This window comes from Dermacentor andersoni, chromosome 7 (genome assembly GCF_023375885.2).
Source record: "Dermacentor andersoni chromosome 7, qqDerAnde1_hic_scaffold, whole genome shotgun sequence".
In the NCBI taxonomy this organism is placed as follows: Eukaryota; Metazoa; Arthropoda; class Arachnida; order Ixodida; family Ixodidae; genus Dermacentor; species Dermacentor andersoni.
Window position 1 is genome coordinate 114239857 of NC_092820.1, and position 72089 is coordinate 114311945.

Here is a 72089-nt window from a genome sequence, read left to right on the forward strand (position 1 = left end):
ATGCTTTGTGACCCACCCCCACAGAAAAGTAGGGATCGTGAAATTGAAAGACTTCAGAAAGAGAATGCAGAACTACAGTAAATGAATTAGAACACGATTAGAGAAATAACAGCAATAAGGAAACTCTTAAGCGAGGCTAAGCAAGCATAAAACAAAGATAGCACTAAAGCACGCAAAGAAGCCCCAGTCCCCGCACCTGATGGTGAGAGAGCCATGTCAGCCAAGCGTAGGGCTGTTGAAAGTAAGCTCAAGGACACTGAAACACAAATGGAGGAAGTCAAACAAGCACTGGCGTCTTTCAAAGACAACAAGCAGATGCTTATGGATAGTTTAATGTTATGGTCAGGACATGAAGCATGCTTGCAAACGGACTTGAACGCAATTTCTTCATGGTGCCGCCAATGGCTCATGACACTTAACACCACTAAGTGCTAACACCTGTGTATCTCCAGCCGCGCCCCTGAGTACACCCCTCGCTATCTTCTTAACAACACTCCGTTATCTTCTGTCTCATCGTGCAAGTATCTGGATATTCACTTAACACACAATCTGACCTGGAAAATGCGTGTGAACTACACATCTAACCAGGCTAACCGCACGCTCAGATTCTTACGGCACCATTTCATAGCTTCCAACAGCACCGTTAAGCTTCATCTAGATATGACGTTAATGAGACCTAAACTAGAATATGCTTACTTCATTAGGGAACCTAATCAGATAACCTTAATTAACGCTTTAGAGCCTGTTCAAAACCGCGCCGCCCGTTTTATTGTTTCAAATTATTCCCCGAACAGCAAGCGTATCTGCAATGAAATCTGCACATGGTCTTCCCGTTCTTTCTCAGCGCCGTAAATATTTTCGCTTATGTCTTTTTCACAGAATTTATTATACCAACCCTATTCCCAAAGATAAGTTACTACTCTCTCCATCTTATATATCTTCACGCACTGACCACAACTTCAAGGTAGGAATAATGTAATGCCGAACTAGCCTTTGTATAAATTCATTTATTCCTCGAACTGGAAATGACTGGAACCACATCCCTGCCTTCATGGCTGCCATCACCGACGTCAACAAATTTAAGAAAACTGCCGCCGATTTTGTATGCCCCTCCTCTCTGTAATGCCTCTGGCCCTGAGAGTACTGAAATAAATAAATAAACAGCAATAACAACAACAACAGCACAGAACGACATGAAAAGTGGTCCGGCAGCTAAAAAGCTAATCTCTTCTCTACCAATTAAGTACAAAGGAATAAAGGTAATAAAGAGAGCCAGAAGCTCAGCGACGCGACACTACAAACAAACTGAAAGACCAACAAGGTGTCTTTTATTTTGTGCGTTCTATGGCGTGACACGAATTTTCGAAGTACTTAGCTACCGAAGTGAGCCTAACCTCGACTCGTTAAGCCCACAAAGCACAGCGCGTCATTTTTCAAGAGCCAAGTTTTGTACCTCAACATGCTGATTTAGTGTTATTGCCAAGACCACAGTAGTGTTCTTCGTTAAGCTGGAGTGAATTCTTAGTTGTGGATAGATAAGAAAACCTATTACTAAATAAATAATTATATAATAATTATGTTTTACCTCGAATAACACTATTTGGGGATGGGCGAAGGGTATTCTTTTGGTGCGAAAATATCTTCATGGCCAGAAATAGAGGAGAAGAAATTGTGCTAATATTCATTTATGTAATTTGATTTGTAACGTCATCATCCAAAAACAAGAGAAAATAGGTGAAATGCTCAAATTTTCATAAGCATTAGTGTCTGGGCTGTTTCGTGTTATGCTAACTGTTCTTCACCTGGTGCCCTATAACGTGAAACTATTCCAATATGTGTTTATTCCAATCTCCTTGGGTCGAATTTGCGTACCCGCCGACGCCAGCATTGGGCGATCACCCGCAGGGTTGTCTCAACAGACCAATCAAACGCTCTCCTCGTTCATAGGAGTTATTTTGTTTGCTTGAAAAACGAATAACATTACCTGCACTGAGCGGTTTGTCGTATCTAATTGGCTCACAAGAGGATAGGAGCGCGCTCAAGTGGAGAGGGATTTGGTGGGGCCGAGCCACTGCACTGAAAATCAATAACCTAATGAGGAGGATGGTGCCGGCGTCTGTGATTGGTCCGTTTTCCCTGACTCGTCGACAATCGCGTCGGCATGCAACGGAAGCTCAAGAATGAAGATAAAACGGATCCTCAGCAAGAAAGAGTTGGCAGAACGAGGTCGTAAACATGCCTAAAGTGCTCGAAAACTTTACGCAGCAACGCAAACAAGTTTTATTACATGCAACAAAACCCATGCTGCTTGGCAGGTGCGAGCAGCCAGTGACTGAGCGATCGCCGGCAGCCATCTTTCCTTCCTTTCGGAACGGGGCAGCCTGCTGCTATTCAGAAGAAAATTCAGTTTAGTTCTGCATATTAATGCATCTTTAACGCGTACACTTTGGCGCGGTGAGTTCTTGAGTTTTTGTGACGTTGCATGACAGACAGGTGTAGTAGGTGCAGCCCTAAAACTTTTGACCAATAGCCGAGGACAAATGGCGAAAAGGCGTCAAATAAGAAATAACTATTTTTCTTTCGTTCAGTCAAATCTTGCATAATCAGTGTGTACACGCCATATTAGACGGGGAGCTATCGTGATTTTGGTGATGTCGCGTGATAGACAGGTGAAGTGGGGGTGGTCCACAAAAGTTTTTCACCAATCACAGAGGGCTAATTACAGAATTTGAGTAGAAAAAATTGGAATAGTTTTACGTTATAGAGCCCCTGCATACCCGTTTGACGACGAGAAGATCGCAATTGTCGCATTGCATCTCGCACACTGCATTGTTTTGTGCAAACACACAGCGTACTTTTCGGCAACGTAATGCGCGGGCAAAGCGGCATGGCGACAAAAATGAAAGCTTATGAAAAGAGCGTGATGTCACGTGATTCTTCTTGTTTCCTTTCTTGTTTTTTTTTTTTCCAGACCAACCGCCGTAGACCTTGTTTCTGTCGCCGCGCAGCGGAAATGACCGACCGATAGAATCAACCCTTGCAGACGGCTCGTCTACCTGAACCGTTGGCGCAACGCAGGGTGGCACGGAAAAAAATCTTAGAAAACAAAAACGTAAAAAAGTCGCGTTGCGCCAATCCGGTGAAGGTCGGGGTCAACGCGCTGCCGACATGAGCTGTCTTCTTGCCAGGCGGGTTTTCCAGTCTGCTTAATTTTTCTTCCTTCTTTTATTCTTTTTGAATGGCGTTCGTTTTTCTTCGCGTTAGGAGAGAAGCCCGACTATCGCAGAGGGTAACAAGAAAACAAACCGCACGGTTACCTGACAGGAGTCGTACATCGAAGCATATCTCTCCCCTTCGTTGTAATCTGGCGTTTCCGGGTTCTTTCCTCTTTGCTAATCGTGGTGACGCCATGATTCTGCAATATTTATAAGCTGCAAAACAAAAAAAAAAGAAGTTGTTGCTGGTCGCTGTGTGGGCAGCCATTGAACAACGAGGGCCTTGCTGGTTGAGTGGATGTATGGAGTTCACCTGCCGAGCAAGAGATTGCAGAGTCGATTGCCGGCTTCGGCAGTCGGAGTCCGTTGATGACGGATTAAAAAAAAGAAAGAAAGGGCCGCTCGTGCAGTGAGTTTTTAGGTTTGGCGCGCATTAGAGTAACCTCCGGTTGGCACGATTACCCTGGAGCTCTCAGCCCCAACCCATCCTCATCATAGTCTCATTGAGAAGCTCCGCTCAAAAAACATTATCTTGATGTATCGGAAATAAATAACTAAATAAATAAATAAATAAATAAATAAATAAATCTCCTGGGCCTCAAGAGTGACGAACGGAACGGGCGCGGTTACGTGAAGACGTATCCATTCTTCGCCTAGAACTTTTATTCGCGACGCATTACGTAGGTGCATCACCGATGAACTGCATCAATCAACCACTCAATCGATTTAATTTTACTTAAAGAAAAGGAAACTTGTATACAGTGACACACAGGCGGAGAGAGAGAGATCAACGGGATGGGAAAGGCCGGGAAGTTAACCGGATGAGATTCTGGTTTGCTACCCTGCACGGGGGAATCGATTGATTTAGTTATACCGCAGACAGGGAGCGACATTTGCTGTACCTTTGTTTCTTCAGCTTTAGGAGACTCATGCGTTCATCCTCGGCAGTAACGGGGACCACATTTTACTTAACTGCCTCAAGGCACGAAAAAATAAGTTTTCCTTGAGTTCTTTCAGTTATCTTGGTCTTCTGAAAAAACAACGCGATACCGAAATATTTCTCAGTTCTCGACCGATTTCGGTGGGCGCTTCTACAGCAAAGTAAGGAAGATGAAGCTCTGTCTTCCCGCATGCCCCTCGTGCCACGAAATTCGTGCCACGAGGTGCAACGGCTTGAACGCTCGCGTCTCTCGGCCCCTCAACCGACAGTCCCTACCAGGTTCGAGCTTCTCCTCTGCCTGACTCCTCCTCGAAGTAGACATGGCTGAGGCACAAGGTGAGTGCGGAACATTTCTTCATCTCACGCGGCACCTCGTCAGATGCCTCAGCACCTCAGTCATTCAGTCTTGGAAATTTCCTGCCACGGTTCCTCGCTGCACGATGCGGCTCGACCTTCGTGCGAGAGGCCATCGGCCATGTTGCGTTGGGTGCGCCGGTTCTCGTTCAGTCACGTTAGCTATGCGGACCACACGGGATCACCGAGTACCGCCTCTCGGAACGTAGTACTCTGAAGAACGGTGTAAAGCCTTTGGGGCGCCTCTTGGCTTCACGACAATAATTTATCCCTTAAGATACTCAATTACCCAGTGACTCTTTCTGGCCATGTGTAGTCAATATGTCGACGTCCGCGACATACAATTTAAAGCAAGACAAGCTGTCAAACCTTATTGTTTCACAGCTCGCGCCCCGCCACCGTTAAAGTGAACTCTTCAGCTGTCAAGTTAGTAATTATAATGTTTAATTACAGCTTCAGCTCCCATCATTTCTAAAAAAAATAAAAGCTGTGAAAAAGAGACCGAAGCTGAAGGACCCGCTATCACGGCGGTCCGAAGAGCCCGAAGAAAGTGCGCGGTTGAAGTTGCGCATCCGTCGCAACTCGCGTTCATCAACGTGGACCACAGGCTAGCCCAGTTTATTTCTTCGTACTATTTACTCAACAATAAAATACTCTAGCGAGCATGTCGCAATCGCGCATGGTAGCTAGCCAATGTTCGAGGTACTTGTACTTAGGAGGCAAAAGTCGAGACTGTCACCAGTTCTGAGATATTCCTCAGCGGACATGCGCCAAGTACACCGACAATGCACTAAGCACATTCTCAGAAATCCTAGCTTTCGCTGTGCAGGACTCGACTGTGTTGAACACGGATGTGTTCCACGTTTCCAGATGTTAATCCTCGAAATCCTAGCTTTCGAGGATTAACATCTGGAAACGTGGTAACACCTACTACCTGCTATCTACTCCCTACTACTACTACCTACTACCTAGCTGCTATACCAACTGTGTGGTTATATTTTGAGTACCCACCAGCTTCAGTCTCTCAGTGGCAACCCGTGTCCTAAATTGTAAATATGACTGCGAAACACTTACTTGACTTCCTCCGACACGTGTACCACGAAAAATTACATCTTCCGCTCAATGCTGCGATTCCGTTTATATAAATAGGTCTCCGGCGAAACACAGCAACTTAATTATGATGAAGCTCGAATAAACATTCATTTTCCTGCAGACATAAAATGCAGTCGATTTAGCGGCGTGGGCAATGCTGCGCCAGCGTGTAGGGAGCATCACGGTACTCCCTTCGGATAGTTCATTCATCGAAAGTGAAGGATTAACAGATGAAAGAGCGAGAACAGCGAAGTGTCTGGGCCGTTAACAAATAGCTAGCGCTGTATTTATTGATTGGAAGAAAAAAAAGCGACGAAAATTGAATAGGTTTCACGCTCCAGAGGAAAACGCCGCTTTTTGAAAGGACGTCATGCGCCAAAAAGCAGTCCATACTTTCCGGCCGATACACCGTGCGAAAGCGTTTATTTTTGCGTTCAAGGGCGTCTCACAATTTCGCCGGTCGGATCTACGACCGAACCCCCGACATCTTGCTCAGCGGAGCAAAGCTGCAGCTTTGCTCTTGAAGCTTTTAAACCAACGCTACAGGCTACAAACGCTTTTACTCCGTGGCTGCTTCTTTGCTTGTTCAGGTCATTACGGCCAGCAGCAGCAATATTACCAGCAGCCGGAGGCCCAACACCTAGCGTACAAGCATCACGATCCCCAGCATCACTACGAATACGGCTGGTACGAGCCGGCCGACCCTCATAACTACCACCCGCCCGAAGGGGCACCCACTACTGGAAGCCACAAAGAAGGTAAAGGTCAAAGCGGCATGTCGTTGCTGTCTGAACATTTTAAAAAAGGACAATGAACACTTGCCGCCTGAACTGTTGTGCTCGAGTGTAAAGCGCACGTGGTACTTCTCAACTCACGCATACTCACGTAACGTGAATCTAAGGAACTCTTGTTCTTCGTGCAGTCTGTTAAAAGGATATCGCGGTGGTTAGACGAATTCGTTGTGCCAGTAACCGATTAACCTCTTCTAAAGGCCTGACAAACAATTGGCCCGCTTTCCATTGCTCCTATGCGCGTGGAAGACGTGAAGTGCCACACTGTAATGGTCGATGCACTGCGAAAAGCGTACTTCGCCAGAAACAAAGCGTTGCGGAGAGTACTTCTACATAGTAATGATGTGTGATATACGGCATAAAATAGCATGGCATAGTGCTTGGCACTACGCCGATTTGCATGCGGTCTAGTGATAGCAGTCACGCAAGTCCTCGGCAGTGAATTTGCTATAAACCAACATTGTCTTGATACCAGACATGCAAGCGCTTAGTAGTTCTTTTGTACCATGATGACTTGCGAACAGTCTATATTCATAGCAGACACGCAAGCGCTTGGTAGTAATATAGGTAGCATGCTGACCTACAAACCCTGTAGTAATAGCAGACAAGCAAGAGCATGGTAGTGTTAGATACCGTGTTGACTTACGTATGGTCAAGTGACGCCAACCACACACGCGCACGTAGTAGCGCTTGGCCCCTTGTCGATTTGCATGCGCTGCACACGCGACTTATTAGCGATGCCCGTCACTGACAGCGGCCCATTAGCAGTACCGGTTTTAGGGGAGTTGCAGCTTCCGAGCGAATAATCGTCTTTAGCAGAACCAAAACAGCATGAGAGGGGTGCACAGTGTCAGGAAAGCGGCAGTTCAACTTATATAGAAGCCCTGCTATGCTCCATTTTATGCGCGGACAAATTCATTGCGAGGAAAAATGTTCTGTTCGTGTCAGGGTGAGGCGGCGTGAGTGTAGTTTCGACGAAAAAAAAGGCACTACGCGGTTAACCGAGTTGGCGTTGTGTTCTTTTTGCTCCTTGCGCGCAGGTTCCCGCACGACTCGCAGTAGTTACGCGTCCACTTCACGTAAGTTGACGCACCAATCTGCTTTAACCTATATGTGGGTGAACGTGCTTCGTGACCTGTAGTGGGTCGCCTAAGAAAGGATACTGTGCACCCTTAAACGAAGCACGCCTAAAGAGTCTGCGCACTTGGCATATTTTGCTCTTTCCTTTTACATGTTTTGTGATTTTACAGAAAGTATATGCGGGCTAATTAGATACGCATTGTTTGCGAGCCCTGACTTTTGCATATGGCGGCGCCTTTGCGATGGGAAAGCAGTAGTACAGTAACTACAAGGCCACGAAAGAACTATATTTTTATGCTTCCTACAGATGCCTAGGCAATAACGATGTGATTAAAAAAACAAATCTTTATTTGGTTGTATGTATTGGGCCCTCGGAAACAGATCCGAATGCAGTTTAAGACAAACGGACTATAGACGCCAACTGGATGCGTGAGGACGTATTTCCGGAAGTTTTGCTAATTTTTCTATGCATTAAAGTAGTTAGACTAATCTAAGGATGTATATCTGCCCAGCAGTATGGCTGCGTTAATATACTATCCCACAATTATTATATCATCCCACAATCAAATGTGGGCGATATACACTTCTTATTGTGTGGTAGTATTCGAATGTCGTCGAATATTGTGTTGGCCTGCTTACATATTGTACAACGGACCGTCGAGCAGATCTGCTTTTTTTTTTTTGCTTCCCTAAATGTTTTAAACGGTCATAATTTTGCAAATAAGTTACGAGTGTCTAAATAACTGACGAACGCAAAAGGGTGGAACATCTCGAGGACGGTTCGTTGCATGATACTTAAGGCAGCCAATTTATAAGACATACGCTATTAGACGTCAGAAGTCAGTGAAAAAAGCGACCACAATTAACAAACTGCTGTCAAGGTTACGCTTTACATAGTGCGACTTACTTGTTCTTTTTTGCAATTTGCGGCGTCGGTTTCCCTGTTGGAGCTCTCGTCGTTGACATTCTGGGAAAACCTCTTGGCGGAGTACGACGTGCCGGGTTCGGAGCTCTTGCATTCGCTCAATTTTGAGCATCTGCGATTTGCCCATAGCCGTCAGTCGCGCTCTGCTCGCTTCGTCCATTGCCGAACCATTCCCTTCTCAACTATCCCGCTGACAAAGCCAGCCGGGAGCACATCGGCACACGTGAACTGACAACGAGCCGCGGGAATTTAGTGGCTGATTGAGTGGCGGAATGTTGCTGGCACTGGCCTCACGGGGGCTCCTTTTCTGCCGTAAAGCTCGGGAAACGATGGAGCACGCTTTATCAGAATGTGAAGATATCTGCCCAACGGTCGATTCGGGCACCTCTGGAATCCTTGAAGCCTGTGGGTTCAGCGAGAGCAGGCGGAAAGCAAACATGTCCGCAGTAGAGATTAGTAAGAGGCGATTTGAAGACTGGTGTAAGAAAAGTAGGGACACGACAAACAACGGAGGCGTAGAAAAACAAAGTTTGGTGACGGAAATTGCTCGTGGTTTTTTTTCTTTTTCGTTTTTTTTTTCTTTTATAACATAGGTAGCACATTTGGAAATATAACAATAAGAGCTTGGTGGCGCAACCTCCTACCCCGTTCCAAAAGGGACGCTCATAGCATCCATCCATCCATCCATCCATCCATCCATCCATCCATCCATCCATCCATCCATCCATCCATCCATCCATCCATCCATTAATCCATCCATCCATCCATCCATCCATCTATCCCCCTGCGCTAGCATGGCGCTACAGAAACCACTGTTCCAGGTAAAAATGATTTCTAGCATGGTCTAAAGTTTTTTATACGCCATTTGAACAGTTATTGTTAGACCACCTTGACGACCGTGCATGATATTACTAACATTACGTTTTATATACCTTTACAGGAAGTGATCGGTAAGCAAACGCTTTGTATTGCAGCGGGTATTTTATCCCAATTGGCCACAGAACGCAGTTTGTGTTCCCGGCAACATTTACACCGCAGAAGTATTGAAGCTAGCAACATGTCGAGGTATTTGCCCTTAAGATTTATTAAACAATCGATTATTATCCCGCCAGTTGTTCCTCATTACTGAAGGAAGTCTCTATGAGAAATTAATACATGGAACGGCATCGCATTTCGAGCGAAGTTTTGGAGAGGACATTTTTAAGAACTAGTAAATGTAACAGTGATTCCCAATAAGATCACATGCCTTTGGCACTGACTATCTTCGTTTTCGAAGGTGAAAGGTTTAGGATGCAGTAACTTTCCTAAATGTTGAAGTTGTGAGTATCACGCTGTAATTAAGAAGATAAAAATATCGCAGATTATTACGATATGCTCTAATGCGAAATTTGAGCTGGGCAAGTGAGCAAGTGAGGCGTCGGCCAAAAAAGAACGCACAAAAAGAAAAAAGTCATCAATGCAAAATGGTACCCCTTTCGTCGTGTGTTCTATACTCGTGTTCCACGAATTTCAGGTCGGAGAGCAGCAGCAGCTGGCCCAACGTGTGCTGTTTTCTCGTGCTTCTCGGTTTCTTTCTGATCATCATTATGGTCTTATTTCTTTCCATAGGAGGTGAGCTCTCACATGCCTCATGTAATTAGTATGTATAGGAACATGCTTCGGACGGTGTCTCTATATTCGCTGCAGTATAGTGTTTTTCTTTCTGGCATGTTTGCACATGACGAAAAAAAGGAAGGGGGAGGGAAATCAGAAAAGTTGGTGTCGTTCCTCCGACGTGTACTGAGACCCCCGATCCCCTTTTCTTTTCAAGCGTCTCTAAAAGGAGTTCCCGTTTATAAAAGCCACAGTTGGCTATAAAGGACAACGTAATGGCAGAACTCTGCCAATTGGTTTTGAATAGCATTCTTTATCAAAGCTGGGCGTGGCTTTCGTATCGCGAGAAATGATAAAAAGAAACTAATTCTGGAAAATTGCATATTAGGTTCCGTTACTGTTTTTCTATCCGAATGCGAAATGTCTTCACTAAAAATCAAGCAGATGTACTCTAAATATTTGTTACATCAGCCAAGGTGGTGCAATATTTCACAGAAATCCAGAAAAAAGAAAGAGACCTTTTTGAAGCCACAATATCTCCGGAACTAATATCTCCTGCTTTAAATGTGCCACTTCAGCTATCTATACTTGCGACAGAGACAAGCGCACAAGAAGCAAATGATTGAAAGTCATTCGAAATTCTCCGATTGGTCGTGCCCGTCACGTGGCTCCAGCACGCTTCGCCATTGGTCTAAGGCTCGCTTCGCATGGGTGTCGTCTGCTCGGCTCTTTGCACATTGCGAACTCTCAACCGTCTGCGTAATCTGGACGAGTCTAAACAGGGGCGCTACGCCTACGCGGGCATCGCATAAGCATGGCCGGTACGTCCGTCTATGGACGTCTCAGACCAGCGGATAAGCACTCCGATGGATCGGCGATGCAGACTTCGCGACCAAGCATTGCGTGCGGAATCCTCGGATGTGCAGCTAAGCCTTTTGAGCATCGGTGCTTCCAAATTTGTGACCAAGCACACTGCCCACGCACTCCTCAGACCCGCGGCTAAGCATTTCGTGCATCGACTCCTCCGACTCGGCGATGAAGCACATCGCGCGAATGCTCGGCGGACCTGCGACTATGCATTTTGCACATCGGCGCCTCGGACTTCTCGGCCCAGCGACTAACCATTTAGCGCGTCAGCGCCTCTGACTGCGCAACTAAGCACATCGAGCGCCGACTCCTCGGACCCGTGGCTAGGCATTTCGTCTATCGGCACCTACCTCGTATTGCGTGACTAAGGACATCAGGGTGCCCACTCTTCGGACCCGTGGTTAGGCATGCCGCGTATCGGCACCTCGTACCCGCGACCAATAACATCTAGCACCGACTGTATAATCATATATTCTCACAATATGTGGTATCAATATCTCTCATACCACACCATCGTAAAGAGAACGTCATCATTTCACTAAGCCTCTTGAGCTGGTGCAGAGACCGGCCTGCAGAAGCGAAGCATCACACAACAGTGCAAGCTGGAAAAGCACCTAGCAACTGCATCGATTCCGATCTATCTGTGGATGTCTGATCCTAAGCTACACGGGAATTCTCAAGGGAAGAGGATCGGAAGGCTGCTGAGAGCCCTCATTCAGTGAACTGGTTGATTCTATCAAACCAAAACAAAACGCTTCACTAACTGCACTGCAGACTGCAATCAATGAGGCAGTCTCCAGGTACAATTCTGGAACTATAGTCGTGCCCTCACAAGTTCTGCGCCTCATTTAGTTTGAAACCCAGGCACCATGCTCTTTGTGGATCAGCAGTAAAGAATGCCATGCAAACAGAAATGGGCAAATGAAGGCACACAAGGCCAGAGGCCACATGTCCAAGCAGCCACGCATCAGAACATCACGTCTTTTAGAGAATTGAGAAAGTTTTTTTCTCTTTACTCACATTTCGGAGCTGATTTCCTTGTTACCGTTGGGCCAGTTCTGACTCTGTTTTTTTTTTTTGTCACGTTCCTTGGGCTGCAGTACAGGTCGTGACGTTGTCGCTTTCTTAGCTTGAATTTTCTAAATTTATAGTGTGCCTTTTCGATCAAGCCAAAACTCTACCCTGATGCAAAGCTAAAGTAAAAAGAAGGCAATACAGACATTGTGCAACAAGAAAAGCAAGAATTGCACGGCCGTCAGTACAAGTTTAACTATGCAGTCAATATTCAACGATGCTTCCAGATTTTTTAAGCTTTTCGGAGCCTCCAAAAGATACAAAAAGAGAAATTCTTTTGAATAAAATGTGCTCAAGATACCACTCTGAAACTTGTATCGGAGCATCAGGGAGAGGTTCTGGGAATACCAATACTCATACTCGTACCAATACTCATAAACATGAATAAAGAAACAATACTGTCTGTTCCCAAAGGCATGTTCTCTCTTTAATGTGCACTGTAATCTCGACAAACAAGTATTCTCGGTTACAGCGACGAAAGATTAGGCAACTTTGTAGGGATATATGGTACGGAGATACAAGCGTGCAAAATAGGAATACACGATTAGCAAGGAGAAACGACACAAACGCCGCCGGCGTTTGGTTTTTGCTCCAGTACGCATGTATTTGTTTGCTCTCACGAATTTCAGACGCACGAATCTACGCCCTTGTTTATTAACGCCCCTCTTTCCGCACCAAGTTCACGGGTTTGTCATTCAGCGAAATGCAGCCGCAGCTGTTAGTGACCGAACCCACGACCTTGTGGTTATAGACACAATCCACTATTCATCGAGCAAGCCACCGCTGCAATTTCACTTGCCGAACGGCGTCATGGTGCAAGTGCGAGATAGCGGACGCACTCGGTTTCTACCCACGACAACCACGTTTATATGAAGGCGATACGCACAACTGCTCGCCCAATTAAATTTGGTTGCAGGCTGAGAAACGGCAGGTGATCGGAAGCAACCTAGGTAACCAAGTTAATGTCGTCGCACTCTCCTGCGGATTAAGATGCACATGGAGGCCGGCGAAAAGTGGGTGTCGTCGCGTCCTTGGTACGGCAATCCAGGTGGCCTTCCGTCTGGTTTCGCTCGAAGTGCAGTGCAGTGTTCGCGTTGATTCCAAATGTTCTTTTTTTGTGTGTGACACAACCCCAAACAGTATACTGCTTAGAGCACTATCGGTGTGTTCCGGCTTGTTCCGGCTTCTTTACTGCCTGCGACATCGTTCCAGATAGTTTTGTCTCTCTGCATGCGTTTCCCAATAAACAAACTCGGCAAGCCTCACGGCCCTAGCATTGATTGATTGGTTAGACGAATAAGGCGGCGCCTTCCGTTGGTTTTCTAGTCGGTGATGTGGGGAGTCTTCTGATATCTACTGTACAGTCAAGCTGCAAAACTAGAGCCACGGCAAACAATGAAAGACAAGACACGAGAGCATCGGTGGCACACACACTACGTAGCTCGTGGCCTGAAACAAGAGGCGCAGTATGGTTCAAACGAACAGCCATTCCGGTAACTGTGCTTACGAACAACAGCGCACCCAGCTCCGGGGTTTAAGACACGTGTGTTTGGGAGGCTTTATCTGAGAAAGGTGTCGTGAGATGATAACAGCCGTATGCGCTGTCCATCGCAGTAACAAGCTTCACCTTGTCAGATTCGGGATACACCTGCTCAATGCCACGCTGTGCTGCCTGTTGAAGATGATATCGGCGATTGCTTATGGAGCCACGAACAAAATCATTATGCTTGACAGTCTAGGTTGCTGATCGTGTTTATGCTTTTCGTGGCACGGTTCATGAGGATAAACTGTAGCTCACGCCAATTTAGTATTGTCTCTTAAGTTGCGTGACCTGGTAATCTTGGATGTCTTGAAGTTCTTAAGAAAGAACAGGAAGATGTGAGCTGGCAGAGTTTGCAAGGTAACATTCGCGAGGCCTGAAGCCGCGAGAATTAGGTCTTTCTTCGGGGGCTTTTAAGGTTTCTCGCCTAAGCCTGGCATTCTTCACTGTATACCACACAAAGCCGGCCTCCGTAAGGGAGCACTGTGATGGTCTATTTTGGTTTGATATCATTATTATGAGCCGAGAACGCTCTTCCGCTGGTCTTGCACTACGAGCGGTTGAGGCGTTCATATTTGCGGACCCAACGGTGTGCCAAGTACACCTACGTTACGACCTCTACAGAGTAAAAAAAGAAAAAAAGCACAGACTAAACCTTTCACACCAGAGAATTAAGAACAGCAGGGACATGTTCCTAATCGTAACATTTTCAGTTTCTGTCAGTTCTGAGTACATTTGTGTCTATGCTGCGGAAAAATAAGCCATCACAATTGTTTCGTTTCGAAGCGTTTTTAGGTACGCATTACTATCCGGTAAAGAAATACCACGTGCGCCGTACCGTACTTTTATGTTCGTATATTCACGTTATAGCGACAATAAAGCGTCATGCACATATGAGTTTTCATAGCCATATGACCACATGATCATTCACGTCCATAGCCCCGTACGGACGCAGTGCATGTCGGGTACAAAGGTTGTTTTGAATAGGAATATTTCGTACGTATTCCTTGAAAAAACATTGTTGTTGCCCGCATATCGCTGACGTGCCTCGACAGAGCATGGAGCTTTCATACAAGCGCTTGCAGATTAAACACATTACTTGAAAGGTGGCGCTGCCCGCACTTTCCTATGTCAGGATGGAGTGCCAAGTGAAGGACCATTCAATAGTAAAGTGGTTAGTACCACGAATTCTTCGCCGATAGCTTCTTTCCCGCTCTTATATAGTGACCAAACACTGCAAGAGCACCGTTTCGGCCTTCATGACTTTCGTCATTAAAACACATCTCGTAGGAAGTGTTTTTTTTTTTTTTTCAAGCTGAGAAAGATGAAATACGGGTCTCATTTTTGAGAAGTTTATCTCCCTAATTCATTCGCGATGTTCCGCAAATAAACAGTTCTAATCACCGTCTCTATCTAGCGACGGGCACAGATTTCCCAGGCTGCAACAAAAAGCTGTTTGTGCTAGTCATTAGAAATCTGGATCGTGAGTTATACAAACGTGTTCCTTTCGCATTTGTTAAACAGTTCTTATCGCTATCTCTATCTAGTGACGGGCACAGATTTCCGCGGCTGCAACAAAAAGCTGTTTGTGCTAGTCATTAGAAATCTGGAGCGTGAGTTATACAAACGTGTTCCTTTTGCATTTGTCAGGCAGTGATATCGAGGAAGAAGGTGCGCCAGTACCACTTGGAAAAGGCGGAGGTGGGGCAACCAACGTGTCGTTGGTGAGTTTACTTTTGATATAGCCTCAACGTAAATTCCCTTCAAACGTCAACTGCCAGTAGCCTTGCAAAAGAGCTGGCGGTTTTGTTCAAATGGCGAAGCGTTGAAAGCGATAGCAAGGCATATCTTGAAGAAGCCAGACGACCAGCTGGCTAACACAGCCGGAAGCCTATCAAACTACAGGCGAGGCCAAACACCAGTTTGTTGGCTGGAACTTTTAGCTTCGGCTCACTGGAACCCACGAAACGGGGTTTTCAGATCATCATAAACCTTTCAAGTCTACTCATAGACCAGCTTTTATTGATGACTTTGAAGGCGCTTAGAATATCTTATGTTGATAGACCAGGCAAAGGGCTTGCTTAAGTTCTTGTGAAGGCAATTTCTACACCAACCTTCTGAACATGTTCTAAACACCCGTTGTAGATTACCTAAAATGTATAACTAAGCCGGGTATTAGCCGACATGTACGTCGTTTTATGTAGTAAATGGTTTGACGGAGAACCATCCGGCCGGGTGAAGTTATAGTATAGCAAATATAAATCTTGCAACCGACGAACAAACGACGATAGTGACGCGTCGGTGCCCTTATAGGAACCCTGTTTACAAAACACAATAACGAAATGGCCCTCACAGAAACAGTTTGCGTAATCTTTAATATATGAAGAACAGACTTCGCCTAGATGGCGTGAAAAATGCAGTCCATTCATCTAAGGGTGTTGTCAGTAGTTCGACTGATGAGTGATGCACTACGCCTGGTGTAGTGTGCATGATACCATGCGCAGATTACAAATGTAGATGAGACTCCAAACCTAAACAAGTGTTCCAAACAGCACCAGAATGACGTCAAGAAAGGAAACATGCTGACGAACGCCTTAGCAGAGGATGTCGAAGCACCTGGACACACAATTATGTGCGCCCATTTCGTGTCCAGCACTATTGCGCCATTAGAACGGCGTGTTGGTGACAGACCGAAATGGAGGTGTCATCATAACTTCATTTGGACTCGCTCTTCGTGCAGACTACTGACAACACCCTAACCAGAGCTCGCGACATCGTATTGGCACCTACACGCCCCATAGCTGGGAACCTGTGGCTACGAGATCAGCGAAAGCAGCGTTTGGAGAGCACCCATGGTAGCTGCTGAAATATCAGTCTCATATCTTTATAGTATAGTAACTAGTAATAGTAAGTAAGTAGTAATAGTAAGCTTTCTGGAAGCGGGCAATTAAGCGCTCTAAATTAACCATTTCATTTCCGCATCATTGGAGTAAGGGAGACTGGCTCGCGCGCAGGCGTTATCGCGAACCCGGGAGGCGCAATGTGACAGACGCGGTCGTTATCACAAAGAGCTATAGTTGGTAATTATCTCAAAAAACTAGTGCGACCTCGTGGTTAGAAGTTTGGCCTGCTCTGCTGTGTGACCGACGTTCGATCCCACCGTCGGGCACGTAACTCATTCTTTTATTTTTAAGGTGGGATCTAGTCGGTAAGACAGCGGCAGCAGCAGCAGCACCCAACAACCACGATCAGGAAATTCAAACAGGGTTCGCGAGTAAAGATTCGCTTAAAAAATAAGAAAGAGAAAAAAAAAGGACAGAGTTCCTTGCTTTTCGGTGTTTTTTGGTCAAATTCGTAACAGTGGCTGGAATTCATATTTATAAGGCAGTTTTAAAGCATCCGTACCGAAGACACTAAATGTCACCGTTAACCTCTCCATAGGTTGTTCCTCAGGCGCCGGCACCACCTCCGCCACCCGTCGTACGGGGACGAGATACGGGCTCGTCCATTGCAAAGGCGACTCGGAGGCCAAGTGAGCCATTCAGACTATCTTGTGACGATCGGGAAATCGGTGCTTGGTGATGAGGAAGATTGCTAGCTTTCGTAGAACTGTTCCAACCTTTACGTGGTAGCTAAAGAAAGGAAAGAACCATACAGGTCCTATTATCTTTTTCGTTCCGCCAACTTTTCACGCACCGTGTATATTGCAATTCGAGGAGCCAGTTTAATAGACACTCGCGCTACAGAGTGTTTCAGGTAGCGGCCGCGAAGCCTTAGAAAATGCAAGTGGGCGCTGCAAGAATGTGATCAGTTCTGTATTGTTCACTGCCCCTTGAGACATCCAGGCAACTTTTACTATGCGGTTAGCTCTATAATTAGAAATTATGCAACATATAAGATATTGGCTTAAACAGAAAATGTTCAAGAGGAAACTGGTAGAAATATTCGCTTGGTTGTTTTAGATGATGAAATATTTGGCGCTTAAATAATGACATCTAAGAGCAATATTTTGGATTGCTCAAGAGAACGATGAATAATAAAAAGTTGGTCAGATTCTCGGGACGGAAATTTGCGTTTTTTAAGACTTGCCACAAGTTACCTAGCTGAGAACCCTATAGTTGGCCCGACAGAGCACGTGGAAGCATTGTAAAGCTAAGCGAACACATCGATTACTTCATTAGCATAATTCAGGCTGACACTTAACGGAAGACACGTACCCCTTGCGGCACTCACGGCGGATGTGACGTTATCAAAGCGGATGTGAGGTCAAGCCCAGAATCGCATGTGCAGCGCAGGGAGTATTCGCAATCACACTTCTTGCTATTGACATATATTGTGAAGAGGCCTTAAAAATTCAACCAAGCGAAGCATACACCATTCAGTCTCTAGCAGCGGGCAGCCAGTTCAGTTCTGGTTTGGCGAAGACTGAGTTTGTTCGTCTCATTCAGCATGCTTTGATGTGGTGCGTTTTCCAGTTTTATGCAGAAAGCGTGTTTCTTCTGCGGGGGGGGGGGGGGGGGGTCGCCACTTCTGTCTTCATTTCTTACGTTCAGAATCTGAAACATTTTCGGTATTCCATTCGATTGTATAATCCGGCATGTATCGAAAATTTATACTTTATTCTATTCGATAATTTCACGGTTCCAAAATGCCTCTTTTTCGTCACGCCAACGCAAATCTCTCGCACCCCGCAGAACCTCCGCTTACGACACCAACGCCAACAACTCCAACAACTCCAACAACTGCAACAACTGCAACAACTGCAAGAACTCCAACAACTCCAACAACTTCGAGAACTACAACGACGCCACCCCCTCCTTTGCTGTGCTCGGTGGGGACGCAGACGGCAATTTCTAAGCTCCTCCCGCCGGACAAGTTATGCGACATCGTCATATACACGCACGTGCGCGTGTTCCAGAGAGCTGTGATCGGGTCCGTCAACGACATCAGCTACCACGCATTCAGGAACGCCTGCAGCACTTACGTTGACACCTCGTGCGGTTTGTCCTTCCACGTACGGTGAGTCGCAGACACACACGAAGCTTGGATCATTAGTATCCTACTGGAATGACTAGTTGGAACTGTAGCTGAGGAAACCGTCGTTATTAATAACGATCGTAACCAGACCACTAACTGCGATGGTGGAAGTGTACACGTCACGGTCGCCAAGTTTTAGACGCCACCTATTGTAGCATTTATAACAAAATCGTTTGTTGAAATTGATCAATTAGCAGAGTCCCGAAGGCGGTTGACCCCAGAAGGACAAAGTTAAGGCAAATACCTGTACTAGTCACAATTTGCATTCTTGCGGAACCACCATGCTTGTGGTACCCGTTCACATTATCACCAGAGTTCCTCCTTCTAATTTTTGTGGGCTATACTCTGTCCGAAACCGGGGTGGACAATGAGACAGACAGACAGACAGACAGACAGACAGACAGACAGACAGACAGACAGACAGACAGACAGACAGACAGACAGACAGACAGACAGACAGACAGACAGACAGACAGACAGACAGACAGACGGACGGACAGACGGACAATCAGACGGACAATCAGACGGACAATCAGACGGACAGACGGACAATCAGACGGACAATCAGACGGACAGACAGACGGACAGACAGACGGACAGACAGACGGACAGACAGACGGACAGACATACAGACAGACACAGACAGACAGACACAGACAGTCAGACACAGACAGTCAGACACAGACAGTCAGACACAGACAGTCAGACAGACAGACACAGACAGTCAGACAGATAGACGGACGGACGGACAGAGCAAAATTAGTTTTCAAGAAAGACTCAGGCACATGGATCAAAATAAATGGATGGCTAAACTGCTCAAGTGGTTTTACACCAAAAGCGTGAACAAAGAATGGAGGAAGAGGTCAAGAAAGCTGGCAACTAAGAACACGGTCAGTGAAAATTTAAATACACATCCTGGAGAATGGAAAATCTGCAGGATACCACGAATCGCTTTGCCTTGCTATTTGAGGCTCGAGCTGGTTGCTTAAGGACAAAAACGTGCTGGAGCAAATATTCGCAACAAGTTGAGGCAATGTGTATGCTGAAACAAAAAAAAAACATTCACCCACTATTGCGATACTGCCTAATGCGAAATTTGCGCGCAGCTCTATACGTGTTTTCATTTCGCGATATATTGGGGCATCGCACCGAACACCGCACCGACTGGCAGAGCCGCGATGCGCGGGACTATAACAGACCGGCGCCCCACAGTTGCCACTACCCGGCAACTGCAGCTTATGTAACCTTAATATTTTCCGGGAAACTCTCGCGGCGAACGCTATGCGTTAAGGTAACGTTTCTGATTGCTTGTTTTGTTTCCCCCACACGGACGGTGCCACCGCTGGTGCGCATGCGCGGACGTGAGCGCCATCTGGATGGGCTTCAATATGGCTTCCTGCGCTTTCCTCCTCATGCTTCAGTTGCACCCTCCTCCCCTCCTCCTCCACTTTATTCTTCGCGTTCTCTTCCCTCTCGCCGTCTTTCAACTGCCGCTGCGCTCTGCATTCACTCTTTCATCATTCGCTGTCCTAGTTTGCTCGGTTACGCCGAGGTACGACGCCGAGGCACGCTGACGTTCAACGCAGTAACGGCCGCCTAAGAGCTGCGATCTTAAATACGCAGACCACTCAAATCCGGAAGCAGTGACTACTTACAAACAGAAGCACTCAAACACATTGCTATCATTGTTCCCCTTGGTAAATAACTTTGTCAACCTAATATTCTTATCAGAAAAGTTTCCTTAACGTCTACAAGTTGCCAAAGTGTCTCTTGTGTACAAAAGTGGTGATAGATATATCTCCGACTACAGGCCAATATCGATTCTCCCCGTCTTTTCGAAACGTCTAGAAAAATATAACACATGCGAGAGACCTCTCTTTTGAGAGGTCTCTGAACGTTCTGTCACCACCTTCACAACCTTCTGTCACCATTCAAATTTGGTTACACACACACACACACACACACACACAAACACACACACACACACGTACACACACTACACACGCACACACACACGCACAAAGACGTTCTACTGAGAGTGGACTTTTGTTGCATAAAGCATTTATTCTAGAATTCCTTGAAAGTGGCCATTACGTGGTTGGAGTACTTATTAATTATTGCAAAGCTTTCTATTGCATCAATTAAAACAGAATTATTAACAAACTTTCTGATTATGGCTTTCAGGAAAATTTCAGAATCTTTTAAGGAGTTACCTTTACCGCACACAACAAATGCGACAAAAAAACTTTAAATCTTAGTTTACTAAAATAAATATAAAAAACCGTAAGATATCATCCGCGGACCTTTGCTCTCTAAGGTATATGTCACTCACCTAGTAATTATTGACAGAAATACAAAGTTTATCGTATAAGCCGACAATACCAGTTACATTTCACAGATTCTCACCGGCTGGCACTTATAAATCGAGCCGACGATGTACTTGCACATGTATTTAAGTGGCGTTCACTGGCAATAAATATTGCGACAATGGAAGCTGTAATATTTCTCGCCCAAAACAAAACTATGAATGTTGACATAAACTATACTGTGAGCACGTATAGCATTGAAGTTGTACTTGTTGTTAAGAGACTTGGAGTTCTATTGCATGAAATCAAGTATTAGAAAGAACACGTTGAGAAGGTTCGTTTTTAGTTATCACGGGCAGATGGAGCTTCATCGAGGCTGTGGTCTCTTCTCCCATCCCACATAAAGCTTGCAGTCCATAACTCTCTTCTGTTCTACTTTATCATATTGTCACCTGATATGAGGCACGGCTATCGTTGCAAACTTAACAGGCATTCACAGATTGCAAAAGAAAGCAGTGTGAATCTCCCGTATGGCTCCCACACTAAGCCTATCTTTGATTACCTCAGACAGATACCCGTTTCTGACTTTTAAATCAATTCTTATGAGCCGCTACAATGTAGGCGCTAAACATAACGACGTACTTATGCCACAACTTGCAAATCGAAATGAACTGTTTCTTAATTTTTTACAATGATAATGCTGTATGTACTTAAAGCAATTTCTACAGAGATTTCATTTGTGAGCAGACTAACTGGACGCTGCCACTTGCTGCATCCTGCTACCTGTGTGTTTTAAACAGAGTGCAGGCAACTGTCACGCCTTTTGTGGTTTATCGCTTGTAAGTCCCAGCATCGCTGTACTTTTCAATATGGATGTTGAAATAAAGGGATGTTGACTGACTTTGACTTGACTGACCAAACTTGATCTAGAGCGGAAAGCCGGAACAATCGGGGTGACCACTTAGGAGATGAGTGACGTGGTATCGGAGTACATCGGTGTGATGGTCACGCGGGTGAATCGCAGAGGCCTGCAAAAACAGCACCCTGCCAAACGCAGGCATCACGTGAACGTAGGCGCAGGAAACTGCTCATGATCCCTCAAGGCTGCCAAGGTCGAGACGCTCGCTTTGCAGTGAGCAAGAAAAGTTAGGGGAAGTGATAAGATTAATTTATTGTTAGAACAAAGATTCTTAGTGTTATAGGCATGCTAACAGTAGCTCCAGCCTTGTGGTTTACTTCATTGTTTACTTTTTTTTTGAGAATTTCATTGCGACTTTGTAGCGGTTACGGCCTTTCCTTGCTGATTCCCGCTACTCCAAAGTATACGCCGTGCACTACCTCGTAACAGAAAAAGGAAAAAGATCAACAACCTTTAATAATTTAGAAACAACTAACTGAAAATAGAGCGCACTCGGTCATGATGAGCACTTTCACTTCGGCAAAGAAGTGACTATATTTCACCTCATATTTTTTTTTTAGTTTTTGCTCCGAAATGCCTATACGCGAGTTGAGCTTACTTGTATATATTTGGTTGACTCGGTGCCGTGACAAAACGCGTGCAAACATTTCTTTGACATTGTTTGACGTCTCGGGACAATTAGCATAGATAGTATACAGAGAGAGAGAGAGAGAGAGAACACGATGCCACGCACGGGGCTTGTATTGCTTTTACAGTGGACACGGGGAGGAGGGGAGGCACATGCGTTTTCGCACTTTATCGCGCAATGCAGCGTGCAAACACATCTGCGGCGCCAACGAGACGCCAGCAGGGCCTAAAGCCCAACAACGTTTTATTTATTTATTTATTTATTTATTTATTTATTTATTTATTTATTTATTTATTTACCTCACAGGCTCCCGAAAGAGCATGGCGTGAGGGGAGGATACAAGGAATTAGCAAAAAAAAGGATTACAAACAAATTATGCATTTTAGCAAGTAAGCATGCATGAAAGAACAAATATCTAATATAAATAACGCAATAAATTAAACCAAATGACTGTGTGAAGTAGCAAGAAGGGAGTACCAAGAAATTATACAAGATGAAAGTACCAGTCTCTAACAACGTTAACAGAGTACAAAACAAAAAAAAACTATACAACATCGCTAACAGTATTTACTTAGGTGGGCAGTAAGCTTTAGATGTGGTGAATTATGGAAATACTATGCATAAGCGTGCTTTGAAGTATACAGGGTCAAGAAAGTCTACTATGTCGTTTGGTAGGTATAATGCTGAATGGCACACGGTAACGCCACGTGCCAACTTGTAGAAGGTTCGGCGTTCGAATCCCGTGCTTTTCTTTCGAATATATTCTGCGAAATTAGATTTCGAAAGCTGGACGCTTCCTACCCAACACTTTAGAGATGCGCGTTCGTTTCCTTTGCAGCTACCTGGGTAAGGACATATTTCAAACCGTGGAAATCAGGGACGACCTGGTCTCGTTGAAGGAGCATAGCCGGATGTACCACTACGGCATCCTGAACATCATCGAAGACCGTACACATGTCGAAAAGTTCGCAACCGTGACCGCGCTTGGTATACTCAAGGTGAGGTGAGGGTGAGGTGAGGGTGAGGGACTTAAGATCCCAAGGGAACTTTCCTGCCAGGTTTGGCTTTACTGGCTGGCTGCGACTTTTACCGGATAGGCTCAGTGGGGAAGACGGTTTAGCAGGAGCTGTCACTCAACAAAGAAGGCAGATGATACTTGTTCGCAACCTTGAAATATTTAACATTCCTATCAACGCAAGGCTTACTATAGTATTGATCAATACTTTATCTCGTGTATTCATAGCTCATTTTGCATCTTGGATTCTTTGTTTCCTTTCCTTTTTTCGGGTTATTTATTGATAAACCAATTTATTTTATTTTATTTATTGAATCATATTACCACCCGATTCGTGGCCTATCCCCCTCAGTGGGTTTGTGCCATAAACTGAGGCTTCATCATCATCATCATATTCACAACCCAATTTTCATCGAAGGTGTTCCTTTCGAGAAGGTGCATTGGGAATTTCGGTCGCTTCAAATTAAAACACGTACTTTGAAACGTTGCCCGCATATGACTCGCCCGTTTGAAGCCGTGGCCTCATATGATACGGTTTTTGAGCACTTTCTTAGGTGACATATTACGAAGCCTTTATTCGATCCATACTCATCTGACTTCTAGTACTAGTTCGGTATAGTGTCATCACCATTTCCGCTAAACTTGGTCATCGCACTCCCATTGCAGTGGGCGAAGTTGGGTGTCGTTCGTAAAACAGTTATGGCGCTTATGACCACTGGTGTACGCAATTTACTGCTAAGGCGTTAGCACATCCGCACACTTCCAACTTCACCTAAGCATTGACCATGAGTTTCTCCTAATGTTGAGCAAATTTAATATGTCTTCTTTAGTTCACCGAGGACAACGGAGAAACATACTGGGAACCTGTATAACGCATGAAAATACTCCAAAACAAACAAAAGAGCTTACAGTAATTGTTTTCAAAGCCCCTAAATAGGCTGCAAACATTTTACAAAATTTTCTCAGATGCTATGAAAAATCTCTGCCCCCTCTTCTTTTCCCTCATTATGTTGGTATATGAACTGGTCATATAAAGATATTCTAGGACTTTGAGAAACATTCCTGGTAATGACAATATGATATCCCGGAAGGCTTGAATAAGAACGAATTTGACGCAAAGGCTCTAAATTCATCCATACGCGTTTAACTTCGCACACTGAGTTGCCGTACTGGTCTACGCGCATTTTCTAGGTTTGAGCTTGGTGTAGAGTGTAGTTATGACAAGGAAGCGGGCTGAATTTCGTGCCGCTCGTAAAACGAACGCATAATCATAAAACTCCTGAGCACTCGCGTATCAAATACATTGCAAATACCGCAACTGGGCCACATATTTCGAACTTGGCCTGTATTGTGCAAAGTGCGACGCAAGTGACATATTCAAATACGAAACATCACGTCTGCCCCCTCCCCTCCTGCACACTGCTTTATCTGCGAATACGACAGTAAACTGGGCTAAAAAGACGAAAAGTTGTCATGTCTCCTACCAGTGCGTTGCTAAATCAAATTTAAAAGTCTGATATTATCTCGACTTGTGTTAAGAAAAACGAAAAGAAAGTCTGCAGCTTTTTTGAGCACACGACGAGAACAAAGAAGACGCTGAGACACAGGAGCGCGCTGGCATGTCTCAGCCTCTTCTTTGTTCTCGCCTTGTGCGCAGAAAGCTGCATACATGTCCTGCCAACATGCCCAGTCAGTCACCTTAAAAAAAAAACAAAGTAGTTTGTTGAGGCAGAGAAAGTAGAGTATAGTTACATGTATTTGTGACTATCTTGAAAATTCTTGCCAGTGTTCTTTTTTTTTTTGTAAGTATTGTGCCTCAAATAAAGAAATGGGTCTCCCGACCTTGTTATTATTGACAGGTAATGCGGAAGCTGCTGGGTTCAGACAGAAAACGCAACAAGGTCTTCGTGGGCGTTGGCTACTACTTCTACGATGACAAAAATGCATGGACGGACCTGGCGTACACTGCAGAAAACCTCGGATTGTGAGTACGCAACTTCCAGTGAACGCATGCAGCCAGAGGTGTTGGAGCCTGTCGCTGCAGAGATACCCGGGAAAGGCGGAGACTTTATTTTACAAGCTTCGATCCGCCTGTTCTGCACTAGGCACTGCAGAACGCAAATTCTTCATGTAAATTTTCGGTGTAGTTGCCCAACTCTGTTTCCGCAAGTTCCTTCCCCCGATGCTATGAAGCGTTTAGACGCCAAGAGCGAACCTGACTGGAAACCGACGTAGATTAGGACAATGTACGCGAGAATATAACTACGATCACGGTTGCGCGAATCAGCTTGTGAAACCTGTTAGCGTTGAATATGTCACACGGTGGCGTTTTAATGAACGCGTCCCCGTCTGTCTGTGTTTATTTCTGTTCATTCGAATGTTTTCCGTCTTCGGCGTCACTCTAAACGCAAGCAGAACAGAAAAAAAAATTGTTGACGTACTCGGGGAGGTTTTTTTTTCCTAATTTTTATAACAACCTTGTCATCAATAGTGAATGGCCAAGGGAGACCTCAACCCGGAGACAACGTTTTCGACGGGAGTACTTGTCATCGGTGGGCCCCTGGCAAACACGCATTCCCTTATCTCTCGTCAACGAACTATTGTTCACTTGAAAGCACCAGTTAGCAAACAAAGGCGGCTCGGATTAGAGTCATCACATGATGCAAATTTCTTCTACGAAACGTTGCTTCAAGACTAAGGTTCACCTTGTTCAACCACTGTTGCTATATTCAAAGATCCATCCTCCTATCGAAAGCGATCTTGGGATTTACAGAAACGCCATTCAGTTCAGTCCATCTCTCAATCCCGAATGCGATTGAACTAATCGGCGTTTGAGGCTACTTAGCTGATAAATCGGACCCGCCATTGTGGCACAGTTGATTTCGCGTTGCACTTCTTAAGCCTGGTGCACGTTAAAGAAATGCAGGTGGTGAAAATGAATCGCGAATCCCGTACCACGGCGTGCTTCATGATCGCGTTGCCGTTGTGACACGAAAAGCCACGGAATTTAAATACTGACAAATCTTCATTAGAAAAGCGGAAACAGTCAACCCGGACAAATTACTTCGCACCCGGAAAAATCACGAATACCGTGTATTGCGTAGATACTGGAAATGCTGGTTTCACCAGAATTATGTTATCTGAATACTGGCACGTTGGGTTTTTATAGATTTCTGACGCTGCATTTAAGAGATGTCTGCGTCAGCACACGTGGACTCCATCCACTGTAGACTCCATCCACTGTAGACTCCATGCAAGAATTTCAGATTTCTGTCACGCACGTACGAAGAAATCATTACGAAATTCAGCAACACAGGAATCGCGTTCTGTAGTATGTAGATCCTGGTACCTGTGCTCGACGTGTCACCCGACAAGAGTTTTTACGTGATAGCATTATCAAGGTCTAAACAGCCTAAGGTGATGTAAGGAGGTATGTCTTCAGCGGAGCAATTGGTTCGCATGATAGTGACGGAACGGACAAGGAGGAACACAGCTGAGTCATGTGACGTAGTAACGCAGATGACACGAGGAGTGCTGCTGGTTGGGGGCAATGCGGGGCGGGCGCTTTGAATGGCTCAAAGATAACCAACTACTTTTGAATTAGGTCGAACTGAATTGGGGCGCAGGTAATTATTATATAGTTAATTAAGGCCGTTTAACCCATGGTCTTTGGTGGAAGTCGAACCCACATGGAATATTGGGTGAACTAGTGATATCTACAAATTCGGTTCCGATTGACATCGCGAAGGTCGAGAACCGGCGCTAATTAAGGCGAAGTTGATTGAGGCACTCGAATCCACTATCCAACATGGAGGTATGGGTGAACCAGTCATATCTCCAAGTTGGATGTGAATTGACATCGTGAGGGACGAAGGTCGAACCTTTGGGGCTAACTAAGCCGAAGTGAATTAAGGCACAGTTAATTAACATAAAGTTAATTAAGGCACTCGCATCCACGACCTTTGGTGGGAATCGAATCCGCGACCTTTTGTGGGAGTCGAGCCCGCTTGGAGATTGAAGCGAACCAGCGATAACCAGCGATATCTAGAAGTTGGATTCCTGTTGACATTGTGAAGGTAGAGAGAGGAATCCACATTTGGTGGCGTTGGTGGGAAAAAACAAGTGATAGGAAGTAACAATGCGTTAGAATGAAAATGTCAGGTGACGTAATGGATATCTCGTGAGTGGGCACGCTTTCGCCGTCATCCTCCTTAGCGTATGGTAAATTCACGGTCAACTCCTCTATTCACGGCTAGACTGGGCAGCGCTGTGTTTGCCGGCTTCTTTGTCTACGGATTGGCCTTGTCTCACTGCCCAGTCTAGCCATGAATTAAGAAGTTGACCGATAATTCCGGTCGGCTGATATATATATATATATATATATATATATATATATATATATATATATATATATCGGCATATATATCGGAACTAAAAACAAAAATTACATAATATCTGAGCTACACATAACATCACCTTACGCGTGTCCACAGTGGGATCAAAACATGCAAGGTACAGGTCATAGCGATTATTCAGGGAACCGCATTTCGTTTTCTGATAGCGACACTGACCGCAGGCTCACGCGTCCTTATGTTCTTATGATTTCAGGGACCTACATATTTTATCCTGCCATTATGTTCTTTTTTTTTTTTCTTTCTCTTACCGGGATTCAGCCGCGTTCTCGGCAATGCATGCATAAATGACGCGGTAGTCGGTTGCAATATGACCAGAGCAATAATTGAGGCGTGTGTGACTGCAAGGACGGAGACCACGGGAGCATGGTTATGGCATCACTGTAAAAAAAAATAAAAAAATAAACCCTCAGTTTCTAGAAATACGGCTATTTACCTTTACATTGTATGTTTTACATACTGTGCACACGGGCACAGTTCTACGATGCGTAGCCCTAAATGCATGTTATTCTTGTTTGTATTTCTGTTTATCGGGTGCGTATATATACATATGGGGTGCCTCTGAAGACAGGATATTTGTAGTTGAAAGTTTCACAGTACTCGCGTGGTCGCCTTGCTGACTGCGTCTATAGTCGCACTCTGCATTCTATAGTCATGTCCCTTTTATGACGCGTGCTATATTCACAATAGCCTTTAGGAGTAAACTATCTCGGGTTTACATTTCCAACGACACTGAAAATAGGAAAGATACTAGCCTTCGCGTTCTCAAATCATACTCCACTAGAACGTCTTCCTCCTCTCATCGATGGACAGATGCATGGATGTGATGAGCTTCCCCTTCGGAACGGGGCGGTGGGTTGCGCCACCAAGCTCTTGTTGTTATGTTGCCTAGTGTGCCTACTTATGTTAAAAAAAAAAATAAGAAAAAGAACCACCATAAATTCCTGTAACCATAGTTCCTCATCCCCTATTGTGAACTTTGTATTTCTACGCCTCCGTTATTTGTCGTTTCGCTACGTTTCTTCCAGCAATTTTCCAATCGCTACTTACTAATTTCTACTGCGGATATGATTAATTTTCCCCTGCTCCCGCTGAACCCATGGGCTTCAACGATGACAGTGGCGCATATATCAACCACTGCGTATACATTTTTTACATTGTAATAAAACATGCTCCACCGTTTATCTAGCTTTACCGCAGCAGGTACATGCTTCTTCTTCCTTCTTATATCTCTGCTTTATAAGTGCGTTTTCTAGTGCATGCTGTTCTCGCTTGGAAAACTAATGAGCTTCCCTTTCAGATATCATAAATTGTTTCTTTCCTGATTTCGTTCTTTCCTCTGAACTAGCTACTTGTGCCAGGTTTCTTTTCTATTGCCGCGACCTATGAGATTATCTCAGCTTCTCTGATTTCCGTTTGACGTTCTTTATTGCTGTCTTTCTCACCTACACACCCCGCACATGCTGATAAGCTTCGTAGTTATCTTCCTCCACTGTGAATCAATGTTTTTCTTCTATATTCCTCAGTCGTTCTTCATAACTAATTTTGCTGGGAGCTTCCATCACCTCAAAACTTGTTCAGCCCATACCACCCGGCGAAGCTCCATTAGTAGTCTTCCCGCGAGCGCCCAATGCGAGGCGCCCCACAAACCTTTGGTTGCCATCGAGTCCTGATTGCAACCCCAATTTCAAGCAAACATCCGCATTTACAAATGTAACTCGTCGAATCATTACACCTTTCCACATACCCCGGAGAGCCTCGTACGTATTGCATCCGCAACAGGCTTTGCCACAGTGCCACTCCTCGGCTAAAGAAGACGCTACTCTTCTCAAATGTTACCGTCGAACGGCAGCAGTGGAGCGCAGGGACCCCCTTTTGTAGATCGGTGCACTGCCATTCGCGTTCTCCATTCGAGGTGGAGTTGGGTCGAGGAACGTTCTAGAATACGAGGGTAACTTCAACAAGAGTGAGCGAAAACAACGTTATAAAGTCTGGGATTGCAACGCTGCGCAGATTTTCCGTCCGTTCGTTTCGGAGAGATATTTTTCTGCTCACTCGCTGTACCTCGTGTCGCTTGAATAAATTTTGTTGCCCGCAGGCCTGAGGTGGACATCCTGGTGATACTGACCACCATTCTGACGATGCCGAGCCCCGCGCGATGCATCACGCTGCCCGTAAACGTTTACAGGAGCCAAGACTTGCGTCCACCCACTCTGGCAAGTGCATCTGCAAGTTTATAGGGTGCATTATGAAAGCGTGGGGAAAAAGGTGTATTTTTTTTTAATTTTCAAAGTACTTGCTCTTTGAAGAGATCAGCCAGAAATAAAACGGGTAAATAACAAAATTTGCTCTTTCTGTTAAGCCCCTATGAACGGCTTGTACACGCCTAGAGTGTAGATAGGGAAAAAAAAGACACAGCGAAAATTCACCGATGACGTTGACGATAATAATACTCCCAATGCGAAATCATAGCCCAGCGCTGCATATGGTTCCATTTCCTGATATATTGGCTGTCATGGAGAATCTCTTTCCTGCGGCCCGTTCAGTCGGAGCGAAGCGTTGCTAAACAAGACACACTCAAGCACAACGATAGCTGCGATCACAGTCGGCGATCGTCGAAAATCTGATCTATGGGTCAAGCGCGTTGGCTTTTATGCATCAATCGTCGAAGATTCCGGTGTAATCAGTGGTGCGCGCGTGGCCTCCAGGAAGTATCACACTGTTCCCATCGCCCGTGCAATCAGATTACGAATACCCTGGAGCCATCTCGTAGTCTCCCGCGGCACTCTGCTTTTCTCCTCGCCATTTCGCCATACTCTCCCCTTCCGCTTTCCTCCTCGCACTCTCTTCGCTATCAACGTCTTCCATCACCCGCTCCGCTCCGCGTTCACTCTTTCATCCTTCGCCGTGCTCGGTTACGCCGAGGGAGGACGAGGTTCACTGAAGGTCGCCGAGGCACCACGACCTTCAACGATGCCTCCAAAGAGTTGGGTAGCCTGCTAACCTCGCCGCCGATGCTGCGTCCCTTCGACCCCTCAGCTCCGACTGAAATGCACATTGACGCCAACGGTGCTGGACACGGCACTGTGCTCGCGCAGTGCAAATCTGGTTTCGACGAGTACGTCGCTGCATAAGCAAGCCGTAGCCTCACCAAAGCAGGCCAGTTATTCCGTTACGAAAAAAAACGTTTCGCAATAATCGGGGCACTTGGTAATTTTAGACGCTATCTCTATGGCCGTCCCTTCAAGGTAATTGCGAACCGCCATGCGCTTTGTTGACCATCCACGTTGAAAGATCCCTCAGGCCCGTTAGCCCCCTGAGCTTTGCGGTTGCAATGTTTCAACGTGCGCGTTGTGTACAAGTCTGGCCGCCGCGCCAATTCGATGGCGACGTGCTTTCCCCTTTGCCCGTGTCAATCGAAAGGCTGCTTGCTTGTTTGCCGTTGATAAATTACTTTCGTTCCCAGCAGGCTGCCACATGGTTTGGGAACAACGCAATAATGCCTGGATTAGCGCTCTTGTCCGCTTTATTTCACACCCGTCGACTCTTCCTTCACCTTCTCGAGTTTCGCACCATCAAGCTGCTCACTTCGAAATGCGGGATGGCCTTCTCTATCACCGGAACTACCTCTCTGACGGCCGCAAATGGTTGCTGCTTATACCTCGGTATCTTCATGGTGAAATATGTTCTGCTTTCCACGCTGAACCACAGTGTGCACATGTCGGTGTCTTTAATAGATACACCCGGCTTCGCTCCAGGTTTTATTCAAGAGGCATGTACACCTTTGTGTGCAAGTACTTTCGATCGTGCCCTCATTGACAGCGCCTCAAGCTTCCTGCCCAGCATATCTCTGGTCCACTCCAGTCAATCCCGTGCCCTGCCAGGCCCTTCGATTGCATTGGAATTGAGCGCTATGGAACCATTCTGAGCACGGCTTCCGGAAACTGCTGGATAGTTATCGCCATCGCCCATTTACTATTGATAGTCTTCGCCATTGACGCGATACGCGGAAACAGACGCTCTGCCTACAGCCATAGCTCGTGATATAGCATCCTTCATCCTTCATCACGAGCAACTTTATTCGCTGTCAGGGCGCACCTCACCAACTCCTGAGAAATAGAGAACGTCTTTCTCCCCAAGGTCGTAAACACGCTCCTTGCTGAATGTCGCGCCGTTTATTGAACCACCAACGCCTACCACCCTAAAACTAATGGTTTGGATGACACACTCTCAAATACCTCGCCTCTGATAACACTGATCGGGACCGTATTTTGCCGTTCATGCCGTACGCCTACACCACTGCACCACAGGCGGCCACAGGTTTTTCGCCATTCATCCTCTTGAAGGCCACGAGCCCTCGACAACGCTCGCCACCATTCTCCCATACCTAGGCGAATCATCCGAGTGGACGCGCATCCGTGAAGCTGCCCGCCATGCCGAGAAATTCCGCCAGCTCGCCCATCCTCTAACTATAGCGACGGCCAATGGCAACAACAATCTCGATGTGACTATCACCACCCGCATTTTCACTTACATCCGGATCCCCTGTAGGGATTTGGTTCGCAGCTGTTCCTGCTGGCCTCTCACCCAAGCTTGTCTCAAAATATCACAAGCCCTACCATGTTGTAGCGCCGACATTGCCTGTGAATTATATCGTCCAGCCTGTCATTCAACCTACGGGCCAGCGCTGTCGTGAAACCGGCCACGTACAGCGCGTAAAGCCGTATTACGACCCACTGATACTATGTTCACCAGGAGTCGTCAGGATGGCTCCTTTTCCAACGCGGGAGTTTGTAGTTAAGAAGAATGGTCCACGCTGCAGCCACATCACCAGTTCTTCGGAGATGAGAATGTACCGTGCTTCGAGCGGATAAACCCTGTGCGCGGTCAACCTATCGCTTACCAAGGACGACGGCGCCCCCATTCCGTGTGCCGCCGTCAAAGATGCTGACGCACCGTGAAGTCGATGCCTACTGTCGCGGCCCCTCAGTTCGCCATGGTCCGCGCGCACGGGCCTTTCGCACCAAGAACGGTCGAGAGCGCTGCAATACTACAGCAGATGAGCGCAGTCACGTGGTTTTATTTATTTCGCGGGCTTTCTTTAAACGCCGAGGTATATCACCGCACAGCATGTTCGTCACCATAAAAAAACATGGAAACCTTATAAGCGTAACTAAACGCACTTGGCCCTAAAACTAATATTGAAAATTTCTCGTAATTGATCCTATTTATATACTAATTAAACAGAATAATAAATAAAATAATTTAAGGAGCGCCATGTGTCGGCAAACCATAGGTCATTGGCTTCATTCAGCTGCAGTTCACCACTTCTTTTTAAATCCTTGGTTCAAGTTACGTGAAACAGTCTGTAAATGAGATTGTAAGATACGGAAGATACGAGTAGCGATGGTAAATAAAAGGCAGCTTTCTCGTTGCGCAGAGAGGGCATGTCGTTGAACTTGCGTTATGAAATCAACAGGACAAGGCCTACGGTATGGCGACGTCAGGATTCTCGAGGCCGGATCTCGTCGTGGCCTTGACACTGCAGATGGGCGTCGTTGTTTACAGCTTGAAAGACCGACCCAGTAGTGCCAACAGTGGGCTGTACAAACCATGCACTGGCTTCGGCATCACGGACTACTCTGAGGCAAGTTCCAGTCGTCCAGCATCTTTGTATTTGCTCTTTTTTTTCTTCCTGTTCCTATAGCAATGTGCGGTGTGTGAACCCAAATAGATGCTCGGCTACAATTTCAACTGCAGTCGAACATGGCTATAACGATCAAGTTGATGCATAACCTAAATGAACCTTTGTGACGCTTTCTTTAATAGGCATCTGTCATCTGCAGTAGTAAAACGTGGTGCGCAAGGAATTCATTTGTTGCTGCGACGAGTCCTCTGCATAGAGGCAGTGATGTTTTGCCTGTGCCTTGAAACTAGTTTACTGTGTCGCTAATGTGAGCGTTCTCATTAATAATCGCCTTCAGTGCCAGTGTTGGTGTCGATCTGCTCAAAGAGTGGCAAGTCTTGCCGCTACTATGTTGTCGTCTCGGAAGAGCACTGGTGGTCGTGAGAATTCTCCCTCTGCGAACACAGCCTTTGCACTTGAAGCTCTCAGCTGCCTGCATCACGGGGCCGAGGGCTATGTATGACGCTTGTCGGGGGCTCAGAGCAGCCCGACGCACACCTAAATACAGTTAGAGCTTCACACCTCTTGCCTCCCTAGTCGCACATCACTCTTTATTTATTTACAGTATTTACAGTACACTCTGCAGCGCCGAAGCATTATAGCAGGGGAGTGGGTACAACATGAAGTGACTAGCACGAGAATATAATCACCCAAAAGGGAGGCATGACAGAGGAGCAATGCATCAAGGTAAAAAAAAAGTACATGAAAAAAGTATACGAAAACAGTACATGCATAACAGTACAAGAAAAAAAGCTCATTCAGCCTGCAGTCATTGGTTTAGAAGGAGACTGCCATTACAAATCATGGATTAGTCTCAAAAATACGTTCCGAGGAGCACTCGCAACTTCAACTGGCAACTTATTCCATTCATAAATACTGCGGGTAAAAAACAAAAACTATATAGTTCGTTTTGCAGGAAATTTCACGTATTTAGAAACTGTGGTCTCTTCTGTCTGAGATTTAGTGGGGTGCTATAAGGTATTTTAGCTTGTCAATGCCTGTCGCGTCAGTGTATATTGCGTGCTGGAGTTTCAGTCGGTGCTTCTGGCGTCTTATCTGTAGCGGCTCTAGTCCGATGTGTTTCTTTATTGCTGTTATGCTTGCGTGTCTGGAGTACTGCCTTGATATAAACCTGGCAGCGCCGTTTTGTATACCTTCTAAATTATCAATCAGGTACCGCTGGTGGGGATCGCACAAGGCAGTGGCACATACTAATTGCGGCCTTACCAACGACTTATACGCTATGGTTTTGAGAATCTGAGGGGCAGTTCAAAGGGTTCGAATAAGTAGGCTAAGATTTTTCCCGGCTTTCCTGACAGTGATATCAATATGGCTGGAAAAGGACAGATCAGCAGTTAGATGAACACCTAAGTATTTAACTTCATTAACCTTCCTGAGTATCGAATCTCCCAGTTTGTAGGTAGGTTCATAAGTGATTTTAGATTTAGTGAATCTTAACTGGTAAGATTTATTAGTATTCAGGCTAAGTTCCCAGTTTTGACACCAGGAGGCTATGCTTTTGAGGTCCTGCTGGAGTACGTGTATATCATGTTGATTGCGAATGGATCTGTAGATATCGCAGTCATCTGCGAAAAGTCTAATTTGTGAGGAAATGTTTGAAGCGATGTCATTGATGTAAATTAAAAAGCAGCACCGAGCCTTGTGGCACTTCAGAAGTGACTTGGAGAAAACTAGAATTCTTGCCTCCTATGACTACGCATTGTATTCTGTCGTTCAGGTAATCTTCAATAACCTTCATGACTTTCGAATCCAAATTAAGAGTGCTCATTTTATGTATTAACAGGGCATGTGATACGGAGACAAAGGCTTTGCGATAATCTACGAAGACTGCATCTGTAGGCATTCTTTTTTCAGCAGTATCTGCAAGCGCATGAAATAGTTCTATCAGCTGAGTGGTACAGCTCACGCATATTGCGAAAACCGTGCTGATATAGAAAGAAAAAATTGTTTCCTTCAAAGTTCATTATTATATAGCTGTAAAGAATGCGATCAAAGACTTTACAACATATGAAACACAGTGAAGTCGGCCTATAGTTAGATACGGAAGACTTTGAACCGCTTTTAAACATTGGAACTATATGGACTTTTTTCTAATCTTTAGGGAGCACGCCACTTTCGAGGGTTTTGCAGAATATTATTTTTAAGTATTGAGATATAATGAAAAAATAACAGGCTGTGAGTATCCTCGGAGAGATTCCGTCTGGTCCAATTGCTTTGGCTTCATTTATGGAGTTGAGACAGTTCCTGATACCCTCCAATGTGATAGTAATTGGAGGCATTACGCTTGGCACAGTGTATGCAGTGTCGGGAAAAGTATTTCTATCTTTCGTTTTTAGAAATACTGATTTAAAGTAGCTGTTAAAACAGTCCGCTTTAGCGTTGCTTTCACGTATCTGGATTCCTTTGAGAAGAATACCTGGAACACCTGTACTCTCCTTCCGCGTCTTTGTTAGCTTCAAAATGCTTTTGGAATTGTCTTGATAGAATCAGCTACTCCGAAGATATACATGTGTCTGGCGGTAGTAATGGCATCGATCTATTCGCTCATGTTCCTTTGATGGGTTCTTTTTATATTTCGCTTTAACTTCCTCTTAACCTCATAAGTCATCCAGGCTTTGCCTACTTTCACTTTGTCTGAGACGTATTTCAAAGGTGCATGTTTTCAATCAATGATGACAGCACGCTTTTAACAGAAATCCACAGAACGTTCACACCTACGGATGAGCGTTGCGTAAACGCATGAAACACTGCTTCCAAACCAAGACTGATTCCATTAAAGTTTCGCCTAGAGTAGTCATAAACTCTGCGAGTTTCATGGGTAGCAGGAATTCTTCGTGGCAGAGCAAGCATTGCAGTGATAATTTTGTGATCAGTAATACCAGGTAGTGGTAGTGGTAGCGCGACTGTTGGGCTCACGCAGTTTTGTGTGACCTTTATAGGGTCTCGGGTTAATACCAAAGCCACTGTCGGTTGGTCAATCAGTTGCCAACTTTTGCGGATTGACCAAGAACTGGTACACATTCGGTGCCGCATACCAGTGCCAAAGTTGTTTCTCTCGTTGACCGACCCAATGGCAAGTAGTCAGTGACCCATGTTGGCAATTCGGCCAAAACCAGCCCCAAGGTTTGCATTCGGGCACGTACAAAGCGGCCCAATGTTTCTGGCAAGACAGCTGTTATCAAGCAGCCCCACTTTATTCTCTACCATTTCAGCTACGGCGGGGGTTAACCCTCCGGTCATACATTGGCAGCTCTTGTACACATACACAAATACACATAAAAGCGAACGCTGAATTAGTGTGACGACAGTCATGGTAGGCTGCGAAGACGAATATACAGAGCTTAGCCTAAGAAGATTTATTATGGTTCCCCCTCCCCACTGTACTTATTTTACTTTCGACTAAACAGTATCTCTGTAGGTGAACTTAGGCTACTCAGCAGAGTCTTCACGGAAAATTCAAGTTGTATAGTAGTAGTAGTGGTTTACTGTGGGAAATCACGCTTATTTTTGTTGCCCAAGGGAGCACGGCGAAGCGGCAGGGGAAGGGGAAGTGGGAAATAAAGATGAGAGAAAGGGTAGAGAAGGCGAAGCATCAGGAGTCTCCTCCGTTCATAGAGGAGGCCAATGATGAAGGCAGTGGCCGTCAGGGTGCGGACGCCTATCGGTAAGCGGTCATCCCGTTCGCCCGCAGAAACTGCAAGAGGCTGTGGAGAGCTCCGAGGTGGAGAGGCGACGGGAACAGGAGGTCGTCGGGTGTTTGCAGCAGGTGCGTCCTGTTGCCTGTAGATAGTAATGACCCTTGAGCGTTCCTGTGCCGGCGCTACGCAAGCACAGAGAAGGTGCTCAAGGGTCTCGGGGTCGCCACAAGTTCAGTAGCCTATATAAGCAAGAGGCGATGTTTATTGTGAATTTGCATAAAGTATGCGCGACTGCTAGGCTCACGCAGTTTTGCGTGACCTTTATGGGGAACCGGGTAATACCACAGCCACTGTCAGTTGGTCAATCAGTTGCCAACTTTTTGCGAACTCGTCAGTGGTAACTCCTAAGAAACACCGAGGGGAAATACTAGAACACACTGCCGTGAACTTATTTGGCTGCTGCCGATTCCTCTACAGAGGCGTTGATATGAATGCACCAAAGTGATGTCGGGCGCACTTGTGAGGATCTATTCATGGACTCAGTGTGACCAACATAAAGAAGGGGTCTTGCTGAAGACTAGCTTCTGTGTTTCAAACGTTGGCTTTAGCGATATATTGTGTTCGACACCTTTTGATCACAATTACGCAGTGTATCGAAAATGAGGAGCCTGCTGAAGGCAGAAGAAATTCAACAAAAAGAGAACCGAATCTGGGTGACAATATCTTCCTTGGAGAGTTACCGCCAATTTCTTCGAAAGGTGTATGTCAGTTTCTTATTCTAGTCTTGTTCTTGCGCCGATTCCGGAGATGGTACAGTCTAAAATCATGGGCCGATTGCGAAGGTAGTGCAATCTAATGTCCGACGCTCCTTCTATTCCAATCACGCCATCGGTGACACTATAAAACACCGGTCCGACCAGACCAAACTAAACAGTGCCTTAAATGGTGTTTTTCGGTGTCGTCGCGATTGAAACATGATCGTTGACAAAGAAAAGACAGTGGCTATGTCAGTTACAAAGAAAAAATTCCGCTCAATTTCACTTCTGGTACTGATAACACCGCACTGCGAGCTGTTATTGAATACCAATGTCTGGGTATTATCACATTCGACTTAAACTGGACAACACACGTTCAGCATGTAGCAAAAAAGCCATGAACAAGCTCGATTTCCTTAAACATGCCCTGAATAACTCGCCTCCCGGAATAAAGCTACAGGCTTACGTGTCGCTTATACGTCCGATATTCGAATATGCTAATGTTGCACGGTTTCTCTATACAGCTACCAACGTAGTCACACTCGAAAGGATGCAGCGAAAAGCTGCGCGATTTATCTATCACAAATCACACGTATTCACTGATTGAACTTCGCGCACAGGCTTACCCTCTATCTAGCCGACCGCAGGTACACTGCTCGAAGTTCCCAAGCTTATTTCTGCACAATAATTAAGAATAACTCCGAAGACTTCATCAATGTAAGCCACTGCAGAATCACCCGTCACAAACACCCTCTAAATCTTGAATTCTTTTGCAATAACATTTTTTTAGTTTTTTTTATTTAGGCAGTGAGTAATCGGAATGCGCTAGACACTTCAAATGCAATGTAGCAACAGCACTGAAATTTCTAGAGCTTGCCGAGCTGAGTATAATGCTAGCAGACCTACGTAATCTATGATGAGACATGGCTGATATATGTTTTCTATAGTACCTGTATAAGTTTTATTTACAAATTTGCTGTTTGTTTGATTTTCATGATTGTAAATGTGTAACGAAGAAGAGTAGACTGCCTGCGCCACAGCACCATCGCTACCGGCATGAGCTCGTGGTTGCTTGTCCTTAGCCGAATGCTTGTGACAGCTACCCGTTCGCGCCCGTTGCTAATAAATCTCTTAGCAAGTGGTGGACGTGCTGGGTTTTGACCACCCTAGAACTTCGGAGTCGCACTCAACCCCCCATCATGCCCGACGACGCACGCACTCCTCCAGCTCCTCCAACGGCGCCGGCCATCTTGGTTTGTGCCGGTGCCTTGCGTCAGCGAGATCCGCCTATTTTCTCCGGCACAGATGACAAAGACGTTGAAGACCTAAAACAGCCTTTGTAACACCTGAAGGATTATACGAATTCATTGTAGTGCCTTTCGGCCTGTGTAACGCTCCAGCCACTTTTGAGAGAATGATAGATAATATTTTACGCGGCTTCAAATGGAACACATGTCTATGCTACCTGGATGACGTAGTTATCTTTTCCGCTGATTTCCGAACACATCTCAGCCGTCTCGAGCAAGTTCTGAAATGCCTTACTAACGCGGGACTTCAACTTAACTTAAAAAGTTTTTGCTTCGGCGCCCGAAAGCTCACTATTCTTGGCCATGTTGTATCGCGAGACGGCGTCCTTCCAGATCCAGCCAAGCTCCGCGCTGTCATCGACTTTCTGCAACCAAAGAAGTTAAAGGAGCTTCAAAGTTTTCTTGGTTTATGCTCATACTTCCGACGTTTCATTCGAAATTTCGCTTCCATAAGTGCACCCCTGACAGTCCCTCTAAGTGGCGACAAAGAACTTTCCGCTTGGTCGCCCGCCTGTGATGACGCCTTCACGAAATTACGCCACCTGCTAACCTCGCCACCTATCCTCCGCCACTTCGATCCTGCAGCCCCCACTGAGGTCCACACCGATGCCAGCGGCGTCGGACTTGGCGCTATACTCGCGCAACGAAAAGCGGGGTTTGATGAATATGTAGTTGCCTACGCGAGCCGAACTCTTACAAAAGCCGAGGCTAATTACTCTGTTACAGAGAAAGAGTGTTTAGCCATTATTTGGGCCCTTAAAAAATTCCGTCCTTATTTGTATGGTCACCCTTTCGATGTCGGCACTGACCACCACGCCCTTTGTTGGCTATCTGCCTTTAAGGACCCATCTGGCCGACTTGCTCGCGGGGCCCTTTAGCTAAAGGAGTACGACATCCGCGTTCTCTACCGCTCCGGCCGCTCATCGGTCTCTGCTGACTGCGCTTGCCTATCCGCCCTTGAGCCCACACTTACATCTTATGCAGTGCGCATCATGCCGTCGGAGCAGCGCAAGGATACCTGGATCAATGCTCTCATCAGCATCATTTCTGATCCATCCAACTCTTCACCATCTTGCCCTCTTCGCCGCAAGGCTACTCACTTCTGCATTCGCGACAGCCTTTTTTATCGTCGTAATTACCTCTCTGACGGTCGCAATTGCCTTCTCGTGATACCCTGCCATCTTCGTGACCTTATCTGCGACGCTTTGCACGCAGACCCTCACTGCGCGCATGCCGGCCTCTTCAAGACGTGTCCTCGACTACGCATCCGATTTTATTGGCGTGGCATGTATAACTACGTCCGAAAGTTCATTCGCTCCTGTGCCCAGTGCCAACGCCGAAAATTACCTCCCGGACAGGTCTACCCGTCACAACCCTTCCTTGCCCTAGTCGGCCCTTTGATCGTGTTAGTATAGACATATACGGACCGCTACCCTCCACTCCATCAGACAACCGCTGGATTGTTGTTGCAGTGGATCACTTGACCCGTTATGCTGAAACAGCGGCTCTGCCGACTGCCACCGCCCGCGACATTGCATCGTTTCTGTTACGACATTTCGTTCTTCGCCACGGTGCCCCTCGCGAACTTCTGAGCGATAGAGGCCGCGCCTTTCTTTCCGATGATTTGAAGGCACTACTTGATGAATGCCGAATCGTCCACCGCGTCAGTACAGCGTACCATCCGCAAACAAACGGCATGACCTAGCGCTTCAACCGTACTCTTGGTGATATGCTCTCGATGTACGTCGCCTCTGATCATTCAAACTGGGACCAAGTTCCGCCTCACGTGCGGTATGCGTACAACACTGCGGCCCAAGCAACTACTGGTTTTTGCCTTACTTTCTCTTATACGGACGAGAGCCTTCTACTACGCTCGATACCATTCTTTCATATACACCTGACGCGTCCGAAAGTACTCCGCTATCTGAAGCTGCTCGTCATGCCGAGGAATGCGGCAAGCTTGCCCGCTCTTTTTCCACGGAGGACCAGTGGCAGCAGCAATCCCATCAACCTGCCGACTGTTCTGCACCAACTTTTTCGCCTGGCTCTCTCGCATGGCTTCGGGTAGCCGCGACTACACCCGGCCGCTCCTCAAAACTTGTCCCAAATAACTAGGACCCTACCGCGTTCTGGAGCAAACGTCCTCCGTCAATTACACCGTAGAGCCCCTCACGCCATCGACGGACCTACGCCATCGCGGCCGCGAACTTGTCTACGTCTCTCGCATTAAGCCGTACTACGACCCAATAGTAGTCTCTTCGCCTTAAGCCGTCAGGATGGCTCTTTTTTCTGTGGAGGGCGATTGTAACGAAGAAGAGTAGCCAGCCTGCGCCACAGCACCATCGCTACCGGCATGAGCTCGTGGTCACTGTCCTTCGCCGAACGCTTGTGACTGCTACCCGTTCGCGCCCGTTGCTAATAAACCTGTTAGCACATGCTTGATGCTTAGATGCTCGACCTGCACAGACATGCTTGGTTTGTACCCGTAGAATAGTATAGCGTGTTATTATTTGAAAACTGCTATGTCTTGAATTCTTGAATGTATAAAACTAAATAAATAAATAAATAATAAATATTGCCGGGCGCCGTGAACCCGCCTTCGCTACGTGGAGGAGCGGTACATCGCACTGGCGCCGAGGAAATTACATCAAATCGGGGCTACGGTGTGTATTGGTATGGCCACTCGATCGCTGGCCTATAACCTTCGCTTTTGCCATGCCACATCCGAAGAAATTGCTGACCGAAGCGGACTTTGACGAGCGGAAGAACAAACGTGCAGAGAGTGCCTGACGTCGAGCTGTGTATGTGTGTCGAGGGGGGGAGGGGGGGAGGGTTTCTATATGAATCCAATCAGAAAAGTTAGAAGGTGCTACAACGCCTAGCTGACATCCACCAAACGTTGGGGTCCCAGCACCGATCTTTCAATAAATTGCGCGGTTCATACACGTAGCTTGCGGCTTCATCGCTTTCAATTGCGAAGCTTTGTTTCCGAACCCTCGGAAACAAAGGGTTTCCGAACCCTTTGTTTCCAAACCCTTCCGAACTGGTCGTGACTGCTGCTGTTGCCTGTTGCCTGTCTGAAGATAAATAAATTACGAGCACGGTGCCGAACTCTAACGCCTAACCGGCAACACCAACCGGCACAGTGAGCTCTCGTTGTCGTAGGCAGGTTCTGGCGATACGACAGGGACACGTTTCTATTAACGACAGCGGCGTTCGAAATTAAGACACTACGTTGTGCTGTGTGCTCAACTTGCGCGATAGCTAGCAGAGCTAGCTAGGCGGCAGTGACTGCGCGAAAAAGGAAAGAAAAAAAAGGAAAGCACTGCTGACAGTATCTGCATGATCGTTACTTGAATGCTCCAGGCGTGCCAGGTGCCAGAGACGGGCCTCCACGTCGAGAAGACAGCCATCGGCCTTGACACCATGGCGCAGTCCAAGCTTCTCATGCAGGAGAGGATGTTGGCGTTTGACACGCTCAACCACCTCATTGACAAGGTGACTTGCTTGGGCCTCAACTCTTCACATACAAAAAAGAACGTTTAATTCCCGCGATTTTAAATCTAGTCTTAGTAGAGCTAATCACAGTGTTCTCGGACATTAATTATAATTAGTTTTCTTGCTAAATTGTTCTTTAATAATTTCTTTTAGTGCTCACTTCACGTTTTTTGTTGTCTTTCGATAAGACGTCTATTCGTGCTCCCTGCTTTAATTTCCAATTATCGATATTCAGACGAAAGCGTTAAACAGTTCATCCGATGAAGTATACGATGTCCGGCGTCATTGCACAGAAATTCATGTAATCCAAAACTAGCAGCGAGTCTCACTTGGAGATATGGTCTTTCGGTCATATCTAAGTTGGATAGTAGTTGACATCTCGAAGGTCGAAATGTCACTACCTTTGATATTAATTAAGGCACAGTTGATTAAGATAAAGTTACTTAAGGCACTCAAACCCATGACCTATGGTGGGAGTCAAACCCACTTGGAAATCGGCCATATCTCCTCGTTGGATACCAGTTGACATCGCGAAGGTCGAGAGGCCTTCCGATGTCAACTCCTACATTTGGTAAGAGCATCATAAGCATCATAAGCAACAACTACCCACTTGGAGATACGGATGAAGCGGCCATATCTCAAAGGGGGTCTGCTCAATACAACACTTGCGCTTACGTTTGTCGACGGTGGAGCCACACGGAAGACGCGCACTTGCGTCTCCCGGGCAGTGTTTTGGCAAACGGACGTGCAACCGCTCTGAAAGGGCGTCTCCTCCAGCCTCTTTACCGTCAGGCTGCTTTGAAGTGAAGTTTTCACGATGGCTATTGCGTCGAATTCGAAGAAACGAGGCACATTTTTTTCTAGACTTTGAAATATATTATCCTTTAGCCGTCTGCTGTCAGTCACTGTTTGCGAATGCGTTCTTCGTAAGCATGCAAAGCTTATACTATATTCAATTCAGCCTCTATAGAGTAGGTGTACCGGCTTTTTTTAAGGAAGAACCTGTCTTTTCGTTTCGGCTTTCCCAGGCTACGCGGATCATGCAGAAACCCGACGTACGGACTAACCTGACATGGTTGTTGCTCAACGCTGACATGACTGACTCAACGGGCCAATGTCTCCAAGCACCCTTCCAGCGCGTGAAGGGATTCAGAGAATTTTACTACCGGCGAGCACGGATGCCGAAGGGTTAGCCACATACCCTGCTGCTGTGTGGTAATTGCGAACGACGGGCAGGTTTCGCACCGTTTCGCAAGCCGTCCTGTAACGTGTCTATGGGCGGCTTTTTCGTTAGCCCTACGTGACCAGGCAGAAAAAGAAAAAAATATCCTATATTTTTATTCAGCGTCTGTTCCTCTTTGCGGTACTGCATGCGATAAACAGATTGTGGTCGAACTGTTTTTGACTTTTCTCGTTGTTCTTGTAAAGTGTCTTTGCGGGAGTTGTCTCGGGCAGTGGGTCACCTTCGCTAATGGCCGCAAGATGGGGCATATAGATGGCAGCACCGTCGTCTCGTTAACGTGGATGGGCGGTCGGCGGCGCGCATTGAAATGTACACGGCGGACGGTCGCTGTGAGCGATTTGGGCCAATTGCTTAGTAATGAAACACGCTGACTGCAGCGAACTGTTTCTATATTGCCCTCCAATGCCACATTTTTGCGAGAAACGCACGGGTCATTCCTAATATACCCTAAATGAGCGCAAAACTAAATTTTTATTTGGGTACATTCATGTCGCTCTTTTACTTGAGCATTGGGCTTCCGTTCAGCCTATACCGACGGTGCTGCTCTTGTGTAAAATCTGAAGAAAACTTGGCGTAGAACAGGGCAAGACCTATGGAGTGCTGTAAAGTAAGGTCATAAGCAAGTTCTATGACACAGTAAAAGCAGCGGAATTTCATACTTGCGTGTTCAATACGTAGAGCAGCCACGTACTTCGAGTTACATGACGCTGGCAACTGCGACTGGCACGGGAAGAACCACATTTATTGCGTTGCACGCCATTTTATGCTGTGTAGGTGTGACCAGAGTGGCCAGATTGCACCGCGTAGCATGCCACATATTGATACATCTTTCCTCCCGCAAGGAACATAAAAGTAGAGAAAATAAGGTAAGTTGATGTGCAAACACGCCCATACACATGCACGCTCGCACATGAAAGCCTAAGGCAATTGTTGAAAGTCTTCGGAGTACGCAGGCCCGGTTAGAGCGCGTCACGTAAGATTTATTAGATGTAGTGTTTGGGGACGCAGAACCTTCACGTTCCCGCTGATGACGTTTTCTCCGCATTTCTTTCGCGTCTCCTGTAATCCGGCTTCTCCCCCTAGCGAAGCACCGGTGGCGGTCGGCGTGTTGCAGCATATTACGGTTGGTGGCGCGAGTGTGGTGCTGTTAGGGATCTTAGCTGTTAACGCCCCGTAACGGAACGAGACGTTCATTTGAGGGATCGCCAGCCGTTTGTGCGCAGGCGCAAGCAAGAGCGGGCATCCGAGAAAATCTGGGGGCTTTCGCTCCTTGCATATATGACTCTGCCTAGGCACTACCGAGCAGGTTTCTTAGTGCGGGTTGTAGGAGTTTGTCCCTAGGCGAGCCGACATTGCGTAATGGAGTCGAGTTTGTTTACTCTCCGACGCTGGCTGCCAGCGCTGTCAAATAGGTGAAGCAGCGGACACTGAAGCCCGATTTGGCGACCTCTGTGTCGGACAGTCCGAACTTCTATTGTATATGCCCACCCGACGGGGGGTTAGGTGCTCCACACCCTTATATCAAGTTCCCATAGCCCTCTATATGGGGGATGGACAACAAATCCACGCAGTGAATACCATCAGGGTCCTCGGACTCTTGCTAGAATCTCGCGGGGGCAACACACAGCTCGCGTTACCTCCGAGACGGAGAATGTCCTTCGGCTTATCCTCAGGGTCTCGAACCGCAGGGGAGTAGGGATGGTTTAAGCGCGAGCAATCTCCTCAGACTCTACCACGCGCTTCCGATGAGCCACGTTAACTTTGTAGCCTCGTCGTGGCGCTGGTCTAAACGGGATGAGGCCAAAATCGACGCCACTCACTACCAGCACCGCACGTCTCGTGCAACTAGGCATGCACAACACCATGTCAGAGGTGATCGAGGCCCAACGAGTGGCCCACATAATACGACTCTCATCATCGCGAGCGCGGAGACGCATCCTGGAATCCGTTGGATGCGCTCACCAAGAAATCGCAGAGCGCAACGTGACCCTATCACCCATGGTCCGAGAAACGTTCAAGGTAGATCCCGTGCCACGTAACGTCCACCCTCAATACAATGTTGGGCGCCGGGTAGCCCGGCTGGTTCCCTGTTAAAAGTGAAGGCGGCCACTCCGACTCTGGTATGTTTCGTTGATGCCGACCGGTACGGGCGCTCTGATCACTATGCTGTAGTTTTGGTTGACTCCAATGGCACTCTCATTAACTCAGCATCCGTGCGGAAGGTTTCTGCAACAGTAGCCGAGCAGGTTGCTATAGCTATAGCACTGAAGGACCCCCTACGTCCCAATATCTTTACAGACTCCAGGTCTGCAGCCCGAGTGTTAACCTCGGCTCGATCTCAATGGAGGCGGCAGCCATCCTCGGAAGCGAGGGGGCTGCTGGTTTTCATATCAAATGATTCCCGGCCCATATGGGAATCAATGTGCACTCTGAGGTTGTTAATGACAATGAGTTGGCCCATGACTGTGCGCGACGTCTTACACACCGCGGCGGTTCCGGTGGACTCACGGGTGGCGACTTAGGACTGTACAGGTATTCGCTTCTCACCTTCCATGATATCATCATCATCATCATCATCATTTATTGACCCTTAAAGGCCCCTGTTGGGGTAGTACATAAGGGGGGAGTATACATAAGAAAACGAAACGTAGAAACAGTCATGACTGGAGTAAGAGACAATAACATTCAGAAGGGTAAAGAAGGTGTAATCAAATGACTGTCAAACACAAAAAGTAATAACCAATGCACTCAAAAAATGTGTGATGTAGTAAAAAGTCAAATGCGTTAAGCATCAATACTCAGAAATTTCGTTAGTATGTTTCGAAACTTTGTAGGATTACGTTCGATTACTACGCAGTCCGGTAAACTATTCCATTCTGCAATAGCTACCGGCAAGAAAGAGCTGTTGAAGGATTTAGTAGAGCCGTGAAGACGTTGAAGGTGGCAAAAGAAGTGTGTCGCGTAAATGCGGGAAGTTGTAATAGAGCTTTTCAAAGAGGCATAAGCGTGCGATTTTTCGGCGATGTACAATCGCCTCTGCCTTTTCCACAAGATTTACCACAACCAGGTATTAAAAAACAAACCTTTAATAACCCCTTCTTACTCTTCATCACGCAGCGTTCACCTACATAGTCTTTGTGCCAACTTGTCGTACGAACGCATACTTTTACTCGCTTTTTCCTCGTACGAGCAATGACTGGAACCACCTTCCCGCATCGGTCGCCACTATTACAGACGCATCGAGGTTCAAGGCTGCTGTTCTGCATGCCATCTAACAAATCTTGTATTCATTGTTCTGCATTCCTTTTCTGTGTATGTGCCACTCCTTTCTGTAGCACGTCATCATCATCATCATCATCATCATCATCATCAGCCTGGTTGCGCCCACTGTAGCGCATAGGTCTTTCCCATACTTCTGCAACAACCCCGGTCATGTACTAATTGTGGCCATGTCGTCCCTGCAAACTTCTTATCTCATCCGCCCACCTAACTTTCTGCAGCCCCCTGCTACGCTTCCCTTCCCTTGGAATCCAGTCCGTAACCCTTAATTGCCATCGGTTATCTTCCCTCCTCATTACATGTCCTGTCCATGCCCATTTTTCTTTATTTCAACTAAGTTGTCATTAACTCGCCTTTGTTCCCTCACCCAACCTGCTCTTTTCTTATCCCTTAACGTTACACCCATCATTCTTCTTTCCACCCATCATTCTTTTTTCGATAACGATGATGACCACGATAACGATGATCCAAAGAAACGTCTGCGGGATTAACGCGATAGTTCACGGGGGATGTTTGTTCATTAATAATGAAGGGTCCTAGGAAGCGGGATGCAAACTTCTCACACAAACCGGATGTACGAATGGGCGTCCAAAGGAACACTTCCTCTCCAGGACGAAAGGCGACGTCGCGACGAGAGATGTTGTAACGTTGCTTGTGATCTAGCTGACTGACTTCTGTGTTGAAGTGAACACGTTGATGGCATTCCTCAAGTCTCGAGACGAACTGTTCGGGTATACTGGCCGATGTGTTAGTTGGGGAATTGAAGAAAGTGGCGTCGATGGTGAATGTCGGTGAACGGCCGTAAACTAGGTAGAAAGGTGAGTACCCCGTAGTTCGTTGGATTTCGGTGTTGTGAGCAAAAGTCACGAAAAGTAAAAGTTTGTGTCAGTTGTACTGGTTTGGCCCGATATAGATTGATATCATATCTATTAGTGTGCGATGAAATCGCTCGGTTAAGCCATTTGTTTGTGGGTGATATACGGATGTCGTCTAATGAACTGTGCCACAAGCTCCCAGTAGTTCTGCGATCATTGTTGACATGAAAGTCTTGCCGCGGTCATTTAACAGTACACGAGGTGCACCATGACGCAGCACAACGACATCCAGAGAGAAGGCGGCAACGTCAGAGGCCGAACTAGAGCGTAGTGGAGCGGTGTATGCTTAACGTGTGAGCTGGTCAACAGCTGTCGCGATCCATCGATCACCTGCCGGCGTTACAGGCACAAGGCCGACTAGGTCTATGCCAAGATGGCAGACCGTGTCTCGGGATATGGGATGGACTGTAAAAGCGCAGCAGGAGGCGAAGTGGGTCGTTTCTGCCGTTGACACGGGACGCAAGAAGCGACGTACTTGGCCACAAAGGTAGACATCCCTGGCCAAAATAAACGGCTCCTAACGTCGTGGTATGTTTTGTGGAAACCCAAATGGCCAGCAGATGGATCGTCGTGAAAGGCTTCAAGGACTTGTGTGCGCCTCGAACGTGGAAGAATACGTACCAAGCGGTGTGCATCGGAGTTGTAAATGTAGCAATACAGCACATCGTTGTCAAGCTTAAGTAGTCGCAGTTGTCGCCGTAATCTGGCATTTGGTGCAGAAGTAGTTCCGCACAGGCGTTGGATAATGCAGTTACAGTAGGGGTGAGAACGTTGACACGAGGCTAGCTGAGTGACGCGATTAAAAGATAACGTGTCAGTAACCGCTAGAGGTGATAACGGGAGCGGCGACTTAGTCTCATCATCAAGTGGCGAGCAATGGAGAGATGTACTCGAAGATAATAGTGGCAGCGGGCAGCGAGAGAGCGCGTCGGCATCTAGATGCTTTTTCCCAGACTTGTAGACAACGTCAAAATCGTACTCTTGTAAGCGGACCACCCAGCGACCGAGGCGTCCAGACAAATTTTTGATTAACGACAACCAGCATAAGGCGTGGTGGTCGATTATGACCGTGAAGTGGTGTCTCTAAAGATATGGTCGAAATTTTTGGATCGCCCACACTACTGTGTGACATTCCTGTTCTGTGATCGAGTTCTTTTCGGCAGCCGTTAGTGCGCGACTGACATAGGCAACAACTCTCTCTCGTGAAGTAGTATCACACTGTAGAAGGACAGCACCGATCCCATGGCCACTAGCGTCGGTGTGCAAACAAGTTGGTGCGTTCTCATCGAAGTGACAGAAGACAGGGTCGGTGGTTAATGGTTGCTTGAGGGCTTGAAAAGAAAGTTCGCAGTCGTCTATCCAAGGGAAAGCAGTGCCCAACGTGAGCAACTTGTGCAGCGGCGACGCCACGGCAGCAAAATGACTGAAGCGGCGGAAGTAGGGTGCCAGGCCCAAGAAACTTCTTAATTTTTTTTTACTTTCATTTAGAGGGAAGCGAAGCACGGCAGCAACCTTTTCGGGATGTCGTCAAACGGCATCTTTTTTGATAAGTTGGCCCAATAATTTGATGTTCTTTCTGGCAAAATAGCATTTCTTTGTGTTGAGTTGAACTCCAGCGTTGGAAATGCATGTGAAAACTTCGTCCAAACGCTCAAGGTGCTGAGGAAAAGTTGTATAAAAAATAACGATGTCATCTAAATAGCACAGACAGGTCTCCCACTTAAGGCCACGTAAAACTGTGCCGTAAATGCGTTCAAATGTTGCAGGAGCATTGCATAAACCGAAGGGTATGACGTTGGACTCGTAAAGTCCGTCTGGGGTTGCAAAGACTGTCTTGTCCTTGTCCGCTTCGTGCGTGGGGATTTGCCAGTATCCGGATCGGAGGTCTAGACTAGAGAAATATACTGCACCCTGGAGGGAGTCAATGGCATCGTCGATTCTTGGCATCGGATATACGTCTTTGCGCGTGGGGTTATTAAGGGCTCGATAATCGACGCAAAATCGTACAGAGCCGTCTTTCTTGCGAACCAGCGCAACAGGAGACGATCAAAAACTGGACGATGGCGGAATGATGTCTGTTTTGAGCATGTCATCAACGTTATCCGCAATGATTTTGCGTTCTGCGGAAGACACGCGATACGAACGGCGGCGTACAATCGAACTGCCTTTGGTTTCGATGCGATGTACTGCGACGGAAGTGCGCCCTAGAAGCTTGAAGTGAACGTCAAATAAGGCGCTGAGTTTCTGCAGGAGTGCCAAAAGGTCTTCTTTCTGCGCAGCGGTCAGATCGGGATTTATTGCGGCCGTTAAAGCAGAGCCAGCAGTATGATAATCAGTTGTAGTAGACAAAGGTGGTGATTCGGTGTGAAGCGGTACCAGCGAAAGAGGTTCGGTGTCAGTAGAGCATGTCACAGTAGTGCCCTGGGAGAGCATAACTGGCGAAGAAGTAGGGTTACGAACGGCAACTAGTGCTTTACCGTCCTGAAACCGCACCAGGCTAGGAGTAAGACTAAGCCCACCAGAAATGCAGTGACCGCGCGGTGCAAGGAACACGTCACCATTAAGAATAGTGTCGGAAGTCAGTGTGAGGATATGCTTATTGCCCGCGGGAATGAAACAGTCGGTAGACGTGACGAAATGTAGGCTATGAGCATCAACAGCGAGCAAAGATTCAGTGTCCGTCATATGTATAGTTCGCTGATGGCATGAGATGAAAGCTGAAGCGGAGGACAGGAAGTCCCACCCCAATATCATCGCGTAGGCACACGACTGCACGACGAACTGAATGTGGTGAAGGATGCCATTAATGAAAACGCGCGCAGTGCAAACACCGGAGGGCTGAACAAGGACTGCATAAGCACAACGAAGGGGAGGGCCATTATACGGTGTCTGCACTTTTCGCAATCGAGAACACAAGTCAGTACTAATAACGGAAAGCGATGCACCTGTGTCATCCAAGGCTTCGATTCAGACACCTTCAACACACACCAAAAGGACATTTGACGGGCGCTCCGGAGGAGTTCCACGTTGTTCAAAGGATGCAGCTTTCCCTCCTGAAGCTGCACCATTTAGTTTTGCGGGCTGTGATCGGAAGATGAAGTAACCGGTCCTAGAGGGGAAGAGGAGCGCCACATCGCTGAAGGAGAGCGACGACGCGGGAAACGCAATGAACCTGCAGTGTTAAAGTCCTGTGGAGATGGGGAACGTCGTGGATAATAATCGTAGTCAGAACGCCGACGTCGTAGTACAGGGCCAGAAAACTCATCCCTTCGAAAGCCGTCATAGCCACGTCTTTTATCTTGCTGACGGCCTCGGCAAAACCTTAATTGTGGCCACGGATGCCGCAGTAGTAACAAACCAATCGAGGTGGGCTCCATGCGTTGTAAGACAGAACAGGTGGTGGTGTTGTAGTGATGGAATTCATAGACACGTGCGGTGCCGGTGCCTGTTGCGGTGGTTGCTGGGAGGGTGGCACTATAGAGGCAACCTGAGCGTAAGTCGTCGTAGGGATAGGGTGCAGGCTCGGGTCTTGCAGGCAGGTCACGGCGGGCTATGTCTTCCCTCACGATATGGCGTATGCCGCCACCAGGAGGCGTCAGATGGACCTCATGAGGGTTTGACGAAGCTTGGGCGTGCAGTTCCTCACGGATAATGGAACGAATCAAGGCACGTAGCTCGCTGTCGTTGGACGCCTTGAAATAACATGTGTCAGGGTGTAAGCGGAGCATATTAAGCTAATCGAGACGCTGACACGTACTGATGATGTCTGCGACGGTAGTGGGATTCAGCACTACAAGAGCATTGAATGCCGCAACCCCAATACCCTTGAGCAGGCGGCGTACACGGTCACTCTCTGCCATCGAGGTGTTCACGCGACGGCAGAGGGCGAGGACGTCCTCTAGGTACGAAGTGTAAGACTCGCCCGACTGCTGAACACGCTCAGCAAGCTTCTTCTTGGCGATATCGGAGCCGGCAGATGAGTTCGCGAAAATCTGGCGTACATGGTGTTTAAAGGTGCTCCAGTTGACGAAATCGAGCTCATGATTATAAAACCAAGTTTTCGCAACGACGGTTAGGTAGAAGGCGACGTGAGCAAATTTTGCTGATTCGTTCCAGTGGTTAAAGTCACTCACGCGCTCGTATAGCTCCAACCAGTCTTCAACGTCGTGACCGGGAAGCCCAGCAAACACCGGTGGATCCTTCTGTGGGGTGGTGACTGTCCAAGAAGGGGTTCCCACAGGAGTAGACAAGGTGGATGACGTGGTATTGGTCTTCTGGCCTTGCGACATGGTTAAGCGCAGGTGATAGAGGGGGCGACCCGAGTGGAGCTCCAGGGATGTCGCTTAGGTGTAGCTGGAGAGAGAACGGAAGCGAGAGGGCGAAGGAACCGGGCAGCACACTCCACTACTTGTGAGACGAGGTTTAGACAGCCAGCCTCTTCTTTATTCTCTCGAGTGAAGTGAAAACCTCACCACCAGGCGCCAAAACGGTGATGCTGAGTATGTACAGGTGAGATTAAGAAGCGAGTGAATAATGCTCACAATATAAATAATATATGTATATATATATATATATATATATATATATACACACATATATATATATATATATATATGTGTGTGTGTGTATATATACACACAAGGTGTCCCAACTATGTGAGTGAGTGAATAAACTTTTATTTGGTCCAGCACAACGCGATGAAACGCGCACCCGGCTAATCCCACGACGGGACTGACAGATCTAGTCTGCCGGCCCGATCGCGGGCGCGCTGGACAGCCAGGATTTGGTCTTCAAAGACGGGACTTCGTAGGAGCGCGTCCCACTCTTCCTTGGTGAACTTCGGGCACAGCGACCGGCACTCCCAGAGCATATGAGGCAAAGTGGCAACCTCACCGCAGGCCACGCAAGAACAATTCGGATGAATCTCGGGATATATGCTGATAAGGGACGCCGGATTTGGGTACGAGTTCATTTGCAGGAGTCTGACTGTGACCGCCTGCGGCCTGCTTAGCTTGGAGTGAGGCGGCGGGTAAATAAAATAATTTAGTGATTTCGTTGTGCGTGATAGGAGCGTCTCTGTGTCCGGGGAGAGAGTCGCCCGATCCGAGAGCAGCGCGCTCGGTAAAGCCACGCGCCGCCTCGTGGGCAGACTCGTTGAGGTTCAGAGGAACCTCCCCCCCCCCCCCCCCCCCAATCGCCCCGACGTGTACAGGGAACCAAAGGATCGAGTGTATGGAGGTGTTGCCATGTTTGGCGCCTTTCAGGATTTGAACTACCTGCCGGGCTACCCGGCCTTTCTGGAATGCCCTGACGGCGGCTTTCAAATCGCTATACACCCTGTCTCTCCGACCGTCTTGCATGGCGAGGGCAATGGCCACTTGCTCGGCCACCTCTGGGTTCGTCGTCCGGACGGAAGCACAGTTCATGACTTTGCCCAGCGTGTCCACGAAGGAAACCGCAAAAGCCTCGCCGTCTCGGTATGCAGCTGCGTCCACGAAGCTTGCTTTGATCCCGCACCAAGATTTAAAGATGTGCAAATACCACGTAGCCGGACACAGCCAACGTAGTGTTTGCCGTCGCTTGGAGATACTTACAATTTTTTTTTGCATTTCGCCTAATTACACAATTAGTCTTAAATAATTGATCACACTTTCTAATGGTATATTTATTTATTTATTTATTTATTTCACATACCCTCAAGCGCCGACGCATTATAGAGGGGACTGGGGTACATGCAAAAAACAATAACCCCGATTGCTACAAGCGTATATAATGCAAGCGACATGTGCAGTGGACGTAATCATTAAGAAATCGAATAACAAGAACACTATGACATTGCAATTACATAAACCTTGCGACATCTCAACTGCACAATGGGAAAATACGACTCGAAAGCGCTTGCGCAAATACGGCGCATGTGGCCATGTGCGTGGTCACAGTTGAAGAAAAGCAGACAAGGTTCGGCGGAAAAGTGCGCGGGGGCTGCGATATAATCGATATAATCGATATAAGCGCGATATAATCAGCAAGGTGGTTCCAGTCGTTCGTTGTATGTGGAATAGATGAATATAAAAACCTGTTTGCGTGACAAAAAGTGCCTCTTACATTATGACGGTGATCAACTCGAGATGACACATAAGTAGGTGCTAGAATGAGCTTACTGCTAAGGATATGAAATCCATTTTTAGTATTCCTATCAATGCAAGGCTTACTATAGTATTGATTACTACTTTATGTCATGTATTCGCAGTATATTGTTCATCTTGGATTATATATTTATTTTCGTTTTTTTGAGTTGTTTATTTCTTAACCAATTCCTTTTATTTATTCATTCATATTACCACCCGATTCGTGGCCTATCCCCCACAGTGGTTTTGTGCCATTAATTGAGGCTTCTTCATCGTCATCATCATCACCTCTTGCCACGAGATTCGTGCCACGAGGTGCAACGGCTTCAACGCTCGCGTATCTCAGCCCCTGAACCGCCAGTCCCTACCAGGTTCCAGCTTCTCCTCTGCCTCACTCCTTCTCGAAGTGGACATGGCTGACCCATACGGTGAGTGCGGAACATTTCTTCTTCTCACGCGGCAGCTCGTCAGATGCCTCAGCACCTCAGCCATTGCGCCTTGCAAATTTCCTGCCATGGTTCCTCGCTGCACTATGCAACTCGACCTTCGTGCGAGAGGCCATCGGCCATGTTGCGTTGGGTGGGCCGGTTCTCGTTCAGTCACGTTAGCTATGCCGTTCCCATAAGATCACCGAGTAGCGCCTCTCTGAACCTAGTACTCTTAAACACGGTGTACAGCCTTTGGGGCGCCTCTTGGCTTCCCGACGATGATCTATCTTAAAGAGACTCGATTCCCCAATGTCTCTTTCTGGCCCCGTGTAATCAACACGTCGATGCCGACGACGTAGAAATTAAAGAGAGACAAGCTATGAAACCTTTTTATTTCCCAGCTCGCGCCCACCGCCGTTAAAGTGGCCTCTTCAGCTGTCAAGATAACAATTATAATTTTTACTTACAGCTTCATCTCCCATCATTTCTAAAAAAGCGGTTAAAAAGACACTGAAGCTGAAGGGCCCGCTATCACGGTGGTCCGAAGAGCCAGAAGAAAGTGCGCGGTTGTAGTTACGCATCCGTCGCGATTCGCGTTCATCAACGCCGACCAGAGGGTAGCCCAGTTTATCTCTACATATTATTCACTTCACAATTATATACTCCAGGGACCATATTGCAATCACGCATGGTAGCTAGGCAATGTCCGTGGCACGTTTACTTAGTAGGCATAACTCGAGACTGTAACCAGTTCTGAGACATCCCTCAGTGGATATGCGACCAAGTACGCCGACATTGCACTAAGCACATTCTCAGAAATCTTCGCTTTCGCCGCGAAGGACTCGACTGTGTTGAACGCTGATGTATCTCGTGGCAGATTTCGAGGATTAACATCTGGAAACGTGGTGACAGCAGTGGGTGTACCAACTATGTCGTTATGCTTTGAGTACCCACCAGCTTCAGTCCCTCTGTGGGAATCCGTGCCCTAAATTGAAAACATGACTGCCGAACAATCGAAGCTAATTACTTCCTCCGGCACCTGTATCGCGAGAAATGACGTCTTTACTTCCACTCATAATACTGCGATTCCGTTTATATGAATAGGTTTCCGCCGAAACGTGGCAACTTAATTATGATAAAATGCAGCTCGCATAAACATTCACTTTCCTGCAGACCTAAAATGCAGTCGACTTAGCGGCGTGGGCAATGCTGCGCCAGCCTGTAAGTCAATTGTGGTATTGCCCTTCTGAGAGTTCATTCGTCCAAAGGGAAGGATGAATAGATGAAAGAGCGAAAAAAGCGAAGCGCTGGGGACGTGAACAAATAGTTACCGCTGTATTTATTCATTGCAAGAAAAAAGAAACGACGAAAATTGATTAGGCTTCACGTCCCAGAGCAAAACGCTGCTTTCTGAAAGGAGCCGTAGCTGGTTTGGCTATATGTAATTGGGGTGAGGGGGACATTTGCAGTCATTTTGATACCTTGGGGTTGTATGGATGACTTGCACTGACGTCATCATCGGCGACATGTTGGCGAACAAGCTCAGTGAGCAGCTGTGTCTGTGACGTCATGTGCCAAACAGCTGTCTATGCGCATCGTGCACCACCTATAGAGGCGCCACTCATAGCCACTAGCGGGCGCTTCCAACAGTACTCTCGGGAGCAGTAGCAGACGACAACCCTTTGCAGCAAGGATGGCTGAAGATCGCGGCTGCGATTTCTCCTTTGTTCGGGTGCCAGGCTGCTGCTTCTGCGCTGACAGCTGTAGGGAAGACGCTGATCTCTGTGGCAGCGGGTATGAAGACGATTTTACCGGTGTTTGGGACAACATGGTCCACATACGTGCCAGGTGTGTCCCGTAGACAAACTCCATGAAACCCAGTTACATGAAGTGGAGCTCATGTTAACTAGACAATAAATTTTGTTGAGTGATGCGATCTCTCGATCGTTCTTTAAAATTCTACCCTTGCCATAATGCTGCTTCTGTACCTGAGTAATAAGCATCCGTCGTTAGGGCAGACTTATATCAAGCAAATCCGCACGGTGCGATGTCTGCACAAGCCGTTGTGATTTTTGTGCCGATGAATACATGTGACATCGTTGAATAAGTGCAGTCGGAGTCGCCTCAAGAAGAGTAATTGCAAATTTATTGATGGAAACGCGTACACTAGTCAATGAAGTCACCAAACACGGCTTAATAAAAGCGCGTGTTAGTGCTGTACCGCCGATGCAATTCTGCTGCATACCCCGATTAACTACAGTTCCCGCTGCAGTTTTTGCAATTTTACATTCCCCAAAGGGCTGCTTGGAAACGTACAAAGCTAAAGTCTGACTAACTCTTCAGTACTTTTTTATGTTACTCGAGAGAGGGCCCACATGATATATTTAAAGGCAGAGCAGCGCCAGTCAAAGTAGATGAGCGCTGGCGGCAAGGCCGGGTTTAGTCCTCTGCAGCGTAAGCATAATAAAAAAGAATTCATTTGAGTAGAAAATTCACATGCAAGAAGGGACTGCCGTTGTGAAACAAACAAATCACTCGGCGTATTAAGTCTGCTCAGGCAGCATCGAGGTGTGATGAATTCCCAAATGTGACGTGAACTTTTCAGCGAAAAATGGAACAAAAATACCATATGCAGCAACGATTAGCAATTCTCACCCTGAACTACCTATTTTCTAAACACATTTCCCCCAAAAACACAATATCTAAGATGCCCTCGGGCGAAAAAATACAGCTGTTAAAGAAGCACTTCCATTGTATCATTCCGATAAGACACAGCGTGATTTATACCCTTTACAGACGAGGCAGGGTGAAAACCTCGCAGCTCAAAAAAATAAACAAGAGATATGCATGGAGCAACTAGCAACAGTTAAACATGTGCGAAGCCACGCATAAAATAGATGTAAAAACATGAAGCGCCTGACAGCTGGTGCGACGATTTACCGGGCCACATAAAACCAAATATTTCAGTTCTTGCAAACTTCAGCAGCTTTAACATACAACACAATGCGCTCATGCAGTCGTGCTGCCTAGATAGCCCAACGCGGTAAAGAAGCGGAAGAATATATAAGCGGCAAACGGCATTCGGAACTTTAGCGAAGTGCCTTTAAACTGCAAGCTGCGCTGCAAAGGAACTTCGTCGCTTACGCGTCTAACTATGATCGAGTGGGAAAAAAAAACACCGATGAGATAAACTAAAGAATGCGAACAAGAAATTTCCTGCCGAAGCGACGATCCATTTTTGCTACAGTCGCTTCTGCTCGTGAGGCATTGCGGCGAATGATTAGAACCGTATCGCCGGCACGTTTTCGCAGGTATTTGAGCCCCCCACCCAACAACAATTCTTCTTGACATTCCTTGAAGCTTTGGGCACCCCACACACGTGAAGGATGTTGCCTATTTTGCTCTTAAAACCTGAATAAGACAGAAAAGCACTATCAACGACAAAAAAAAACTACGGCACGCGGCTGGCTCCTCTCCCGAGTGTTCTGCGCAAGGCCGCCACCAGTGGCGCGTCCATCGGCGTGCACTGTGCGTATGCTGTCCGAACGAAGCACCGAGCGAAAGCGTTTATTTTTGGGTTCGAGGGCGTGTCACAATTTGGCCGGTCGGATCTACGACCGAACCCCCGACATCTTGCTCAGCAGAGCAAAGCTGCAGCTTTCCTCTTGAAGATTTTAAACCAGCGCTACATGCTACTAACGCTTTTACTCCATGGCTGCTTCTTTGCTTGTTCAGGTTATTACGGCCAGCAGCAGCAGCAGCAATATTACCAGCAGCCGGAGGCCCAATACCAAGAGTACCAGCATGAAGATCCCCAGCATCACTATGCGTACGGCTCGTACGACCCGGCCGACCCTTATAACTACCCCCAGAACGAAGTGGCACCCATTCTTGAAGGCCATAAAGGAGGTAAAGGTCAAAGCGGGATGTCGTTGCTGTCTGAATCCTTTCAAAAAGGACAATGGACACTTGCTGCTTGAACTGTTGAGCTTGAGTGTAACGCGCACGTGGTACTTCTCAACTCACGCATACTCACGTAACGTGAATCTAAGGAACTCTCGTTCTGCATGCAGTCTCTTAAAAGGATATCGCGGTGGTCAGGCGAATTCGTTGTGCCAGTAACCGAATAACCTCTTCTAAAGGCCTGACAAACAATTGGCCCGCTTTCCATTGCTTCTATGCGCGAGGAAGACGTGAAGTGCCACACTGTAGTGGTCTATGCACTGCGAAGAGTGTACTTCGGCAGAAACAAAGAATTGCGGAGAGTTGTTCTACATAAAAATGATGTGTGATATAGAGCAAGAAATAGCATGATATAGTGCTTGGCGCCACGCCGATTTACAAGTGGTTTAGAGATAGCAGACACGCAAGTCATCGGCAGTGACTTGGCTATAAACCAACATTGTCTTGATATCAGACACGCAACCGCTTGGTAGTTCTTGAGTGCCATGATGACTTGCGAACAGTCTTTATTCATAGCAGACACGCCAGCGCTTCGTAGTAATATAGGTAGCATGCTGATTACAAACCCTCTAGTAATATCAGACAAGCAAGTGCACGGTAGTGTTAGGTACCGTGCTGACTTGCGAACGGTCAAGTCATGGCAACCACGCGCGTGCTTGGTAGCGCTTGGCCACTTGCCGATTTGCATGCGCTGTGGTGAATGCTGACACCTCACATATTAGCGAGGCCCGTCACTAACAGCGGCCCATTAGCAGTGCCGGTTTTAACGAGAGTTCCAACTTCCGAGCGTATAATCGTCTTTACCGGCACAAAAATAACGTGAGAGGAGTGCACTGTGTCAGAAAAGCAGCCGTTTAATTTATATAGAAGCCCTGCTATACTCCATTTTGATGCGCGGACAAATTCATTGCGCGGTCAGATCTTCCGTTCGTGTCAGGGAGAGGCGGCGTGGGTGTAGTTTCGACGAAAAATAAGGCACTACGCGGTTAACCGAGTTGGCGTTGTCTTTGTTTTTGCTTCTTACGCGCAGGTTCCCACGTGTCCACTTCAGGTAAGTTGACGCGCCAATCTGCTTTAGCCTATATGTGGGTCAACGTGCTTCGTGTCCTGTAGTGGGTGGCCTAAGTCCCGCTTAGAAAGGATACTGTGAACGCTTAAACGAAGCGCGCTTAAAGAGTCTCCACACTTGACGTATCTTGCTCTTTCCTTTTACAGGTTTTGTGATTTTACAGAAAGTATATACGGGCTAATTAGATACGCATTGTTTGCGAGCCCTGATATTTGTATATGGCGGCGCCTTTGCGATAGGAAAGCAGTAGTACAATAACTACAAGGCCATGAAAGAACTATATTTTTATGCTTCCTACAGCTGCCTACGCAATAACGAAGTGATTAAAAAAACAAATCTGTATGTATGTATTGGGCCCTCAGGAAAAGATCCCACTACAGTTTAACACAGACGGCCTATAAGAGGCCAACTGGATGCGTCAGGACGTATTTCAGGAAGTTTTGCTAATTTTTCTATGCATTAAAAAAGTTAGACTAATCTAAGGAGGTATATCTGCCCAACAGTATGGCTTAGTTAATATACTACGAATAATTAGTCCAATATCAAACCCGTACTTCAAGCGTTTCTGAATATTGCCATCGCACAATCAAATGTGGGCGATATACACTTCTTATTGTCTGGCAGTATTCGAATGTCGTCGAATATTGTGTTGGCCTGCTTACATATCGTACAACAGACCGTCGAGCAGATCTGCTTTTTTTTTTTGCTTCCCTAAATGTTTTAAACGGTCATACCTTTGAAAATCAGTTACGAGTGTCTAAATAACTGACGAACGCAAAAGGGTGGAACATTTCGAGGATGATTCGTTGCATGATACTTAAGGCAGCCAATTTATAAGACATACGCTATTAGACGTCAGACGTCAATGAAAAAAGCGACCACAATTAAGAAACTGCTGCCAAGGTTATGCTTTACATAGTGCGACTAACTTGTTCTTTTTTGCAATTTGGGGCGTCGCTTTCCCTCTTGGAGCTCTCGTCGCTGACATTCTGGGAAAAGCTCTTCACGGAGTACGACGTCCCGAGCTCGGAGTTCTTGCATTCGCTCTTTTCAGGGCATCTGCGATTTCCCCATAGCCGTCAGTCGTGCTCTGCCCGCTTCGTCCATTGCCGAACCAATCACTTCTCAACTATCCCGCTGACAGAACCAACCGGGAACACATCGGCACACGTGAACTGACAACGAGCCGCGGGGTTTTTGTGGCTGATTGAGTGGCGGAATGTTGCTGGCACTGGCCTCATGCTGGCTCCTTTTTTGCCGTAAAGCTAGGAAACGATGGAGCACGTTTGATCAGAATGCGAAGATGCCTGCCCAACGGCCGATTTAGGCACCTCTGGCCTCCTTGAAACCCTTGGGCTCACCGAGAGGAGGGGGAAAGTAAGCATTTCCGCAATAGAGATTAGAAACAGGGGAGCTGGAAGATTGGGGGAGGAAAAGTAAGGACACGACAACCAACGGAGGCGTACAAAAACAAAGTTTGGTGATGGGAATTGTTCGTGGGTTTTTTTTCGTTTTCCTTTTTTTTATTTTATAACATAAGTAGCACATTTGCAAATATAACAATAAGAGCTTGGTGGCGCAACCTACTACCCCGTTCCAAAGGGGACGCTCATAGCATCCATCCATCCATCCATCCATCCATCCATCCATCCATCCATCCCCCTGCGCTAGCACGGCGCTACAGAAACCACTGTTCCCGGTTAAAATGATTTCTGGCATTGTCTAATGTTTTTTATACGCCATTTGAACAGTTATTACTAGACCACCTTGATGGCCATGCATGATATTACTAACATTACGTTTTATATTCCTTTACAGGAGCTGATTGGTAAGCGAACGCTTTGTATTGCAGCGGGTATTTTATCCCAATTGGCCACAGAACACGGTTTGTGTTCCCTGCAACATTTACGCCGCAGAAGTATTGAAGCTAGCAACATCTCGAGATATTTGCCCTTAACATTTATTAAACCATAGATAATTAACCCGCCAGTTGTTCCTCGTGACTGAAGGAAGCCTCTATGAGAAATTAATACATGGAACGGCATCGCATTTCGAGCGCAGTTTTGGAGAGGTCATATAATATAGTGATTCCCACTAAGATCACATGCCTTTGGCACTGACAAGGTTCGTTTCCGAAGTTGAAAGGTTTAGGATGCAGTAACTTTCCTAAATATTGAAGGTGGGGGTGTCACGCTATAATTAAGCAGATAAAAATATCGCAGATTAGTACGATACCCTCTAATGCGAAACTTGAGCTGGGCAAGTGAGCAAGTGAGGCGTGGGCCAAAAAAGAACGCACAAAAAGAAAAAGCCATGAATGCTAAATGGTGCCCCTTTCGTCGTGTGTCCTATACTCGTGTTCCACGAATTGCAGGTCGCACAGCAGCAACTGGGCCATGGTGTGCGGTTTTCTCGTGCTTCTCGTGTTATTTCTGATCATCATTAGGGTCTTATTTTTTTCCATAAAAGGTGAGCTCTCACATGCCTCATGTAATTAGTATATATAGGAACATGCTTCGGACGGTGTCTCTATATTCGCTGCAGTTTAGTGCTGTTCTTTCTCGAATGTTTACACATGACGATAAAAAAGTGAGGGGTAGGAAATCAGAATGGTTGGTGTCGTTCCTCCAACGTGTACTGAGACCCCCACCCCTTTTCTTCTTGTGCGTCTCTAAAAGGAGTTCACGTCCTTAAAAGCCACACTTGGCTATAAAGGACACCGTAATGGCAGAACTGTGCGAATTTATTTTGGCTAGCATTCTTTATCAAAGCTGGACGTGGCTTTCGTATCGCGAGAAATGATAAAGAGCAATGAATTCTTGGTAATCGCATATTAAGTTTACGTTACTGTTTTTCTATCCGAATGCGAAATGTCTTCACTAAAAATCAAGCAGATGTACTCTAAATATTTGTTACATCAGCCAAGGTGGTGCAATATTTCACGGAAATCCAGAAAAAAATCGAGATGTTTTTCAAGCCACAGTATCTGTGAAACTAATATCTCCTGCTTTAAATGCGTCACTTCAGCTATCTATACTTGCGACAGAAACAAGCGCACAAAAAGCAAATGATTGAAGGTCATTTAAAATTATCCGATTGGTCGTGCCCGTCACGTGGCTCCAGCAAGTTTCGCCATTGGTCTAAGGGTCGCTTCGCAGGGGCGTCGTCTGCTCGTCTCATTGCGCATCGCGAACTCTCGACCATCTCCTTAATCTCGACGAGTCAAAATAGGGGCGCTACGCCTACGCGGTCGTCGCCAAAAGCGTGGCCGTTCCCTCAGTCTATGGACGTCTCAGACCAGCGGATAAGCACTCCGATGGATTGGCGATGCAGACTTCGCAACCAAGCATTGCGTGCGGAATCATCGGACGCGCAGCTAAGCCTTTTGAGCATCGGTGCATCGGAATTTGTGACCAGGCACATTATCCACGCAGTCCTCGTACCCGCGGCTAAGCATTTCGTTCATCGGCACCTACCTCATATTGCGTGACTAAGCACATCGCGTGGCGACTCTTCGGACCCGTGGTTAGGCATGCCGCGCATCAGCACCTCGTACCCGCGACCAAGAACATCTCGCACCGAACCTTTCGTCATATATTGTAACAATATCTGGTATCAATATCTAGCGTATCACACCATCATAAAGAGAACCTCATCATGAGCTCTGTTCACTAAGCCTCTTGTGCTTGTGCATACACCTGGCAAGGCATCAAACAGCCGTGCAAGTTGAATAAAGCACCTAGCAACTGCATCGCTGCTTATTTATCAGTGGATGTCTGATCCTAAGCTACACAGCCATTGTCAAGGGAAGACGATCTGATGGCTGCTGAGAGCCCTCATTCAGTGACCTGGTCGATTCTATCAAAAGAAAACAAAACGCTTCACCAACTGCACTGCACACTGCAATCAATAAGGCAGTCTCCAGGTGCAACACTGGAACTATAGTCATGCCCGCTACACAGCCATTGTCAAGGGAAGACGATCTGATGGCTTCTGAGAGCCCTGATTCAGTGACCTGGTCGATTCTATCAAAAGAAAACAAAACGCTTCACTAACTGCACTGCACACTGCAATCAATAAGGCAGTCTCCAGGTGCAACACTGGAACTATAGTCATGCCCATACAAGTTCTGCGCCTCATTTGGTTTGAAACCCAGGCACCATGCTCTTTGTGGATCAGCAGTAAAGAATGCCATGCAAACAGAAAGGCGGAAATGAAGGCACACAAGGCCTGAGGCCAGATGTCCAAGAAGCCACGCATCAGAACATCACATCTTTTAGAGAATTGAAAAAGTTTTTTTTCCTCTTTACTCACATTTCGGAGCTGATTTCCTTGTTACCATTGGGCCAGTTCTGAATTTGCTTTTTTTTTTTGTCACGTTCCTTGGGCTGCAGTGCAGGTCGTCACGCTGTCACTTTCTAAGCTTGAATTTTTCTAAATTTATAATGTGGCTTTTTGGTAACGCCAACACTCTACCCTGATGCAAAGGTAACTTAAAAAGAAGGCGACACAAATATTGTGCTGCAAATAAAAAGCAATTCCTCGGCCGTCTGTACAAGTTCAGCTATGCAGTCAATATTCAACGATACTTCCAGATTTTTTAAGCTTTTCGGAGCCTCCAGAAAATACAAAAAAAGAGATTCTTTTGAATAAAATGTGCTCAAGATATCACTCTGAAACTTGTATCGGAGCATCAGGGAGAGGTTCTGGGTATGCGTACTAATATTCATAAACATGAATAAAGAAATAATACAGTCGGTTCCCATAGGCACGTTCTCCCTTTAATGTGCACTGTAATCTCGCCAAACGAGTATTTTCGGTTACAGCGGCGAAAGGTTGGGCAACTAAGTAGGGATATATGGTACAGAGATGCAAGCGTGGAAAACACGAACAGAATTAGCAAGGAGAAACGACACAAACGCCGCCGGCGTTTGGTTTTTGCTCTAGTACGCGTGTATGTGTTTGCGCTCAGGAATTTTAGAGACGCCCTTGTTTATTAATGCCCGTCTTTCCGCACCAAGTTCATGTGTTTGTTATTCAGCTAAATTAAATGCAGCCGCAGCTGTTAGTGACCGAACCCACGACCGTGTGGTTATAGACACAATCCATTATTCATCAAGCAAGCCACCGCTGCAATTTCACTTGCCGAACGGCGTCATGGTGCAAGTGCGAGATAGCGGACGCACTCGGTTTCCAGTCACGACAACCACGTTTATATGAAGGCGATATGGACAAGTGCTCGCCCAATTAAATTTAGCCGCAGGCTGAGAAACGGCAGGTGATCGGAAGCAACCTAGGTAACCAAGTTGATCGCGTTGCACTCTCCTGCAGATTAAGATGCACATGGAGGCCGGCGAAAAGTGGGTTCGTCGCGTCCTTGGTACGGCAATCCAGGTGTCCTTCCGTCTGGTTTCGCTCGAAGCGCAGCGCAGAGTTCGCGTTGGTTCCAAATGTTTTTTGCGACACAACCCCAAACAGTATACTGCTTAAAGCACTATCAGTGGGTTCCGGCTGGTTCCGGCTTCTTTACTGTCCGCGACATCGTTCCAGATTGTTTTGTCTCTTTCCATGCGCTTCCTAACCAACAAACTCGGCAAGGTTCACGGCCCTAGCGTTGATTGACTGGTTACACGTGTAAGGCACCACCTTCTGTTGGCTATCTAGCTGGTGACAGGGGAGTCTTCTGGTGTCTACGGTACAGTCAAGCTGAAAAACCAGAGCAACGCAAAGCAATGAAAGACAGGACGCGAGAGCATCGGTGGCACACACACTTCGTATCTCGTGCTCTGAATCAAGAGACGCAGTATGGCTCAAACGAACAGCGATTCTGGCAACTGTGCTTACGAACAATAGCGCACCCAACTCTGGGGTTTAAGACACTTGTGCTTGGGCGGCTTTATCTGAGAGAGTTGTCGTCAGAGGATGACAGCCGTGAGTGCTGTCCATCGCTGTAACAAGCTTCACCTTGTTAGATTCCGGATACACCTTTTCAATGCCACGCTGAGCTGCCTGTTGAAGCTGATATCGGCGATTGCTTTTGGAGCCGCGAACAAAATCATTATGCTGGACTCCCCATAACAGTCTAGGTTGCTGATCCTATTTATGCTTTTCGTGGCATGGCTGATGAGGATAAACTGTAGCTCACGCTAATTTAGCGTTGTCTTTTTAAGTTGTGTGACCCGGTAATCTTTGGTGTCTTGAATGAAAGCACAGGGAGACGTGAGCTGGCAGAACTTGCAAGATAACATTTGCGAAGCCTGAAGCCACGAGAATTGGGGCATTCTTCGAGGGCTTTAAATGTTTCTCGCATAAGCCTGGCATGCTTCAATGTATAGCACACAGAGCCGGCCTCCGTAAGGGAGCACTGTGATGGTCTATTTTGGTTTGATATCATTATTATGAGCCGAGAACGCTCTTCCGCTGGTCTTGCACTACGAGCGGTTGAGGCGCTCATATTTGCGGACCCAATGGTGCCCCAAGTACACCTACGTTACGACCTCTACAGAGTAAAAGGAAAGCACAGGCTAAACCTTTCACACCAGAGAATTAAGAACAGCAAGGACATGTTTCTGACCGTAACGTTTTGAGTTTGTCAGTTGCGAGCACATTTGTGTCTGTGCTGCGGATGAATAAGCGCATCACAAATGTTTCATTTCCAAGCGTTTTTGCGTACGCAGGTCTATCCAGTAGAAAAAAGTACCTCGTGCGGCGTGCGGTAATTTTATATTCATATTGTCACGTTGTATGAACAATGAAGAATAAAGCACATATGAGTTTTCATAGCCATATGATCATATGATTGCATACGTCTATAGCCACGTACGGATGCAGGGCATATCGGGCACATAGGATGTTCGCAATAGGAATATGTGGTACGTGTTCCATGAAAAAACATTGTTGTTGCCCGCACATTGCCGACGTGCCTCGACAGAGTACGGGACCTTCATGGAAGCGCTTGCATGTGGGCTGCCCACACCATACTGCCACTCTCCACCCCAAAAGGACACGACGCTTCGAATTGTCTAAGAAGAGTAGTAGGCATATGGAACAGCACGCCTCCACTTCAATGCCTTCGCGTAGACGTCAAAAGCGCCTGGTTGCAAGATGTTCCCTCAGAAAAGGTCGTCGAGGGTCGCAAAGCCGTTTAAACACATCACTTGAAGGGTGGCGCTGCCCGCACTTTACTGTGTCAGGATGGAGTTCCAAGTAAAGGACCATTCAATAGTAACGTGGTTTGTACCACGAGTTCTTCGCTGACAGCTTCCTTCCCGCTCTTATATAGTGACAAAACACTGCAAGCGCACCGTTTCGGCCTTCATGACTTTCGTCTTTAAAACACATCTCGTAGGAAGTGTCTTCTTTTTTTTCAAGCTGACAAAAATGAAATACGGAATTCTCATTTCTGAGAAGTTTGTGTCACTAATTCATTCGCGATGTTGCTCAAATAAACAGTTCTAATCACCGTCTCTATCTAGCGACGGGCACAGATTTCCCAGGCTGCAACAAAAAGCTGTTTGTGCTAGTCATTAGAAATCTGGAGCGTGAGTTATACAAACGTGTTCCTTTCGCATTTGTCAGACAGTGAAATGGGGGAAGAAAAAGGTGCGCCAGTACCACTTGGAAAAGACGGAGGTGGGGCAACCAACGTGTCGCTGGTGAGTTTACCTTTGATATAGCCTCAACGTAAATTCCCTTCAAACGTCAACTGCCAGTAACCTTTAAAAAGAGCTGGCGGTTTTGTTCAAATGGCGAAGCGTTGAAAGCGATAGCAAGGCATATCTTGGAGAAGCCAGACGACTAGCTGGCTAACACAGTCGGAAGTATATCAAATTACAGCTGAGGCCAAACACCAGTTTATTGGCTGGAACTCTTAGCTTCGGCTCACTGGAACCCGCGAAACGGCGTTTTATGGTCATCATAAGCCTCTCAAGTCTACTCATTGACCAGCTTTTATTGATGTCTGCTTGAAGGCGCTTAGAAAATCTCATGTTGATAGACCAGGCAAAGGGCTTGCTTAAGTTCTTGTGAAGGCAATTTCTACACCAACCTCCTGAAAATGTTCTAAATACCCGTTGTAGATTACCTAAAATGTTTAATTAGGCCGTGTATTAGCCGGCATGTACGTCGTTTTATGTACTAAATGGTTTGACGGAGAACCATTCGGCTTGGTGAAGTTATAGTATAGCAAATGTAAATCTTGCAAGCGACGAACAAACGACGATAGTGACGCGTCGGTGCCATTATAGGAACACAATAACGAAACGGCAATCACAGAAACAGTTTACGTAATCTTTAATATATGAAGAACATACTTCGCATAGATGGCGTGAAAGATGCCGTTCAGTCTTTTAAGGGTGTTGTCAGTAGTTCGACTGATGAATGATACACTACACCTGGTGTTGTGTGCATGATACCATGCGCAGATTACAAATTTCTCTATGTAGATGAGACTCCAACCTTAAACAAGTGTTCGAAGCAGTACCAGAATGACGTCAAGAAGGGAAACACGCCGACGAACGCCTTAGCAGAGGACGTTGAAGCACCTGGACACACAATTATGTGCGCCCATTTCGTGTCCAACACGCTTGCGCCATAAGAAAGGCGTGTTGGTGACAGACCGAAATGGGGTGTCATCATAACTTCATTTAGACTCGCTCTTCGTGCAGACTACTGACAACACCCTAGCCAGAGCTCGCGACTTAGTATTGGCACCTACACGCCCGATAGCTGGGAACTTGAGGTTACGAGATTAGCGAAAGCAGCGTTTGGAGAGCACCCATGGTAGCTGCTGAAATATCAGTCTCATATCTTTATAGTATAGTAACTTATAGTAATAATATTCTTATAATCTTATAGTAATTACGTATACTGGACGGCAAATGACTTGTCTGTTGCACCCAATTGAATCGGCCTTCTTATGTGCCCGCACATTGAATAATCACGCTAATTAAGCACACCACAGACACGCGCCCTCCCCCATTCCCCCCCGTTCCAGCCACTAAAAAAAACTACCTGCATATTAGAAAAAAAAAAATATGCACATCGAACGCACACTTCGGTATCTACGTGAAGCAAAGCTTTCGGGAAGCGGGCAATTAAGCGCTCCATTTCATTTCCGCATCATTGGCGTAAGCGAGACTGGCTCGCGCGCAAGCGTTATCGCAAACCCGGGATGCGCAATGTGACAGACGCGGTCATTATCACAAAGAGCTATAGTTGGTAATTATCTCAAAAAGCTAGTGCGACCTCGTGGTTAGAAGTTGGGGCTGCTGTGCTGGGCGACCGAGGTTCGATCCCACCGTCGGGCAGGTAACTCATTCTTTTTCTTTAAGGTGGGATCTATTCAGTAAGACAGAAGCAGCAGCACCCAGAAGTCACGATCAGGAAATCCAGGCAGGGTTCGCGAGTAAAGCTTCGCTTAAAAAATAAGAAAGAGAAAAAAAAAGGGACAGAGATCCTTACTTTCCGGTTTTGTATGGTCGAATTCAGGGGGGTTGTTGGAATCCATATTTAAAAGGTACTTTTAGGGCAATCATACCAAAGAGAATAAATGTTACCGTTGACCTCTCCGTAGGTTGATACTCAGGAGCCGGCACCACGTCCGCCGCCCACCGTACCGGGACGGCATCCGGGCTCGTCCATTACAAAGGCGACTCTGAGGCCAAGTGAGCCATTCAGACTATCTTGTGACGATCGGGAATTCGGTACTTGGTGATGAGGAAGATTGCTAGCTTTCGTAGAACTGTTCCAACCGTTACGCGGTAGCTAAAAAAAGGAAAAAAACCGTACAGCTCCTATTATCTTTCTCATTCCCCCAACTTTTCACGCACTGTGTACAATGGAATTCGACGAGCCTGTTTGATAGACACTCGCAGTACAGAGTGTTTCCGGTAGCGTCTGCGAAGCCTTAGAAAATGCAAGTGGGCACTACAAGGATGTGATCAATTCAGTATTGTTCATTGCCCCTTGAGACATCCAAGCAATTTTACTTTGCGGTAAGCTCTATAATTAGATATTATGCAACACATAAGATATTGGCTTAAGCGGAAAATGTTCAAGCGGAAAGTGGTAGAAATATTCGCTTGGTTGTTTTACATGTTAAAATATTTGGCGCTTAAATAATGACATCTAAAAGCAATACTTTGGGTTGCTGAAGAAGATGGTGAATAATACCAAGTTGGTCAGAATCTCGGGACGGATATTTGCGTTTTCTAAAGCTTCCCACAAGTTACCTAGCTGAGAACCCTATAGTTGGCCCGACAGAGCACGTGGAAGCATTGTACAGCTAAGCGAACACATCAACTACATCGTTAGCAAAATACAGGCTGACACTTAACAGAAGATACGCACCCCTTGCGGTACTCAAGGCGGATGTGACGTTATCAAAGCGGATGTGACGTCAAGCCCAGAATCGCATGTGGAGCGCAGGGAGTATTCGCAATCACACTTCTTGCTATTGACATATATTGTGAAGAGGCCTTAAAAATTCAACCAAGCGAAACATACACTATTCTGTCCCTAGCAGTGGGCAGCCAGTTCAGTTCTGATTTGGCGAAGACTTGGTTTGTTCGTCTCATTGAGCATGCTTTGATGTGGCGCGTTCTCCAGTTTTTTTTTTTTTTTAACAGAAAGCATGTTTCTTCTGGGGGGGAGGGGGGTCGCTAGTTGTGTCTTCATTTCTTACGTTCAGAATCTGAAGCATTTTCGGTATTCCATTTGATACTATAGTCCGGCATATATCGAAAATTTATAATTGATTCTATCCGATAATGTCGCGGATCCAAAATGCCTCTTTTTCCTCACGCCAACGCAAATCTCTCGCGCCCAGCAGAACCTCCGCCGACGACACCAACGCCAACAACTCCAACAACTCCAACAACTTCGAGAACGACAACGATGCCACCCCCTCCTTTGCTGTGCTCGGTGGGGACGCAGACGGCAATTTCTAAGCTCTTCCCGCCGGACAAGTCATGCGACATCGTCATATACACGCACGTGCGCGTGGTCGAGAAAGCTGTGATCGGGTCCGTCAGCGAAATCAGTTACCACGAATTCAGGAACGCCTGCAGCACTTACGTTGACACCTCGTGCGGTTTGTCCTTCGACGTCCGGTGAGTCCCTGACACACGCGAAGCTCGGACCATTAGTATCCCGCTGAAATAACTAGTTGGAACTGTAGCAGAGCAAACCGTCATTATTAATAACGATCGTATACGCACCGCTAACTGCGATGGGTTAAGTATACACGTCATGGGTGGCAAGTTTTAGACGCCCCCTATTGTAGCATTTATAACACAATCGTTTGTTGAAAGGGATCAATTAGCAGAGTCCCAAAACCGGTTGACGCCAGAAGGACAAAGTTTAGGCAGATACCTGTACTAGCCACAATTTGCATTCATGGGGAACCACCATGCTTGTGGTACCCGTTCACATTATCACTAGAGTTCCTTCTTCTAATTTTTGTGGTTTATACTCTGTCCGAAACCGTGAGGACAATGAAACAGACAGACAGACAGACAGACAGACAGACAGACAGACAGACAGACAGACAGACAGACAGACAGACAGACAGACAGACAGACGGGCAGACGGGCAGACAGACAGACAGACAGACAGACAGACAGACAGACAGACAGACAGACAGACAGACAGACAGACAGACAGACAGACAGACAGACAGACAGACAGACAGACAGACAGACAGACAGACAGGCAGGCAGACAGACGGATGGACGGAAGGACGGACGGACGGTCAGACAGACGGGCAGACAGACAGACAGACAGACAGACAGACAGACAGACAGACAGACAGACAGACAGACAGACAGACAGACAGACAGACAGACAGACAGACAGACGGACGGAAGGACGGACGGACGGTCAGACAGACGGGCAGACAGACGGGCAGACAGACGGAGCAAAATTAGTTTTGAAGAAAGGCTCAGGTACATGGATCAAAATAAAAGGATGACTAAAGTGCTCAAGCGGTTTTACACAAAAAGCGTGGACAAAGAATGAAGGAAGAGGTCAAGAAAGCTGGCAACAAAGAACACGGTCAGTGAAAATGTAAATAGACAACCTGGAGTCATAAAAATGAAAGTGGGAGAAACAGAGACAGCGAAATGGCTCCAAAGGATGGCGACAAAAAGGAGCATGGAGACTTAGAAGAGTACGAAGACAGGAATTAGAATCGCTTTGCCTTGCTATTTGAGGCTCGAGCTGGTTGCTTAAGGAAAAAAACGTGCTGGAGCAAATATTCGCAACAAGCTGAGGCAATGTGTATGCTGAAACAAAAAAAAGAACATTAACCGACCATTGCGATACTGCCTAATGCGAAATCTGCTCGCAGCGCTATATGTGTTTTCATTTCGCGATATATTGGTGTATCGCACCGAACACCGCACCGACTGG

The 72089-nt window shown here is 46.6% G+C and overlaps 1 protein-coding gene across 1 annotated transcript; it reads left to right on the forward strand.

The window, feature by feature from the left end:
• Nucleotides 1–4475: 4475 nt before the first annotated feature.
• On the forward strand, nt 4476–30239 carry LOC129385801 (uncharacterized). Its single transcript, XM_072289503.1, has 8 exons — nt 4476–4491; nt 6192–6359; nt 15122–15195; nt 16913–17003; nt 18166–18490; nt 23200–23359; nt 25236–25360; nt 29887–30239. The coding sequence occupies exons 1-8, from the start codon at nt 4476–4478 to the stop codon at nt 30026–30028; spliced, it is 1101 nt and encodes a 366-aa protein (XP_072145604.1). The 3' UTR covers nt 30029–30239.
• The last annotated feature ends 41850 nt before the right edge of the window (nt 30240–72089 follow it).

Bases quoted from the DNA above. Each gene is read 5' to 3' on its own strand.
- LOC129385801 (XM_072289503.1), top strand. The intron at 18,491-23,199 runs GTGAGTCGCAGA...TTTCCTTTGCAG, and splicing joins GGTTTGTCCTTCCACGTACG to CTACCTGGGTAAGGACATAT. The intron at 23,360-25,235 runs GTGAGGTGAGGG...TATTATTGACAG, and splicing joins CCGCGCTTGGTATACTCAAG to GTAATGCGGAAGCTGCTGGG.